Raw genomic sequence first — 72,089 nt, forward strand, 5'->3', positions numbered from 1 at the left:
TTTCCCATTAAAAAAAAAAGAAAGAAAGAAAAGGATGTACTTGGACAATGAATTAAGAAAAGGAAAGCACCTAGCATGGATTGGTTTACAGGAGTTAAATGAGTGGAACCTGGTTGTAGTGGGCAGGGCCAGAAATTAACTCTAAGGAGTCCAATCAAAGTGATAAAAAATCCACTGTTCATTGTGGAACCAGGGGAAGGAAGCAACATGCTTCAGATTTCAGGGACGATAAAGAGGCATTCTTTAGGACTTTAAAATTCCCGGTGACATAGGTGCCATGCCATGTGTCCTTGCAGGGTCTTCAATTAGGAGATATAATCAGGAGCTACAAGCTCAGGAACCCTCAACTCAGTGGCCCTGGAATCTCCCATGTCAGAAGAGCTGCAGTCTTGGGAAACATGCTGAAAAGGAGAAGATGTGTGCTCTGCAGCTGCTCATAAGTATAAGAGTCTCATAATTTGGTCATGGATATCTTAGCACTGTCAGCAAGTTTGATACCTATGAACTTAGGTTTAGCATGATTATTATTTTCTGTTATGGTTGCCAGAAGGGTTTCATATAAAAATCTGATCGAGCATTTGCAGTATGTACTGTCTGCAAACAATTCTCTTTGCTATTATAGCCAGTCCAAAGGTCCTGGAAAATAAATTCATCCATACTCTCTTAATAATCCTTTTCTACAACAGACCTATTCAAGAGGTTGTCCTTTGCCCCTGAAGCTATATTGAACTTGCAGACAGGAGTCTAGCATGGCTGTTCTCTGGGAAGCTGTACTAGCTGCCAAATGAAACAGATGCAGATACTCACAGCCAACTATTGTACTGTGGTCAGGGCTCCCTATGGTAGAGTTAGAGGAAGGATTGAAGGAACTGAAGAGGATGACAATTCCATAGGAAGACCAACAGTGTCAACTAACCTGGAACTCTGGGAGCTCCCAGACACTAAGCTACCAACCAAGGAACATACACAGTCTGGACTGAGCACCCCAGCCATATATGTAGCAAAGGATTGCCTTGTCAGTACCCAATGGGAAAGATGTGCCTAATCTTGTAGAGACTAGATGTCCTAAGGAAGAAAGATGGGGGGAGGTGACAGAGTCGGCCCCCTCTCAGATGTGAAGAAGAAGTGGAATAGAGGGAAGAACTGTGGGAAGTGGACTTGGAGAGGATCAACATTCTGCAAGTCAAAAAATAAAATGATTGATTATTTTAAAAGAAAAGAAAAATGAAACACACTACAAAAAAATGGTTTCAAGTACTACACTAAATAGCTATGTATAGAATGGAATCCTTGCTTTGATCCTGACTTTAGTGGAAACACTTTGAGTTTCAATCTAAATCGGTTGTTTATAATGGGATTGATGTAAATGGCTATATTATATTAAAATATGCCCTTTGTTTCCCAAGACTATCTTCAACTTTTGTCAGAAAGGGCTATTTGATTTTATGAAAGGAGTTTTCAGCATCTAATGAGAACATCATGTTGTTTGTGTGTTTCTGCCTGCTTTTATGGTCAAATATATTTGCTGATATATACATGTTAACCATCACTGCTAAAATGAGAATAATCCTATTTTATCATTTTGGATTATACATTGCACATGTTCTTGAATTGAACATGAAAAAGATTACTTATTTTTTTCACTTCAATCATAATAGAAATTGGTCTATAATTTTCTTGTGATGGATGTGTGACTTTGTGTGGTATAGGTGTAGTGTAATTGGGGCTTTCTAAAAAGCATTAGGCAGGGCTCTTTTTGTTTCTCTTTTCTGGAATTATTTTATGAATTTCTCATTCAGTAGTTATTGTTAAGTTTGCATGAGGTTGTTTGATTTCTTTTGTTATTGTCCAGCTTTAATCTGTGTTAGTAAAGGAGGAATAAGTACGATATTTCAGCTTTCTTCTATCTGTTGAGACTTGCTTCTTGTTCAACTATGTGGTTGTTTTTGGAGAAAGTTTCATGAGCTACTGAGAAAAGGCAAATACATTTGTGTTTGGGTAAAATCATCTGTAAAAGTATAATAAGTTCATTTAATTTCTAACTTTATTTAGTGCCAACATTCTATATTGAGTTTTTGTTGAAAGACCTGTTTATTGGTGATAGTAGACTATTAAAGGCACCCGTTATCATTATGTGTCAATATGCGGTTTTTATTTATTGGGTATGTTTCTTTTATGAACGTGGCTGCTCTTGTGTTTGGTGCATAGATACTTAGAAGTACAATTTCCCCTTGGGGAATTTTTTTCCTCTAATGAGTATGTAGTATTCTTTCCTCTTTCCTTTAATAAGTTTGGGTGAAATACCTCTTTTGTCATAAGCCAATGTGTTTACACTTGTTTGTGTCACTGTTCCATTTGCTTTGAATATCTTCTCCTATCATATACACTGAGGTAATGTCTATCCTTGTTAATGTCATATTATAGATGCAGCAGGAACAAATAATTCTACACAAGAAGTTAGACTGTAGAGATTCAAATAATCCTATTAAAATAGGTTATAGAGCTTAACAATGTATTCTCAACTGAGCAATACCATTTGGGTGAGAAGCACCTAAAGAAATGAAAACAACCTTAGTTATCCGGGAAATGCAAATCAAAACGACCATGACATAACTCATACTACTAGTCAGAATGGCTAAGATCAAATACTTACACAACTGTAGATGCTGGCGAGAATGTGGAGACAGAGGAACACTCTACCATTTTGGCTGGGATTGCAGGCTGGTACAACAACTCTGGAAATCATTCTGGAGGTTCCTCAGAAAATTGGACATTGTAATATCTGAGGACAGAGCTGTACCACTCCTGGGCATATACCCAAAGAATGCTCTAACATATAAAAAAGAAACATGTCACAGAAGACTTATTTATAATATACAAAAGCTGGAAAACCCCAGATGTCCCTCAACAGAGGAAATGATACAGAAAATATGGTATAGTTAAACAATGGAGTACTACTCAGCTTTAAAAACAATGACTTCATGAAATTCTTAGGCAAATGGATAGAATTAGAAAATATCCTGAGTGGGTTAACCCAGTCATAAAAGAACAATACTACTAAGAGTTCCCAGGGATGAAATCTCTACCCAAAGACTACACATAGACAGACCCGTGGTTCCAGCTGCATATGTACCAGAAGATGGCCTTGTTGGGCACTAATGGGAGGAGCAGCCCTTGGTCCTGCAAAGGCTAGAACCTTCCCCCAGACATGTGTAGGGGAATGCCAGGGCAAGGAGGCAGGAAGTGGAGTGATTAGCATGGGGAAACATTGTTATAGAAGATGGAGAGGGGTATGGTATAGGAGGCATATGGACTGGAAACCAGAAAATGGAATAATATTGGAAAAGTAACTAACAAGCACAAGGAGGAAAACTACACCCTAGAAAGTAATCTCCTTGCAATGAAACCAAAAGAAGAGAGATACACAAATATAATTTCACCTCTAACAACAAAAGTAACAGGAAGAAGCAGTCACTATTCCTTAATATCTTTTAACATCAATGGACTCAATTTCCCAATAAAAGGACATAGACTAGTAGACTGGGTATGTAAAGAAGATCCATTTTGCTACACATCAGAAACATGGCTCAGATACAATGAAAGACACTACCTCAGTGTAAAAGGCTGGAAAATACCTTTCCAAGCAAATGGTCTGAAGAAACAGGCTGGAGTATGCATTCTAATACTGAATAAAATGACTTTCAAACAAAAGTCTTTAAAAAAGATAAGGAAGGACACTTCATATTGGAGAATGGAAAAATCCATTAATATGAACTCTCCTAAATATCTATGTCCCAAATGCAAGGGCACCTATATTCATAAAAGAGCCTTATTAATGCTCAATGTATATATTGCATCTCACACAATAACACTAGGAGATTTCAACACCACACTCTCCTCAATGGACAGATGATTAAAAACAGAAATTAAACAAAAACAGAAAAACTAACAGAAGTTATGAACAAAATGGACTTAACAGATATTTATAGAACATTTCATTCTAAAACAAATAATGTACCTTCTTCTCAGAACCTCATGGCACCTTCTCAAAATTTGACCTTATAATTGGTCACAAAACAAACCTCAACAGATATGAGAAGATTGAATTAACCCAATGCATCATATAAGACCATCATGGACTAAGGCTGGTTTTCAACAAATAACAAAAACAGCAGAAAGCCCACATATGCATGGTGGTTGAACAATGCTCTACTCAATGTTAACTTGGTTAAACAATAAATAAGGAAATAAATTAAATACTGTTTAGAAATTAGTGAAAATGAAGTCACAATATACTCAAATTATGGATACAATTAAAGCACTGCTAAGAGGAAAGCTCATAGCTCAGAGAGCCTCCAAAAGAAACAGGACTGAACATACATTAGCACACCTAAGAGCTCTAGAACAAAAAGAAGCAAACACACCCAAGGGAAAGTAGAAAGCACAAAATAATGAAACTCAGGGCTGGAATCAACCAAGTAGGAACAAATAAGGCTATACAAAGAATCAACAAAACCAGGAGCTGGTTCATTTAGAAAATCAACAAGATAGATAAAACCTTAGCCACACTAGCCAGAGTGCACAGATAGAGTATCTAAATTAACAAAATCAGAAATGAAAAATGAGACATATCAACAGAATCAGAGGAAATTAATAAAAATCATCAGATTCTATTACAAAAGCTTATTTCAACAAACCTGGAAAATCTGAATGAAATGGATAATTTTCTAGACAAATACCAGGTACCAAAGTTAAGTCAGTATCAGATAAACCATCTAAAAAAACCCATAATTCCTAAAGAAAGAGTAGTAGTTATGAAAAGTCTCCCAAACAAAAAGAGCCTAGGACTATATGGGTTTATTGCAGAGTTCTATCAAACCTTCATAGAAGATCTGATACCAATACTGTCCAAAGTATTCCACAAATTAGAAACAGATGGAGCACTACCCAATTCCTTCTTTAAAGCCTCAATTAAGTTTATATCTAAACCACACAAAGACCCAAGAATGAAAGAGAACTTCAGACCAATTTCACTTAAGAATATTGACACTGAAATAGTCAATAAATTTCTCACAAACTGAATCCAAGAATCCACCAAAATGATCGTCCATCATGATCAAGTAGTCTTCGTCCCAGGGATAAAGGAATGGTTCAATATACAGAAATCCATCAATGTAACCCACTATATAGACAGACTCAAAGAGAAAAAAAAAGCACATGATCATTTTGTTAGATACTGAGAAAGCATTTGACAAAATTCAACACCCCTTCAGGATAAAAGTCCTGGAAAGATCAGGAATTCAAGGCCCATACCTAAACATAGTAAAAGAAATATATAGCCAATCAGTAGTGAACATTAAACTAAATAGAGAGAAATTTGAAGCAACCCCACTGAAATCAGGGCCTAGAGAAGGCTGCCCACTCTCTCCAAACTTATTCAATATAGTATTCAAATTCCTACGCAGAGTAATCAGACAACAAAATGATATCAAAAGGACACAAAATGGTAAGGAAGAAGTAAAAATATCACTATTTGTAAATGATAAGGTAGTATACTTAAGTGACCCCAAAAGTTCCACCAGAGAACTACTAAGCCAGATAAACAACTTCAGCAAAGTGTTTGGGTATAAAATTCACTCAAACAAATCAATAGTCTTCCTCTCCTCAAAGGATAAAGAGCCTGAGAAAAATATGAGAAAAATGACACCATTCACAAGAGTCTCAAATAATATAAAATACCTCCATGTGATGCTAACCAAGCAAGTGAAAGATCTCTATGAGAAGAATTTCAAGCCTAAAGAAAGAAATTGAAGAAGATCTCAGCAGATGAAAAGAATCCCATGCTTATGGATTAGCAAGAATAATAAAGTAAAAATAGCCATTTTGCCAAAAGCGATCTACAGATTCAATGCAATCCCCATCAAAACCAACCTCAATTCTTCATAGAGTTAGAAAGAGCAATTTGCAAATTCATTTGGAATAAAACAAAACACAGGATAGCACAAAGTATAGTCAACAATAAAACAACTTCTGGCAAAATCACCATCCCTGAACTCAAGCAATATTAGAGAGCAATAGTGATAAAAATTGTATGGTATTGGTACAGAAACAGGCAGGTAGATCAGTGGAATAGAATTGAAGACCCAGAAATGAGTGCACATGCCTATGGTCACTTCATCTTTGACAAAGTTGCTAAAACATACAATGGAAACAAGGTACCATTTTCAACAAATATATCCATGCAAATATAGAAGAATGCAAATATATCCATTTTTATCACCCTGTACAATTCGTAAGTCCAAGTGTATTAAAGACCTCTACATCAAACCAGATACACTCAAACTAACAGAAGGAAAATTGGGAAAGATTCCCGATCACATGGGCACTGGGAAAATTTCTTGATCAAAACATCAATGGCTTATGTGCTAAGATCAAAAATTAACAAATGGGACCTCAAAAACCTGCAAAGCTTCTGTAAGGCAAAGGATATTATCACTAGGACAAAAGGACTAACAACAGATTGGGAAAAGATCTTAACCAGTCCTCCATCTGATATAGGGCTAATATCCAAATACACAAAGAACTCATGAAGTTAGACTCCTGAAAAACAAATAACCCTATTAAAATGGAATACAGAGCTAAATAAAACATTATCAGTTTGGTAATATAGAATAGCTGAGACGTACCTAAAAAATGTTCAACATCCTTTGTCATCAGGGAAATGCAAATCAAAACAACACTCAAATTCCACCTCACATCACTCAGAATCAAAAACTCACGTGCTAACAGATGCTGGCAAGGATGTGGAGAAAAAGGAACACTCCTCCATTGTTGGTGAGATTGCAAACTGTACAACAACTCTGGCAATCTGTGTGGAGGTTCCTCAGAAAATTGGACATTACACTACCTGAGGACCCTGCTATACCTCTCCTGGGCATATACCCAAAAGATGTTGCAACATACAACAAGTACACATGTTCCACTATGTTCATAGTAGCATATATTAGGCAGATGCTGGAAAGAACCTAGATACCCTTCAACAGTGGAATGGATATAGAAAATTTGGTACATCAACACATTCAGCTATCAAAAACAATGACTTCATGAAATTCAAAGCAAATGGATTAAACTAGAAAATATCGTCCTGAGTGAGGTAATCCAATCATAGAAAAATACACGTGGGTAGTATTCACTCACTGATAAGTGGATATTAGTCCAAAAGCTTGAATTACCCAAGATACAATCCACAGATATATGAAACTAAAGAAGAAAGATGACCAAAGTTTGGATGCTTTACTCCTTCTTAAAAGGGGGAACAAAAATATTCATAGGAGGGATTATGGAGGAGACATTTGGAGTAGAGATGGAAGGAACAGCTATTCAGAGTTTTCCTACATGGGTATATGGCCCATGTGTGTGTACACACACACACACACACACACACACACACACACACACACACGCAACTATCAAAACTTCATAAGACTGATGAAGCTAAGTACTGCATGCTGACAGGAGCCTGATTCATCTGTCTCCTAAGAGACATGACCAGAGCATGTCAAATACAGAGGCGAAAGCTAGCAGCAAACCATTGCACAGAGCACAGCATCTTTGTTGGAGGAATTAGAGAAAGGATTGAAAGAGCTGAAGGGGCTGGCAATCCCATAAGAACAAAAATGGCAACAACCAGAGCTCCCAGGGACTAAATCAGTACCCAAAGACTATACATGGGGTGATCCATGGCTCCAGCTGCACATGTGGCAGAGGATCACCTTGTTGGGGACCAATGGAAGGAGAAGACCTTCATCCTGACAAGGCTGAACCGCCCAGTGTATCGGAATGTTGGTGGGGAGCAAAAAGGGGAAGTGGATTGAAAGGGGAACACCCTTATAGAAGTAGGGGAGGAGCAGGGTACGGGGGGGGCTTATGTATGGGAAACTGGGGAAGAGAATAGCATTTTAATGTTGGGAGAAGCCCTTGGTTCTGTCAAGGTTGGACCCCAAGTGTAGGGGATTGTCTGGGGGAGTGGGTGATAAGGGGAGATAAATGGGGAGGGGAACACCCTTTAGAAGGGGAGGGAGAGAGATTAGGGGACTTATGGACAAGAAACTGGGAAAGGGAATAACTCTTGAAATGTAAAGAAGAAATACCCAATTTAAAAAAAATGAAAAAAAGAAATAAATAATTTAAGACTTTAAAATTAAAAGAAAAACATTTCAAATATAAATGAAAATATCCAATAAAAGAAAAAAGAAGGAAGAAATGTAAAATAACAAATATCTAATTTACATATACAGAAAAAGTGAAATGAGAAAAAATAATGAGATAGAAAGTAGGTCAATGGGCCAGTGAGCTCACCACTGTTGAGAGCAATGTAAGCTACCCAGCGTGACAAAACTGGTTAGTTAGCAGGCCCCTGTTGAGAGCACTGTTACCAACCCAACCTGATGACACTGGATATTGAGCCAGAAAAAGAAAGATGGAAGGAAGGAAGGAAGGAAGGAAGGAAGGAAGAAAGGAAGGAAGGAGAAAGAAAGAATGAAAGAAAGAAAGAAAGAAAGAAGGAAAGAAAGAAAGAAAGAAAGAAAGAAAGAAAGAAAGAAAGAAAGAAAGAAAGAAATGAATGAATGAATTTATCATCCTGAAGGAGGTAACCCAGTCACAAAAGAATACACATGGCATGCACTCACTGATAAGTGGTTAATAGCACAAAAGCTCAGAATATCTAAGAAAAAATTCACAGATTAGAAGTCCAAGAAGAAGGAAGACCAACAAAATGCTAATGCTTCATTCCTTCCTAGAAGGGTGAACAAAATACTCAAGGGCAGAGATACAGGGACAAATGGTTGAGAAGGGAGTGAAGAAATTGTCATCCAGAGAGACTGCCTCACCTGGGCATCCATCCCATACGTTCCCACCAAACAAATCACTGATGCCAAGAAATGATTGCTGAGCGGAGCCAGATAGGTGTGTCTCCTGAGAGGTTCTGCCAGGGCTCTACTGATATAGATTAGAATGGTTGCAGCTAAGCATTGAACTGAACAAGAGGACCTCAATGGAGGAGTTAGAGAAGAGACTGAAGGAGCTGAAGGGGTTTGTTGCACCATAGGAAAAACAAAAATAGCAACCAAACAAACCAGAGCTCACAGGGACTAAACCACCAACCAATGTATGCACACAGAGGTTCCCATGATTCCAGCCATTTATGTGGCAGAGGAAATGTGTACCCATGGAGGTTCCCATGACTCTAGATATTTATGTGGCAGAGGATGGCATTGTCCAGCATCAATGGGAGGGAAAGCCCTTGGTCCTGTGAAGGCTTGTTTCCCCAATGTAGGGTAATGCCAGGGTGGGTGGGAATGCGAACATTCTCATAGAATCAGGTATACAGGAGGTGTTTTGGGAGAAGAAGTAAAGGGTATAATATTTGAAATGTAAATACATAAAATACTCAAGAATAATAAAATTTTAAAAAGTAACAATATCAGCTGGCTAGACAACCTATTATTCCTAGGAACTCGATTACCAGCCAAAGAGCATACAAGGAGGCATCCATAGAAGGTTTGGCAGGTAGAGGGGTTGTGGATGTGTAAACGAGAAATAGTCCATCATTTGAGATGTAAATGAATGGAATCATTAATAAAAGTATTAACAATGTAAAAATAATAAAATATAAAAATTAAAATATTATAAAGTGTATCAAAAATCCAAATGTAAACAAAGATATCTTAATTTAAAGTATTAAAAAGTTTATGTAAAATATTAAAAAGAAGAAGTAAAGAGCTAAAAACAGCCACCTAAATAAGAACAGCCTTAGCTATCAGGGAAATTCTAATCAAAATACTTCATTTTACCACAAGCAGAGTGGAAATGATTAGTCAAAAAGCTGACAACAATGTTTGGAGTAGTGTAGTCCTATCCAAGTCATGGAGTCCCCAGGGAGTGGCAGTAAGGTGGGATGAAGGGCTCCTACATCCAGACATTGAGGAAGAGTAGAGCAGAAAGGATATTGAAGCTCAGCTGTGTCCTACCCCAGTAACACTGATTTATCCCTATCTAAAATGAGCCATTATTTACACAAAGATTTACACTCTGTGCTGTGTTTAGTTCTTATGGTGGGCATTTGCATTAGCATGCATCATGACTACAGACCCCCATACAATCAAATCACTGGCATCACTCTTTTCTCTGATTTTAGAAATAATACTTCTCTTTTGACAGCATTACTCAGTATTATAGGGGATTTAAAACAAGCTATTTTTCTATGGTATTCTATTTGTTAAAGGTGCTACGTTCTCAGGTATGAATTATCAGTGGGTAGACCCAATGTTCTAGGAAAAAGGCATGTCAAGACAATATATCTATTCAGAGATTCATGCTGGATAATATAATATCACAGAAAGTTTAGATTCATAAAAGAAACTTGATTGCTGTATTGACACAAAATTGGAAATCAAATCTGTAAAACAGTTAGTTTCATTGCAATAAGATACAAACTGTTTAGAAAGGGGCCTGGATATAATATTGGTGTACAGACACCTTTTTAAAAATTCTGTGACCTGTGGAGATCCTGGAAAGCAAAACTAGGATTGATTCTCTTCATTTCTACAGATCAGGTTGTCTGAGACTTTCTCAGGACAGATACGGACTTTGGGTACCTTCTCCATATCATTTAGCATGGCATCATCTGGTTTACATGTTTTTATCATCATAAATGCCTTTCCCGTGAGTAGTTTCTTTGGTTACATTTGTGGCTGAATTCACTAAGGCTTTCATGCCTTGTGCCTGAATCTCTGTTGTCTTGGAAGGAATCATACTGCCTGTGGCTAGAGAGGAATCATGAAAAGTTTTTTTTTTTTTAATCTATATTGCTTGTTATTCTGAAAGCAAGCCCTCAGAATCAAAGCATGTGGGAAGAAAGCACTTGGCAAATCCACTGGGGAGTGAAGTTTAATCAGAAAGAACTTGGGATGATTCATGTGATAACTTCAGTAACCAATAAAATTCTAAACAATTATATATACATACCCCATGCATATATGTGCTGTACATTGCAGATTTCAACTTATCATGCTCACAGAAGGGCAGATACTTTGTTATTATGCTGTTCTCTTGGACTTTTATCTCTTGCTTTCTGCAGATTCCAATTCTTGTGTGCTCCTACACAAGCAGCGAGTGCTTAGTCAGGATGAATTACCGTATACATGGTGAAGGAAATGTGGTGATTATTGGATATTTCCCTGCTTATGCGATCTACCCTCTCAACAAAACCACTGACTGGAGGATGCTTAAATTCAACAGAGATTTTATGGTTGAGTAAGTCCCTTACCATTTATTCATTTTCAAGAGTTGGCATTGACATGCCCTAGGGGAGGTACAGATTTAAGCTTCATTATTCTGAATGTTTACCCTAGTAAGATATATCCTCTCCTCCATTCCCAGATCTTTCTGCTGTCCTGTCTTAAAGGACTCATCTGGTCCTTTAAGAGATAATGAATTTGGTATTTATTACCTTTCTTCAAGAGTACTCACTGGAAATTTCCCCCATATTCTCAGCCATGCCTGTAACTCCTCAGTTTGGATGTTACCTACATTAGCTCTGCAGGTGAAGGAATATAGAACAAAAAGAGTATTTGAGAGTATTCTAGAAATCTAGCTGTGTTCAGTGGGATAATGCTACTGTTGTTAGTGAACAACTATTTCCCTGGGTGAGGTTACAGTGACAAAGTCTGTGTGTGCTGCAGAAAATTTGGGAATAGGAATGTCAGGATTAGAAATTGAGACCTACTGTCTGCTTTAGAAATACCTCCATCTGCCTCAGATTATTTTATCTAACTTTTAATATTTGTCTTCGGTGGTAGCTTACTATGTTTACCTGTTTCCTGCATATATATATATGCACATATGCATATATATGCACATATGCATATATATGCATATATATGCACATATGCATATATATTCTTGTATATATTATATATATAATGTGTATTTGTGGTCATGAATATATTTCTCTGCACATACTGAGTTTATTGTATTGGAGCATGTGAAAAATGTTTCTAGGCCTTCTATGAGGTGCAAGATTAAGATCAGATAAGTTTGTTTGAGTTTTTTTACATCCTGCTAAAGAGAAAAAAAAATCATGCATATTAGTGTTAAAGGAAGACAGGTGTATTTTTTCCCAGACAGCCATGTCCACTGCTGTAGGCAACCACACAGTAAGTACCTGAAAATGAGAAGTGCAGCTTGCACTCAAGTCTGAACTCAGCAAGGGAAGATGGGAATATACTTTCACGACTTTTCAGGCAGGGACAAAGAGTGGAAATTAACCTAAAATAAACATGGAACTCAAGATTGATAATTGTTACTGTGTCATTACTGTGTCTGCTGAAAAGTGACTGTGGAAATAAGCCATTAATTCAGCAGTAGAAGAAGAACATGTTCAAGTGTACAATGTCACTTGAAATTAAGGATACTGTAATAGGTTTAGCTTCACCATAGGCAACTTGGGAAATTTAGAAATTGATGCCTGAACAAAATACTCTATAAAGAGTTTATTGGCCCAAGGGATCCTTGCTTACATCAAGGGAGATTAAAAGGCTGTATGGTCTTTCAGACATTTCCACCTTGCACACTAAGATGGACAATGTTCTGGTTGACAGCAGATGCTATTTTTGTTTCTCATCCTATCCTTGGCTTTCCCGTATCAAAAGATCAGGCACCCCTCACTGTGCATCATCCTGAATGCCTCTTCAGGTGGTACCACAACAGTCCCATCCCTGCAAACTTCACACTTGTAATTACATGAGCCCTCTGTGACTGTCTTTTTTAATATGTACTAGAAAAGACTGCTGTATAGTGTGATTTAGTACCCTATGATGTTAGAAATAATAAAATAAACTTAAAATGATAAATGCTATAAAAATAACATGTCTGATATAGGCAGCACATTGATTTTTCACATAGTATTTTTCATTGAGATTGGGGCATACGAAATCATATATACACTTCAAGGTTTACAAGTGTTTTAAAACTTCAATAAAATATTTTACATAGTAGTAAGACACTCCATATGTTACTTGAAAGAGAAACCATTCTTTCTTAAGATAAATTTCTTCCTGTTATAACTGTAGCAGCATTAAGTGTAGTTGTCTTAATTATCATAAATACAAAACACCAAAAGTTTTGGAGCTAGCCTTATTTTCTCTGACACTAATTTGGTCAAATTTTGTTAATTTTTTTAACTTTTTAGTCAAATTAGGAAAATGGTAACTGAATATTTGATATGGTCTGAATATAAATAATACGACCATCATCAGATTAAAACAGATTAAGTTACAGTAGTACATGTATGAACATTAGAGTGTCATTTATGCATGATTTCCCTGCAAAACAATAACAGTTTCTTTCACCATGTATTGAAATACTATTCGTTCACACTATCATAAAAAAATCCAAATGACATTTTATGAGTTATGTATGCATTATGTATATCAATAACTTAAATTATTTATATATTGGAATATGAAATGTCATTTTACATTTTTTCTACTTCTCTGTGGATACTTTCCATTTATAATACTTTGCAATTTTAAGGACATAAATATCTCCTTCTTGGTTATTTCAAAATATGTTACAATGTATTGTTTACCTTAAGTGCTTCTGATATTTCATGCTTAAGATATAAAATAACATGAACTTTAACCTCTCTAAAGTACATTTTTCAGTTTTCAAAATCACAGTTTTCAGGTATGGAACATCTTTTGTATTTTATTCAAAAAGAGTTTGCGCTAATTTAAATTATGTATTGATACAGTTATATCAGTAATATATATGCACATTCCTTTATCATCGTGGGAGCAGTATCATTGCTATGGGAAATATACAATGGTTAAATTATGGAATGTAATATATCTACTTTTAATTTTTGTCAGATTAATTATACAACTTATTGTAAACTGTGTGCTCTCAAAACCAAGTATCTCGCTGGGTATCATAGTTGTGCATCCCTTTAATATGAACATTTGTGAGTCACAGATGGGTGTACCTTTGTTTTCAGGGCAAGTGTTATCTACAAAGACAGGTGAAACACCAAAAAATTATACTGAATACTGTATTGCAATTATCTTTATAAATCTCTTAAGTGCCAGAGAAACAATGTAAGTAGACCTAGTAAAAATAGCACACTATGTAAATAGCTTTTGGTCAAAATTCTTGCATAGTACAGTTTGGGCAGGATATAAACAATCCTAGAGTTCCCCAAACTAAGATTGTTTCCCGATTTCCTCCCAGTTTCACAGAGGACCATTGTTCAGTGTGTGTGTGTGTGTGTGTGTGTGTGTGTGTAGAGACAGAGAGAGAGAGAGAGAGAGAGAGAGAGAGAGAGAGAGAGAGAGAGAGAGAGGGAAACAGAGAGACAGACATAAATCTTTATTTACTTCATCTGGTCTCTGTAAATGTAAAAAAAATCTTTTAAAATAACATCTTGAGGATTCTCAAATTTTTGATCTGCTAAATTCAATACTTGGTAGAGAATGAAGGGTTCTTGGAAAGTATCGTTATATTTTTAAAACTTTTTGAAAATGTGTTTTATGTAGATAGGTTGCTGAAGGATGATGAGTACATAGTAGACATCAATATATAGTGTAAACATATCATTTTTCTAGAGGTTATAGGGGTACAAGTGGTGTTACATGTGGTGATAGAACTGACTGATGATGTCATTTAATATCAAAGCTTCTCTATTTAGTTTTTTTTCCATATAACCTACTGCTGAAAGTGGGGTACTGAAATAGCTCATTACATCTGTGCTGTGGTTAATCTGTCTTTGAAATCTACTACTGTTTTATTAGTGAAACTGGGTACTTCTGTGTTGGATGTGTGCATGTTTAAGAGTGTAATACCCTATTCTTGAATTTTTTTCTTTAATGTATAATATATAAAGTATATTTGATTTGTCCCTTTGAATAGGTTGGTTTTATATCTATCCTTTTACATCTCTGGATAGCTATGCCAACTTAGATTCTTCTTCTTAATGTTTTCATTTCCAATTTATGCCTACCAAAACTTTCCTGCCCTACAGTAATGACAGTCCTACCCTAATGCTTCTCCCCTTGATCTGTGCCACCATTTCTTTTAAAAAGAGCAGAGATATCACTGAAACACAGGCAGCATAACAAGACACAATAAGACTGGGCACAAACACATATCAAGTGAGTTAATCAAGTGAGTGAGTTAAACCAGTAGGAGGAAATATAATAGAGAACAAACAAAAGAGTCATAGACATTCTGACTCCCTTTTATTAGTCCCACAATATTACCTAGGTAAGAACCATAAAATATATGGTTAGGATTTAGCCCTTATTTTCTTCTGTAGCCTGTGTTCTTCGATTGTCTAAAACTCCACTCTTTCTTCTAATTTTTCCTTCTCTTTCACAGGGCTCCTAGAGCTCCAAGAGGAAGGAGCCAGTGGAGATCTCCAGTTTGAGCTCTCTCCACACATAATGTTTGACTGTGGGTCTCTGCATCTTCTCTCATTAGCTGCCAGCGGGGGCTTCTCTTATTACAAATGACCTAGGCATGTGTATGAATACAGCAAAATATCATTGGTGATCATTCTACTACATGTTTCCCTAACCTATGTCTCTGAGCTATGCAGTCTCTGGTTCCTAGTCATTTGGACTATGACAAGCATGAGCTCTCTTTCCTGGTGGAGGCCTCAAATTTTACCAATCACTGGTTAGCCATTCCCACACCTTCTGCCTCTCGATAGCCTTATCACAGGCATCTTACAGGCAAGATAAATTTAGGCTGAAGGTTTTGTAGCATTGATGTCCCAGAACCAGATCTTGAATATTTGCCTGGTTATAGAGATGGATTGTTTTAACTCAATATCTTCCTTTACTAGAGATCCTCATTAGAATCCTACTAATTACCCTTGTAGAATTCTGGAAGCTTTCACTGCAATAGGTTTACTCATCACTTCCCAGATATCCCCCAGTTCCATTTAGCTTGCCTTCTATTCTCTTCCTTCATATCTTTCCAAACCACTACCTCATTGGTCCTGTTCCCAACCCCACCTGCCCACAGTCCACCCACAAAATGTATTCCATTTCCTCTTCCCATGGAGATCCATGCATCCACATAGAGCCTTTCTTGTTACTTAACCTGAGTCTGTGGATTGAAGCAGGATGATACTTGACATATAAATTAATTTCCACTTATATGTGTGTACATATCAGTTTATCTTTCTTCATATGGGTTGCCTCACTCAGCATAATATTTTTCTAGTTATATAAACTTGCCTGAGTTTTTCATAATGTCTCTTTTTTCGGAGCTGGGGACCGAACCCAGGGCCTTGCGCTTGCTAAGCAAGCGCCCTACCACTGAGTCAAATCCCCAACCCCAATAATATCTTTTTTTAACAGCTGAATAATATTCAATTGAAAAAATATAGTCCATTATCTTTATTAATTCTTCAGCTGAACATCTTGATTTTTTTCGAGTGTGTGGCTATTATGAATAAGGAGCGATGTACATGGTTGATCAAGTGTCCTTGTTATATAATAAAGCATTCTTTGGGTATATGCCCAAAAGTGATATGGCTGGGTCTTAAGGTAGGTCAATTCTCAGTTTTTGAAGGAATTGCCATATTATTTTCCACAGTAGCTTTACAAATTTGTTCTCATACCAGTAACGGTGGAGTGTTCACCTTGCTCCAAATTCTCACTGCTATGTGCTATCTCTTGTGTTTTTGATTGTAGTCCTTCTGACAGGTATAAGATGGTATCCCGATGTCACTTTAGTTAGTATTATCCTGGTGGCTAAATATGTTGAAAATTCTTTAACTGCTTCCTAACTACTTTCCTGTTTTCCTCTTTTGAGAATCTTCTCTGGCTCTGTGCTCTGCCTTTTACTTGGAATAATTGGCTGCTCAATATCTAGTTTCTTGTCATATTTATATATTTTGAATATTACTACTCTATCAGATTAGGAGTTGGTGAAGATTGTTTTCCATTCTGTACACTGGTTTGTCATTTTGACAGTATCCTTTGCCTCACAGAAAACTCAGTTTCAAGAGTTCCCACTTACAAATTGTCAGTATTATTGCCAGTGCTAGCTATAGGTGTTCTTTTTAAAATGTCATCTCCTGTGTCAATTTTTTCAAGGCAATTCCCCTCTTTTATCCTTTGTTGGATTCAGAGTACCTAGTTTTATGTTGCAGTTTTTGGTCAATTTTGCTTTATTTTCTACAGTGTGATAAATATCACTCAATTTGCATTCATCTATATGCAGACATCTAGTTAGACCAACACAATGTTTTGGAAATGCTTTCATTTTTCATTGTGTATTTCTGGATTATATTATAAAAATCTTTTATCCTTAGACGTGTGGTTTTATCTGTGGTCCTTCGATTTGATTCTATTGATCAACAAATATGTTTCTTTGCCAATGCCACAAAATAGTTTCTTGCCATACCTCTGCAGTACACCTTGAAATCAGGGATGCTGGTACCTCCAGAAATAATTTTATTTTTCAAGAATGTTTTAGATATCTAGGGATTTTTGTTTTTCTACAACAGATTATATTTGCCCTTTCAAGGTCTATAAAGAATTGAAATTGTGTTGGAATTTAGATGGGCATTGCATTTAATCTCTTGAGTGCTTTTGGTAGTGTGATCAGGTTTACTATCTTGATGCCACTTATCCATGTTCATGGGATATTATTCCATGTTCTGATAGGATCTTCAATTTATTTCTCCAAAGGCTTGAAATTTTTATCATATAAGTCTTTCCTTTAGTTGGTTAGAATTTCTCCAAGTTATTTTGTACTATTTGTGGATATTGTCGATGATGTTGCTTACTCTGATTTTTTTCTCAGTCCATTTGTACTTTGTATGTGGGGGAGATACAGGTTTTTTTTTCTTTTTTCTTTAATCTTGTATCCAATCACTTTGCTCACAGTGTTTATCGTCTGTGGAAATTCCCTGCTAGGATTTTTGGGGTCACTTATGTATATCATTATCTGCAAATAGTGATTCTTTCAATTATTCTTCTTTTTAAGAAATATCCCTTAAATTTCCTTTGGTGGTCTTATTGCTCTTGCTAGAATATCAAATACTATACTAAATAAATGTGGAGAGAATTACAGCCTTATTTTTTCCTTATTTTATTGTAAATGTTTTAAATCACTCGCCATTTAATTTGATGTTGGCTATATGCAGTAAAATGCCTTTATTAAATAGAAGTGTCTCTTGAGTCTCTCTCTCTGTCTCTCTCTGTCTCTCTCTGTCTCTCTTTGTCTCTCTCTGTCTCTCTCTTTTTCTTTCTGCCCAGTCAGTTTAAATTTTAAGTATATTTTCTTTGAAGACTTTTCCATCTTTAACCCTAATTTGGGATCTGTCATTGGATATGAATTAGATTTCATGGAAGTAGTAGAAGCATGAGTACTTTTTTCTTATTCAATCTATTTATCTTTTCTCCTCATTGTTATTTTTTGAACATAAATATTGAGGTGTATTATTAAATGGCATTTAATAATTATGTCATTTTTGTTAGTTTGCTTTTAATTATTATAGCAAAATTTTGTTATTTTGATTTCTGGCATTCTTTATTGTTCTCTCTGCCATGTTGGATATTTTATCCCATTCTATAGAACTAACTACTCTTTCATGTATCTTTTCAGAACTTGTACAGTGATCATGATTTTGTTCAATCTCATTTATGATGAAAAATTTGACTTAACTTTCATTATGACTGAAAGTTTTACTGTATTGTATAGTTTAAGGGAGCACTGATACTGTTTTTTTAACTCATTGAATATCAGCCCAATCCCTGGTGATTTCTAGTATCTACTGAAAGAATCTTGGGCTATTCTGAAGGACCACTCTTTGAATATTACTTGAGCTTTTTCATTTGCAGCATCGTATGTCTCTTCTTTGTTCATTATATTAATCATCACTATTGTTTTATAACATGGAAATCTTCTTTTGTGGTATGACACATTGGACATTCTGAAAAATTAAATAGACATAACACACATATAAAAATTCCAATCAAAAGCTAAATGAAAACACAGCCTTCTCTGCAGCTTATGAAATTTTCTCCAAAATACCACATATTAGGATAAAAGCAAGCCTCTAAAATACAGGAAAACTGAAATTACATCTTGCACTTTACCAGACTACCAGGGACAATATCAAAATATAAACATCCACAGAAAGAAAAGAAAAGAAAGGAAAGAAAGAACAAAAGAAAGAAAGAAAGAAGGAAAGAAAGAAAGGCAAATCTGTGGAAGCTAAGTAGCAAAAATCTAAACCAAAATTGACTGAAGGAAGAAATAAAGAAGGAAACTGAAATTCCTAGAATGGAATGAAACTAAAATCACAATACATCAGAATCTCAAAATCTATGGCACACAATGAAAGCTTTTATAAGAGGAATTATTTTGGCACTTGAATCCAAATCAAAAAGGTTTGGAGATCAAAAATTAATAATTTTATGAGATACCTGAAAGCCTAAAGTATATAAGAACAATCAATAGTCATAAAGGTAAGTGGGAAGAGTTCATTAAAATCTGGACAGAAATCTATGAACAAGAACTAAAATATCAACACAGAGAATGAAAAAAAAACAATAGTAATAATGATAAAAATTTAGCCAAGGTAACAAAAGAAGAGAGAATCCATATTCAAGATGGAAGCAAGATGTTACAATAGACATTGAGAACATTCAGGGAATCATAAACATATGTTTAAAATATATATATATATATATATATCCTCTAAATTGGAAATTTTTAAAGAAATAAATGCATCTTAAGATATACATATGACTTACCAATAGAAAATATGAATGGAGGTAATAATTCAAGTAGACCTATAGAATTGAAAAAGATCCAAATATCAATTTAAAAATCCCCTGCCAAAAAGGCTCAAGTTTGAGATAGTCAGTGCACATTTCTATCAGTCCTTCAAGGATCTAGTAACACTAATATGTATTTAATAATTATAAAAAACTGGAAAAGAAAGAACATTTTCTTTGGAAAATGGTATTACCCTGATTTCAGAAACAGACAAAAAAATCCTATCAAAAAATAAAATAAAACAAAGGAAAATTGTAGGACAACCTATTTTGAACATAGACACAAATAAATGTATGAAAACTTAATCCAATAACATGCTAAAATGGCTAAGCACTGTGACCATGTTGGCCTCATTGAAAAGATGCAGGACTGATTCAACACCTTTAAATCAATTAATGTAACCTAATAAACAGACTAAAGTACAGGGAAAAAACTGATCACCTGATTGAATCGATTAAAGCCCTCTCACAAAATCCAGCATCATTTCATGATAAACATCTAGAAGTAAATGATGAAACAAAGAGTCTACCTCAATTTTATAAAAAAACAATTGTTTTAAGAACCAATAGACAACATCATAATACAGAGAAAAACACAGTATACATCTCTGAAGTTTTGAACAAGACAAGGTTACCCATTCTCACCTCTTCTCTTCAACGTAGATTTAGAATTGCTAATGAGGGAATAAAACAGGTGAAGTAGTAAAGAGAGCATAGATAAGAAAAGAAGAACTAAACTGATCTTTACTTGTAGGTGTTATGATAAATTACACAATCTTACAGAGTGTTTAAGAACTCTAATAAAGCTGATGCAGAATTACAACAGAAACCTGTGAGCCTTCCAATGTACAAATAATAAACAGAGAAAGAAATAAAAAAGCTCTCAAAATAGCTCTCAATAAAATCTTTCTGAATGAACAAACCTAGAAAAAGAAATAAAGTATTAATAAAGAACATAAAGAAATAAGGAATAAGACATAGATAAATTTTACCTAAAATTACAGATATTAAAAGTATCTACTAATACTGAGCTCATTAATCAGTAGCATTAATTATGGTGAAAATGTGTAGGATTGTGAGTTTCTTGTCTACTTAGACACAGGACACAGCTGCTTGAGGAAAGGGACAAGGCTCTGAGGCTGCGGAAGCCCAGTCTGAAACATAGAAAATCTGGACATGGTTCCAGTCTCCTTGGCCTACAACAAAGACAGGTCAGTGGAGTTCTCAGACCCTTGGACACACAGGCACTGCTGGGAGTAGCAGAAGAGCAGAGAACAGAGTGGGGGCCCTCGGGATGTGTATGGCCATGGGCCAGGAGAGAAACAGGGAGCTCCTGCTAGTTCCATTGGGAAGAGTACTTGGCTTGATGAGCAGCAGGTTTGGTGGAAGTTTTGGCTGGTCATTCAGAGAGGCCTTGTATAGGAGATTAGACTGCAACTCAATAGCTGAAGACCTTTTCCATGGTTCCCCATGGCAGATCTCAATGAAAACAGGCAATCCATGGTTCTGAATTGTTTATTGTCATGGCAGAAGACTGATATGTAAAAAAAAACCCACTTTTCAAGGTGGGCCTAGGATTAAATATCTTTTCCAGGGAGAAATATCTGGGAAGAAAAGCTTATCTGAGAAGGCCTCCAATCATCTAAGTTGCTAACTTGCAGAGAGACCTCTGTCTTGAGCCTACATGAGTTGTGGTCATATCTCTTTTATATGAGAAGCATGTATGTCATGTTTATTCTAAGTCAGGAGTCATTTATGGGAATGGGAATCATCTAAGCCTGAGGATTATGTCCACCAGGTTTCTCAGTCTTGAACATCTCTACTTTACCAAATGTGTTGGCATGAATTTACAGCCCATAAACTGTACATCCTACCAAATCAATCTCCACATTCAAGGCAACTCTCATCAAAACATGAATAGCTAACTTTACAGAAATTGATATATGTTTATTTTTCCAATGAAAACACAAAAGTCCCCAAATAGACAAATACAATCCTGAACAAAACAAAAAATTAGAGATTTCAAGCCCAGATTTCATGTTATATTTCAGGGCTACAATAACAAAAACAGTATAGATGTGATTGAAAACAGACTCATAAGCAAAGGAGGAGAACTGAGAACACCTACAATCATATAAAGGAACACTGATAGAAACACTATATGTTTGTCAAAGAAAGCAATAGTACATATTGGTCAAAACACAGAAACCTGGGAACAGAAAAGATGGCTCAGTGGTTAAGAGCAACGACTCCTCCTCCTGGGTAGTGAATTCAATTCACAGCAACCACATGGTGTCTCAGGACCATCAGAAGTGTTATCTGATGTCCTTTTTTGTTGTCTCTGAAAACAGCTACCAGTACTCACATACATAAAGTAAATAAAGCTTTTTAAGAAAAAAATATAAAAAGAAAGACAACTTTAAAAATACTGACCATACTGAATAGTTACAGGTAGAATGATGAAACTATGTTTATATCTTTCCTCTCATACAAATTCAAGGTCAATGTATCAAGGACCACAACATAACACCCAAACATATAGGTTAAAATTGTTGCTCTTGATTACATCCTAAAATTTGATGGTAAGACGCTATTATTTGAGAAAGCATACACTTGAAAAAAAGTATGAAGAAAACTCCAACAGGAATGGACCAGAAAGCTTGATCCTTGCAGGTTGCCTTTTACAATTCCAGAAGGTGCTATGCAAACTGCCAGAGGAAAAAGGTAATAACCAAGCACATGCAACTATGAACTATTTAAACTACAACAGTACGTGCCATCTTAACAGGAACACTTAGTTGGTATTAACAGGATAACCCAGATTAATCTGAAAAGACTGATTCTTCATTGAAGGTTTTCTTCCTTAAGGTACTCTGGAGGGGAAATTCCACATAATTTTCTTAATGACTGATGAGTAAGGAGTGCAGCTACTGTGCATGGTGCCTTTGGAAAAATAGTTGTGTTCTATATTAAAAATCAGATTGAGTAATTCATAAGCAGCAAGTCATGAAGATTTGCTCCATCATGGTCCCTGTTTGTTCCTATCTCCCAGCTCCTACCTTAATTTCCTGCCATGGTTTCCTGTGATTTTGGACCTGTCAAGAAACAGTCAATGAAATGACTAAAAATAAGATGCTACTATTTTCATAGATGGTCATTGCCACAGTGACCCATAACAAAGTATGAAAAATTAGAAACAAAAGAGTGTTCTTGACTGAATGTAACATAACGATCATACTCTCTCCCTTCCAGGGATCATTGTATAAGAAAAAAAAAGATACAATATATGTAAGAACTAGAGGTGATGTGAAACTATATGGAAACATCCAGACATAGCAAGGAAGCTCCATTTAGGAACATACCACAATTGTGTCAGCATGTACTACATCTATATCAGCCCAGACCAGAAAAAAATCTCAGTAAGCAGAAGGCAGATGAGCAAACAAGCTCATATACAGCTACAGAGTGAGTGGCAATTGTATGCAATCAAAGAGGATAACTCAACTTTCTTTAAGGATGTGTACTTCAAAGGCTGACTACATTTCAGCAGATGGTCATGCATCCAAGAATGCTTGAACAATACAAATTCATCATAAAGAGTTATATTTAAGGAAAAAGAGTTAGATGGGCAGACACTAAGATATACCTTAGGAGAGTTAGCAAAGATGAGTGTATGAACATATGAGTTTGTCAAAATTCTAGATTATTAGAAAACTTTAAAAATCCTCTCACTCTGAATCTGATAGACAATAAGAAAGAGAAAACACTTGACTTCATTATCATGGAGAGAATTTCCCAAATTAGACCATGAAAGTATAGATATTAAGACCAAAAATTAAAGGACTTGTGTAATGCTACACAATTTTACTCCCTGTATTTTAGAGGTAGAGCCACAGGAATTTCTGTAAGTTGAGGCCATGTTTCACGAAAGAGCAATTTCAAGAATAGCTAAGTGTAGGAAGAGATACACTGTCAAAAAAGACAGATATTTAAAAGAACTCCATGGAAGAAAGAAACAATGCAAAATAGAAAGAAAGGGATGGAAGGAGGGAGGAAAAAGGAAGCAAGCGAGAAGGAAGAAAGAGAAGAGGAGAGCAAAGTAAAACAAAGGAGGGAGGAAGGGACATGCCAAGAAGAACAAAAATTAAGATATTGAACTGCAGAAAATTAAGATTAGTATATAAAAATTGAGACCTTCATAGAGAAAAGAGGGGATCTACTACACATTTGAGAGAGGGATAAGGAATGGAGTATGTAAATAACTCCACAAATTTTATCATCAAATTAAAACTTATTTAAGATAGAATATTGTCCCAGTCAAAATATTAAGTTACAAAAATAATGAAGGGTGACATTTGAATGTGAGTTTGGGAAAAGGGGAAAACATGATCACTGCTGATAGTACTGTAAATTAATCCAGCACTTGAATTTATTCTTTGATAACTGTTCCTTCAATTAACATCTCAATTAAACAGTTTGGGAATTATCTTTACTGGACTTTTTTTCTGTGTTGGATACTCTGATATAATTCTTTGTCCAATGAAGACTTTGCAACATACTTTCTTTTCAGCTGGTGTTATCTCCTCTCTACACCTTCAATCTCAACTCCACAAAACATGTTTCCATTGAAGTGAGTACAAAGTCAGTCTTGTTTTGTTTCCTGGGGCTTTTAAGTTCTTAAATATGAAAAGATGTCTGGACACGTTGCCCATTTTTACATGTATGCATTTGATGTTTTGCGTTGATTTCATCATAGGATGAGAAAATAGGGACAAACATCAATTTCCTGTCTGCTACTTTCTAGTTACACCAGCATCTCATGGAAATACGTTTTTGCATGGAAGCCCATTTTGCTTTTTTATTTCTTTCTTACACAATAAATCACAAATGCTAGTTTTGCTCTGTATTCCAATTTATCCTATTAGTCTAGGAGTAACACCAATTATATCTTTTCCATGTATATATTTGGAAACCCATTTTTTGCTAGATAGTAGAATAGCTTAACCCTCTGGTTTCTTTGATATTTACACTTAAATTACCCTTTCAATCCTTTTTCCATGATGTAGTTTTTATTATGGATATTATTATTGAAGGTGGAGCTTACATAGATGCACATGTTTGTGCTAGTGGACATACATAGGTATGTGCCAGGATGTGGATGACAACAGTCAACCTAAGTGAAGAGAGTCACATTCTGGGTGCATGGTCTCTTTTTTTTTTTTTTTCCGGTTCTTTTTTTCGGAGCTGGGGACCGAACCCAGGGCCTTGCGCTTCCTAGGTAAGCGCTCTACCACTGAGCTAAATCCCCAGCCCCAATGGTCTCTTATTGTTAGAGCATTTACTGTCATGCCTAAAAAGACAGGACAGAATGTTTTTGGGATCCACTTATCTTCAGAACTCACAAACTGGAAATTAAAGTGTTTACCACTGTGCCCTATGAGATACATGACTATGATGGATTACACAAACGTCCACATACTGGAGTAGCAAGCATTTTCCTCTCACACAAGCTCTCCCAAAAGCCATTGTGTTTGCACTTTTAGATGAAAATGGTGAAATACATTTAAGATTTTGTACTCCTAACTGTCTCACAGCTTTAGTTTTCCTGTTTAATTCTTCCAAATATCTCTCAATTTTCGTACTTCTTTTGTTAATATGATACATATCTTAGTAAGTAGCTTTTGCTGATTTTAGATTATTACTGTTCAGTGAGATAAAGGTTAGATTACCAAATACTTGGGGTTCCTGTCAATCATTATATACATATAGATGCCATGATTTTCTCATGAGATTTAGTTGCAATTTATTTCCATTTCCACATATCCTTCTATCACGAAGAATATAACATTGCATTTTTGGCATATGGAAGTAGGTCAACATGAGATTGAACTTGAACACACATATCAAGCAAATTTTATATCATACTACCCTAATGAAACTAACATATATGGATATTATATTTTACTTGTAAAATGTCATAATATTTCTCTGTGTTTATAAACTTGCTTGTTAAAAAGTACATGTTGTCTTCTTCTCTACTGACGAATAGTAAGTGAATAAGAGAGAAAACCAGAAGATACTGAGTTTATATCTGCAGATTTAAAATAGTGGGCATTGTATTGCAAATATGTAAACCTGCTGATGTTTTGGTGAAATGAGGAAAAGGCAGGAAAATCTCCAGCATTACATGAACTACAAAAGACCTGGCATTAAGTGGTAGATGGTGATGATGCCCATCCATAAATGTTTTCAGTGTAACACAATTTTGTATATATGCACATTCATGCATAAATATACACACAGAGACACACATGCCATGTAGATACATGTACACATATTACACAACTACATACATAAAAATGAATTCTTAAATGGTAACTGTTTTCAGACAAGTTGAATGATATAGATGTTTGTAAATTAAACAGTGTTTTCATAAGTAGTGGCTTAATCAAGAAACATTTGACTTTTGGGGTTGTGCGGATTGAAGTTAAATCAGGAGGTTGGAAGTCCTTCCCCTAACTCATGAACAAGAATTGGTCACATGTACAAGGCAAATGAATTAACCTCATTTGGTTATTAGGTGGTCTCATTCAGGGATTTACAACATCCTAAAAAATTAAACATAAAAGATTTTAGTCTTTTGGAAGCTTAATATAGTAGAATCTTCTTTAATAATGGATAGATGACAGAAAGATAGATTGATCGATCAATCGATACATACATACATGCATAAATACATACATACATATAAAACATACATACATATATGCATGCTTTGATAGGTATATATTTCTTGCCACCAGATGAAACTTACAGTTCTAGAAATATATATAATGCGTCATAGACAAAATGGGTCCTATGGAAACATTGAAAAAAACCCAGGAAATGGATAAAGCTTTTGGTTGCTTTACACAAAATTAAGGTAAGGCCCTTTGCTGAATACAAAACTGACAAAACTTATTGAACATGAAGTAGATGAGATAGTATCTACCTAGAGTCATTAATTCTATGGATGAACAGCCATGGTACTAGAAGGTACTCTGCCTGCTATGAAAGGAAAAAATCAACTCAGCTTAGAATCCTGTGATCAACAATGGTTTTGTGCCTGCAAGATACAAATCTGCAACAGTGAAACAGTGGCACAAAGCTTGTGACACTAACCAACCAATGTTTGAGTGGATTTACATCCACGCCTCCATGTGATGGAAACCCACTCTGTTTGTGTTGTCAGGAACCTAAAACTAAACAGGCAGTGGACCTAGGGGGAACAAAATATTATCGTTTGGCTAAATGAATGTCAAAAAAGATAACTCCTTAGAATATTCTGTTATATTCATAGATCAGTGTCGCGCTCTGCAATCATCAGAGAAGTCCTGTATAGCAGTAGCATACTCAGTTCTAAATGAGATGTATCCATACAACCTATACAGGGCTCAGGAAATGCTACAGAAGAGAAGGATGGAAAATGGGAAGAGCCCGAGAATGTGAAGGAGACCTAGAAAACTAGTCCTTCTAAACATAGCTAAATTGACAGACATGTGAACTCTCAGAGACTGTGGAAGTATGCAGAAGTTACATACCTGGCTCTGAAAGGTAGACATTCAGTGTTTAGAGGTGCAATGTACACAAGCCCCAATATTTAATTAGGAAGGAATTTGCAAGCTGTCATAAAATTCCATCCCTTGCTCAACTGAAAATACAAAAATTAGTTGTTTCCAAATGAGTCTTCTTGGATACACAAACTATTTTAAGGCAAGGACTCATGCTCAGCAGTAGTTAGAAAACAAAATAAACTCAGTGGCACATTGGAGGACAATTTTTAACCTATACATGACACTTGTGTCTATAATATGGTTTTCTTGTTGTTTTGTTTCTATGGTTTTCTATTTATGAAAACATGTGAGTCTCTGTCACTATGTAAAATTGCATCTCTGTTCATTGAACTTTTTTTTACATTCTTTGTGTGTGTGTGTGTGTGTATGTGTGTGTGTGTGTGTGCTTGTGTGTGTGTGTGTGAATGTTGTCTTATTGTGTCTTATTGGTTTTATTTTTATGTATTATTATTTTAGGTGCTTTTTTCTGTTCGAGAAACAGAGCAAAAGAATGGGTGTGGATTTTTGTGGTATGTGATGTAGGTAGGACCTTTAAAAAGGTGGTGGATAAGACACTTTAATGAGAATAAAATGTATAAAAACAAAATATTTTCAATAAAAAATAGGAAAAGGGTAAAGAATACTCTTGTTCTAACCCCAGCAAGTACTGAAAAGATGTTTAAACATGGGATTTTGGAAATATATACAGTCAAACTGTAAAAGCCATTGCACTAAACTTGCACATATGTTATGTGGTATGAGTCTTCATTCTAATTACTATTCTACCTTATATACAGGATTAAGTTGAAGAACTACCAATGTATTTTGGCTATGATGTTTGCCATTGAGGAGATCAACAACAATCCCTATCTTTTACCCAACACATCCCTAGGATTTGAGGTCAATAATATCTCACAAGGTCAAAGGTACACTCTAGCCAATGTTTTTCGCTCACTTTCAACATCTGCATGTGTTGACCTTAACTACAGAAATGCACACGAGAGCAATTTTGCTGCTGTACTTACAGGACCATCATGGGCAATATCTGAATACATAGGGACACTTCTGGATCTTTACAAATTTCCACAGGTGAGAGAATGTGACAGGATATAATATAAAATCAGTTCTTCTTGGTGATATTTTAAGAAGCTGTGAAGGAAAAAAGGGAAACTTAAATCACTCTTCATGGAGATGAAAATGAGTCATGCAGTTAATGGTACATTTGTATCTCTGTAGCTTAGTATTAATAAAAGGGGAAAGGTAGAGTAGACAAAATACATTTTCAAAAGTAAGAATTTTCTATACTTTTTTTTGAAAACCCATAAAAATTGCAAGTTTGACTTTGAAAGTAGGATTTGACCCGAAAGCTTCAAACCACAGTTGTACTATTGAGGTGAATTTTATGACAATGTTCTTCTTAACTACTTTTTCTATAGCTTACTTTTGGACCTTTTGATAGTCTCCAGAGTGAACAAAGACGGTTTTCTTCACTGTACCAAGTGGCTCCCAAGGACACATTTTTGACACTTGGCATTGTATCTTTGATGCTTCATTTCCACTGGATCTGGGTGGGGTTATTCATCATAGATGATGACAAAGGTGCCCAGACACTGTCAGATTTGAGAAGTGAGATGGATAAAAACGGAGTCTGCACAGCATTTGTAGAAATGATCGTAGTCACCAGAGGTTCATTTTTTACCAAATCCTGGAAAAATCAGGTGCAGATCCTGGAATCATCATCAAATGTGATTATTATTCATGGGGACTCTGATTCTCTATTAAGCTTAATAGTAAATATTAAGCAGAAGTTACTCACATGGAAAGTGTGGGTACTGATCTCACAGTGGGATGTTTCTAAATTTGATGATTATTTCATGGTAGACTCATTGCATGGAGCTCTTATTTTTTCACACCATCGTGAGGATATTCCCAATTTTACAGATTTTATGCAGAAGTCCAACCCTTCCAAGTACCCGGAAGACACTTATCTTCATGTATTGTGGCACATTTTCTTCAACTGCTCATTTGTTAACACGGATTGTAAAATTGTGCACAACTGTTTGCCTAATGCCTCCCTGGGGTTCTTGCCTGGGAACATATTTGACATGGCCATGAGTGAAGAGAGTTACAATGTGTACAATGCTGTGTATGCTGTGGCCCACAGTCTGCATGAGATGATTCTCAACCAAGTGCAATTTCAAACTCATGAAAAAGGAAAAAAGATGGTATTCTTCCCTTGGCAGGTAATGTCACTTCAGTTTTATTGTGACATGAGCAATGTGTTACTCTCAGCATTTATAAGCCCACTTCTACTAGGCAATATATATTATAGTATATTTTATCAAAATTCTGCAAGACACTTTGAGAAAAAATTTTAAAATAAATATACAGCTCCATTATAAAGAGCCATGCAATATTTTCACAGTAATATAAAAAGTCCATTTAATCCACAGACTTCACACTACAGAAAACACACATGTCTAAAATGCCTATGAATTATAAGTGATCACTCATAAAATCTTTAATTTATAATGTGATACTCTATATAATTAAATTTTGTTTATGACTATACTTTCAATGAAGCTGAAAGTTTTCTCCATGAAGTTACAATTTAGTGTAGCTTTGTTCTAAGTATTTTATTGAAAGAGATTGGGATATTTTAGAAGATAATGATGCATCCATTGTCTTTGGCTATCACATGTTAGATGTGATTGATATCTATATTAAAGGTTATTTTCACACAAGGGATTAAAACATCTGGAGATATTTCCTGACATACCTTCACTTTTACCTCTTTAGAGTTTATGTAATAGAAGCACATACATCTCTTTTAGCTTCACCCTTATCTAAGGAAAACACTATTCAATCAGGATGAAGTCAATGAGGTTCTGGATTGGAAAAGGAAATCACATGTAGAGTATGACATTCTCAACTTTTGGAATTTCCCTAAAGGTCTTGGGCTAAATGTGAAAGTAGGAACATTTTCTCCAAGTGCTCCAAAGAACCAGAAATTGTCCATATCTTCTAACATGATACAGTGGGCCACAGGACCGGCAGAGGTGGGTTGCATCTTACTTATGTGTTTTAAACCTCAAAATCATGTTTCTGAGTGTTAGGAGTCTTCATTCAGGGCCTATTCATAGGCACAGAATGCCCACTAATATAGAGAATTTTCTTAACATTTAATTTTGGAAAATAGACTATTTTCAATTACCTTCTTCAAATATCATGAATACTGAATTTGTCAGGGTGATTTCCATCAGTATCTCAGATCTTTGACAGAAGGTATATTGTGATTCTCACTTAGAATTTTTTATTCATTGGCCAGTTGGCCTTTTACTTCCAGGCTGCAGTCAGCACAGAAGATCATAATGGGACTATATAACTGGGTTGCTTGTTTGTTTTGCTGTTGCAAAAATGCTACCTAATAATACGGTAGGAATTTGTTGCTCACAGGTTAGGAGCCAGGTTCTTAGGTGACAGAGGCAGTTGTTCACATTGCATTAATAGTCAGGATGCAGAAACTGCTGAGAGCTGCTGTTCACATCATTTCCTGCATTTCTTTATTCATTGACCATGATCATCAGGTATTAGAGTTGCCATTAATACACCAAGTAAACTAATCTTAAAAAGTATTTTCCAATTATTCTCATGGATATATTTCCACAGTGATTCAAAAACCCATCACACTGACATGATGTACACTTATCCTGGAAACATTTTTTTGTTTGTATCCAAGAGTAAAGAGGCAGTAGATTTGTTGTCATATCAAAACATGATACCAAGGTCATAAATGTTTACTTCTATTCCTCACCATATAATCTTCGAACAAGTTTCTAACAAATTCATATTATTGCAGAAAGTCATTGACCACATGGTTCTGTAAATGAATCATCCCACTAGAAAAAACAATCCAACTATCTATATTTAGATAAATTGACATAAACAAATTAATGGCTCTACTTTCAAAACTACTCTATTGGTGATTCCGTAAAGTCCTGACCATTTGCTATCATACATTACATTTTCAGATTCCTCAGTCTGTATGCAGTGAGAGCTGTCATCCTGGATTCAGGAAAATGCACAAAGAAGGCATAGTTGCCTGTTGCTTTGACTGCACCCCTTGTCCAGAGAATGAGATTTCCAATGAGACAGGTACATATCAGTCATGCAGAAGATATTCATTTCTGTCGACATCTGTAATTTCTAAGAAAACAGAAAATGCCTATATGTGAACTTCAATCAGTTCATTTATGCAAAGATAATTCTGCTCCTTACAGAGGTCTGAAAATTACAAGTTACAACTCATTTTCCCACGGAAATAGCAAACTCTTCCCATTGAAATTCCTACCTGCTTTCTGTTCTTGAACAATTGTGGTTGATACTAGCTGCGGAAAGCCACTTTATTCTTACCAGATTACCCTGTTTTTACCAAGTATTTTGTCTTACTTTCTTCCCTACTGATATGACTAAGCAATGTGAGCAAGCAAGTTATAACTGATGGTCTTTAATTGTCATGTGTTTAGTGTCTGGGAAGGAAGTATAGAGGCAAGTGAAAATTTGAATGACAAGGACCATGTATGCTCTCTTGGTGGAATGATTAGGAGGTATAGCCATGTTCAAAGAGGACTGTCACTGAGGGTAGGTTTGGAGGTATCTAGAGCCCCACCTCATTTACATTTAGCATTCACTCTCCCTCTCTACTACTCTCTCTCTCACCTTCTCTCTCCTCCTTCACCTCTACCTCTCCCCTCAGTGGCAGGTTTCACATATGTTTTTTCGAGACCCCTTCCTTGTAGTTTTCCATGTTCTCCATCTGAAAATCTGACTTTGGAAGTGAATTGCTTTCTTCTATATGTTGCCTTGGTCATAATGTCTCTTCTTTGCAATGGCAAATTAACTAAGACAGCATAACAAGCAGAGTTGAGAGTTCACATGCTGATCCATAAGTAGGAGTCAGAGAAGACACTCTGAATGAAAAGATCCTTAAGGACCTTCAATAGCAACATACGTCTACCAAAAGAGCTGCATCTCTTACTCCTGTCCAGAAAGTCCCACCAACAAGGAACAAAAGCATAAAAATCTTTATGTCATGCTGGACATTCTCATTGTAACCACGACGTTTTGCTTCCTGTTATCCATGTTTTTGTTAGAAAATCATTCTTTTACTTTGATTTTATAAAACTCTATGTATTAAACAACACATCCTGAAAATAGACTCCCCTCCTCCCAGTCAACAATCCTAGCCTCCCAACTCAAACAAATCAACCTTTCTTCAAGTCACTTCAGAAAAAGGACAGAGATGTCAACTGAATATGCCATGCAAAAATGCTATTAGATGAGGCATAAGCCCTCATTTCAAGTCTGGACAAGGCAACACAAAAGGAAAAATAGGTCCTACAAGTATGTAAAAGTACCATTCACAATCTAATTTCACTATTAAGAATTTCATTTAAGATGCCATCATTGGATGGATCCTGTTTTCATGTCGTCATTTAGTCTGTGTATTTTGATTGGAAAATTGAAGTCATTAACACTGATAGATGATAATAAGCAATGAATGTTACTTCCTGCTGTTTTTTTTTTTTTTTTGGTTCTTTTTTTTTTTTTTTTTTTTCGGAGCTGGGGACCGAACCCAGGGCCTTGCGCTTCCTAGGCAAGCGCTCTACTACTGAGCTAAATCCTCAACCCCTTCCTGCTGTTTTAAATGATGGTCCTGTTGTTGTTGTTGTTTTGTTGTTGTTGTTGTTTTTGATGTTTTTGATTGTGGTGTTGGTGTTGGTAGTGGTGATTGTGTGTGCGTGTGCGTGTGTGTGTGTGTGTGTGTGTGTGTGTACATTCTTTTGCTTTTGTTGGTGTGAAATTATTTACTGCTTTTGTATTTGCAGGTGCAGTTAATCTTGAGTTGAAATTTTCCTTGTAGTACTTTCTATAGGAGTGGACTTGTAGATAGATTACATTTAAATTTGATTTGTCATGAAATAGCTTGTTTTCACCATATATGGTGATTGGGAGTTTTACTGGGCTGGCATCTGTTGTGTCTAGACTCTCCAAGCCCCTATGGCTTTTAGAATCTCCACTGAAATTCTTTATTTCTTCTGTTTTCTTGAGTGTACTTAGCCTCCTTTGTATTATATTTTTCTTTTAGTATCTTCTATAGGGCTGGGTTGTTGAAAAAATATTTTTTTTATGTTTTGTCATGGAATATTTTCTTTGATCCATGTGCAGTAATTTAAAGTTTTGCTGGCTGATATCTGTGCTCTCTTAGAGGCTGCAAGACATCTGTCCAGGTTCTTCTGGCTTTTAGCCTCTCCATTAAGAACTGAGGAATGAATTTTATAGGTCAGCTTTTCTATTTTGCTTGAACTTTTTCCTTTGCAGCTTAAAAAATTCTTTTTTGGTTCTGTACATTTAGTGGCTTTGACTATTACCTGGATTGGAAACTTTGTATTCTTGTCCAATAGACTTCATGTTCTCTAAACTTCTTGGACCTTTATAATCTTCTAGAGGTTGGGATATTCTTCTTCTGTAAGTTTGGTAAATATGTTTTTGAGCTTGGAATCATTTTCTTTTATACCTATTATTCTGAGTTTTGATTTTTTTTTTGTATTGCTCATATATACCTAATTTTTTATTTTATTTTTCTTGGATATTTTATGTATTTACATTTCAATTGTTATTACATTTTCCTCTTGTCCCATTTTCCCTGCCCTCCTCCTGCTTTTATGTGTGTGCTTCAAATCCCACTCTCTCACTCCAACCTCAATGCCCTGGCATTACTCTACATTGGAGAAACAAGCATTCACAGGACCAAGGGCCTCTCATCCCATTGATGTCAGACAATGTCATCCTAGGTAACTTATGTGGCTGGAGTCATGGATCCCTCCATATCTACTCATTGATTGGTAGTTTGTGCCCTGGTAGCTTTGGTGAGTTCTGGTATGTTAATATTGTTCTTCTTCCTATGGTGTTGCAAACCCCTTCAGCTCCTTCAGTCTTTTCTTTAAGTCCTCCATTGGGATCATCTTGTTCAGTCCAATGGTTAGTTGCAAACATTCTAACCTCTATCAGTAGGGTTCTGGCAGAGCCTCACATGAGACTCTCATATCTGATTCCTGTCAAAAAGGACTTCTTGGCATCTGCAATAGTGACTGGGTTTTGAGGCTACATATGTAATGGATCCCCAGTGATGCAGTCTCTGGATGATCCTTTCTTCATTCTCTGCTCCACTTTTTGTCATTATATTTCCTCCCATGAGTATTTTGTTCTTCTTTCTAGAAAGGAATGAAGCATCCACACTTTTGTTTTCCTTCTTCTTGGGCTTTATATAATCTGTGAATTTTTTATTTGTTATTCCAAGCTTTTGGAATAATATCCCGTTATCAGGCAGTGCATACCATATGTGTTCTTTTGTGATTGGGTTACCTCACTCAGGAGAATTCTATTTTTAGCTCTAATCACCATTTTTAAATAGGGTAATTTAGTTCTCTGAAGTCTACGTTTTTGAGTCCTTGCAAATATTGGATACTAACCCTCTACTAAGTGTAGAATTGGTAAACATCTTTTCCCAGTCTGCTGGTTGCCATTTCTTTTGTTAGCAGTGTCCTTTGTCTTCCAGAAACTTTGCAATTTTATGAGGATTGCATATCCACACTTGTCAATTTTTCATCCTAGAGCATAAGTAAGCTATTGGTGTTCTGTTGAGCAAATTTTCATCTGTGTCCATGTGTTCCAGGCATTCTGTACTTTCCATTTTAGTAGATTCAATGTATTTAGTTTTATGTGGAGGTCCTTGATCAACCTGAACTTGAGCTTTGTACAGGGAGATAAGAATGGATCAATTTACATTCCTGCACAAGCTAATTGCCAGTTGAAATAGTACCATTTGTTAAAGTGCTGTCTTTTTTCGACTGGATGGTTTTAGCTCCTTTGTCTAAGAAGTAGTGGCCATAGGTGCATGATTTCATTTCTGGGTCTTCAATTCTATTCAATCATTCTACATGTCTATCTCATAATGAATACCGTGCAGTTTTTTTCACTATGGTTCTGTAGTATGGCTTGTAGTTAGTGATGGTGATTGCTCCAGATGTTCTTTTATCATTGAGGATAGTTTTCACTATCCTGGATATTTTACAATTCCAAACGAATTTGAGAATTTTTCTTTCTAACTCTGGAATAATTGAGTTGGAATTTTGGTGAGGATTTCACTGAATATGAACATTGCTTTCAGTGAGTTGTCCATTTTTATTGTATTAATTCTGTCAATCCATGAACGTGGGAGATGTTCACATCTTTTGGGATCTTCTTCTAAACTTTCTTCATACACTTGAAGTTCTCTTACAGGTCTTTCACTTGTTTGGTTAAAGACACCAAAAGGTATTTTATTAATTTGTGACTATTGTAAAGGGTATCATTTTCCTTCTTTCTTTCTCAGCCCATTTATCCTTGGAGAAGTGGAAGGTTACTGATTTGTTTGAGTTAATTTTAAATCCAGCCACTTTGCTGAAGTTGATCAGTTGTAGGAGTACTCTGGTTTAATTTTTGGAGTAACTTAAGTATACAACCATATCCTTTCCAATTTTTATCCCTCTGACCTCCTTTTTTAGTCTGATTGCTATTGCTAGAACTTTAGGTTAATATATTGAATAAATAGGGGGAGAGTGGGCATCCTTGTCTAGCCCATGTTTTTAGTAGGATTGTTTCAAGTTTCTCTCCATTTAGCTTGATGTTGGCTACTGGTTTGCTGCATATTGCTTTTGCTATGTTTCGGTATGTTCCTGGAACTCCTGATCTTCCAGGACTTTTATCATGAAGGGGTGTTGAATTTTGACAAATGCTTTCTCATGAGCATCTAATGAAATGATCATGTAGGGTTTTTATTTTACTTTGTTTATATAGTGTTTACATTGTTTGATTTCCTTATAGTATATTGAACCATCCCTTCATCCTTGGGATGAAGCCTTCTTGATCATTATGGATGATCATTTTCATATATTCTTTGGATTCAGTTTGCAAGAATTTTTTGAATAATTTGGCATCAATATTCATAAGGTAAATTGGTCTGAAGTTCTCTTTCTTTCTTGAATCTTTTTATCATTTACATATAATTTTAAATGTGACTTCAAAGAATGAATTGGTTAGTATTCGTTCTGTTTTTCTTTTGTGGAATGATTTAAAGAGTATTAGTATTAGGTCTTCTATGAAGATCTGAGAGAATTCTGCACTAAACCTATCTGGCCTTGTGCTTTTATTGGTTGGGAGACTTTTAATAACTGTTTCTATTTCTTTCAGAGTTATGGGACTATTCAGATGGTTTATATGACCCTGATTAACTTTGGTACCTGATACCCAACTAGAAAATTGTCAACTACATCCAGAATTTCCAGTTTGGTTGAGTATTTTGTGGTAGGATCTGATGATTTTTTTTTTAAAAAAAATCCTCAGTTACTGTTGTTCTGTCTCCCTTTTCTTTTCTGATTTTGTTAATTGGGATACTGTCTCTATGCCCTCCGGTTAGTGTGGCTAATAGTTAATTTATCTTGCTGATTGTTTCAAACAACCATTTCTGTGATTTGTTGATTGTTTGAATACTTCGTTTTGTTTATACTTGATTGATTTCAGCCCTACGATTATTTCTTGCCATCCATGCCTCTTGGGTGTATTTTCTTCTTGTTGTTTTAGAGCTTTCAGGTATGTGCTCAAGCTGTTAGTGTATGCTCTCTCCAATTTCTTTTTGGAGGCACTCAGAACTATGAGTTTTCCTTTTAGCACTGCTTTTATTGTGTCCCATAAGTTTGGGAATATTGTGCTTTTACTTTCATTAAATTCTAAAATGTCTTTAATTTCTTTCTTTATTTCTTCCTTGACCAAGTTATCGTTGAGTAGAATGCTGTTCACCTTCAATATTTATGTAGACTTTCTGTCATGTATTTGTATTGAAGACCACAGATATTTCATGGTGATCTGATAGGATGCACTGGATTATTTCTATCATCTTGTATCTGTTCAGGCCCATTTTGTGACTGATTGTGTGACTAATTTTGTAGAAGGTACCATGAGGTGATGAGAAGATGATATATGCTTTTGTTTTAGGGTGAAATATTCTGTAGATATCTGTTAAATCCATTTAGTTCAAAGTTTCTATTAGTTCACTGTCTCTATTTAGTTTCTGTTTCCATGATCTGTCCATTGATGACAGTGGGGTGCTAAAGTCTCCCACTACTATTGTGTGAGGTGTAATATGTGCTTTGAGTATTAGTAAAGTTTCTTTAATGAATGTGGGTGTCCTTGCATTTGGAATATAGATATTCAGGATTGACAGTTCATTTTAGTAGATTTTTCCTTTGACAATTATGTAGTGACATGCCTTATCTGTTTTGATAAATGTTGGTTGAAAATTGATTTTATTTGATATTAGAATGGCTATTCCAGTTTTCTCGGGACGATTGGCTCGGAAATATTTTTCAGTCTTTTACTCTGAGGAAGTGTCTCTCTTTGTTACTGAGGTGTGCTTCCTGTATGCAGCAAAATGCTGGGTCCTGTTTACATGTTAGTCTATGTCTTTTATTGAGGAACTGAGTCAATTGATGTTGAGAGATATGAGGGACCAATGATTATTGTTTCCCATTATTTTTCTTTTTGGATTTATGTTTGTGTGGCTATACACATGTTTACATTGCAAAATAAGATTCAGAGTTATAAGGTACAATGCCTAATCTTGCATTACCAAACTTACATTAGCATGAGGCCCTAAATTCATTTTCCATCTCCCTTCTCCCAAACACTTGCAAGCAAGGCTGCCTTGCTCAGAAGCAGTTCTCTCTTTCTAGTTCCAAAAGGCAGCATTTTATGAGTTTATGCAGGAGAATCTACAACATGGATTGTTTATTATGCCTACTTTTAACTTTCTAAGTCCACTGCTAAACACCTAGAAGGATTAGAATTTCAGATGAGGACATCAAATTTTCCCCCAATATACATAGTAGTGCTGTAATCATACACATGTAAATATATAGTAATGTTGAAATCATACACACTTAACTAGTTAGATCTCAAAGTGTCTTCTGGTGAGAATATTCTGGTCTCTGACTTTTCTTCCCTTTGAGTTTTTCTCCTGTTTCTTGTGACACAGGCATCTGTCACTTAGATAATAAACTTTCACAACTCTTCTGCAGGCAGCCTTGCTATGAACCAACAGAGTATACTGAATGTGTGAGGATACAAACTACTTTTGTCATACATTGGCAACCTCTTTAATACCTAGAGACTAGATATTATAGGGCTCGTTTGTTCAGTATGGAGAATATAGACTGTATAGCAGTTACATGAGATGCACCAAATATACAAACTGATGGGTAAGCTAGAAATGTCTAGCACATTAATGGAATCTTTTTACAGTTTCTTCCCTCCCATCTCTTCAATGCAATGAACAAGTACAGACAGTACACTGTTTTCAGTGGTGGGTTAACAATTCAATTCTATTTCTTTCTTTCTTTTTTATTTTTTAAAAAATAAAGACATTTATTTCGAAAATAGTTTGAGAAGCAATGGAGCCTGTAAAGCTCTGGTATTTCTTCCTTTTTTTAAAAAAAATTCTTCCATTTTCATTAAATTTGACATTTCTTATTTACATTTCAAATGTTATTCCCTTTCCCGGTTTCGAGGCCAATATTCCCATACCCCTCCTCCTCCCCTTACACCTGACCCCGTTACCATCCACCCAATAATCTTCTAAACCAGAAGTCCAGCCTTCGCAGGACCAAGGGTTTCCCCTTCCACAGGTGCTCCAACAAGGCTATTCACTGCTACCTATGTAGTTGGAGCCCAGGGTCAGTCCATGTATAGTCTTTGGGTAGTGGCTTAGTACCTGGAAACTCTGGTTGGTTGGCTTTCTTGTTCTTATGGGGTCACAAGCCCCTTCAGCTCTTTCAGTCCTTTCTTTAATTCCTCTAATAGGGGTCCTGTTCTCAGTTCAGTGGTTTGTTGCTGACATTCGCCTCTGCATTTGACATCTTCTGTTTCTCTCAGGAGAGATCTATATCCGGTTCCTGTCAGTATGCACATCTTAGTTCATCCATCTTATCTAGTTTTGGTGATTGTATTTGTATGGGCCACATGTGGGACAAGCTCTGAATGGGACAGACTCTGCTCTAAACGTGGCCTCCTTATGCCCTCCTATGGATATTTTTGTTCCCCTTTAAAAGAAGGAATGAAGCATCCGCATTTTGGCCTTCCTTCTTGAGATTGATTCAGTCTGTGCATCTTGGGTATTTTGAGCATTTGGGCTAATATCCACTTATCAATTAGTGCATATCATGTGTATTTTTCTGTGATTGGGTTACCATTATATAGTTTAATCCATTTGCCTATGAATTTCATGAAGTCATTGGTTTTGATAGCTGAGTAGTACACCACTGTGTAGATGTACCACGTTTTCTGTATCCATTCCTCTGTTGAAGTACATTTGGGATCTTTCTATCTTCTGGCTATCATAAATAAGTCTGCTATGAAAATAGTGGAACATGTGTCTTTGTTGTATTTTAGAACATCTTTTGGGTATATGCCCAGGAGAGGTATATCTGGATCCTTAGGTAGTTCAATGTCCAATTTTCTGAGGAACTTCCAGACTGAATTCCATAGTGATTGCACCAGTTGGAAATCCCACCAAAAATGGAGGAGTATTACTCTTTCTCCACATCCTCGCCAGCATCTGCTGTTCCTGAGTTTTTAATCTTATCTATTCTGACTGCTGTGAGGTGGAGTCAAAGGGTTGTTTTGATTTGCAATTCCCTGATGACAAATGATGTTGAACATTTCTTTAGATGCTTCTCAGCCATTCCATGTTCCTCAGTTGTGAATTCTTTGGTTATCTCTGTATACAATTTTCAATAGGGTCATTTGGCTCTCTGGAGTCTAACTTCATGATTTCTTTGTACATTTTTGATATTAGCCCGCTATCAGTTGTAGGATTGGTAAAGACCTTTTCCCAATCTGTTGGTTGCTGTTTTGTCCTAATGACAGTTTCCTTTGCTTTACAAAAGATTTGCAGCTTTATGAGATCCCATTTGTCAATTCTTGATCTTACAGTATAAACCATTGGTGTTCTCTTCAGGAAATTTTCTCCACTGCCCATGTGTTTGAGATTCTTCCCCACTCTTTCTTCTACTAGTTTGAGTGTGTCTGGGTGATGTGGAGGTCCTTGATCCACTTGGACTTAAGTTTTGTACAGGGTGATAAGAATGGATCAGTTTGCATTGTTCTACATGCTGACCACCAGTTGAACCAGCACCATTTGTTGAAAATTCTATCTTTTTTCCATTGGATCATGTTGGCTCCTTTGTCAAAAAGCAAGGGACCATAGACGTGTGAGTTCATTTATAGGTCTTCAATTCTATTCCATGGGTCAATCTGCTTGTCTCTGTACAAATACCATACAGTTTTTTTTGTTTTTATTTGTTTTTGTTATTTCAGATGAATTTGCACATTGCTCTTCTTAACTCTATGAAGAATTGGATTAGAATTTAATGGGGATTGCATTGCATCTATAGATTGCTTTTGGTTAAATGGCCATTTTTACTACATGAATCCAGCCAATCCATGAGCATGGGAGATCTTTCCATTTTCTGAGATCTTCTTCAATTTCTTTCTTCAGAGACTTGAAGTTCTTATCATAAAGATCTTTCACTTGCTTGGTTAAAGTCATATACCAAGGTGTTTTATATTACTTGTGACTAATAAGAATGGTGCCGTTTCCCTAATTTCTTTTTCAGCCTGTTTGTCTTTTGTGTAGAGGAAAGATACTGATGTGTTTGAGTTAATTTTATACCCAGTGACTTTGCTGAAGTTGTTTATCAGGCTTAGTAGTTATCTGGTGGAACTTTTGGGGTCATTTAATTATACTATCATATCATCTGTAAATAGTGATATTTTGACTTCTTCCTTTCCAGTTTGTATCAATTTGATCTCCTTTTGTTGTCTGATTGCTCTGGCTAGGACTTCAATAACTGATAAGGATTCCCTACTTATTCAATATAAGTTATTGAATAAGTAGGGAGAGAGTAGGCAGCCTTGTCTAGTCCCTGATTTCAGTGGGATTGCTTCAAGTTTTTTCTCCATTTTAATTTAACCGTAGCTACTGGTTTGCTCTATATGGCTTTTAATGTGTTCCGGTATGGGTCTTGAATTACTGTTCTTTACAGGACTTTTATCATGAAGTGGATTTGAAAGTTGCCAAATGCTTTATCAGGATCAAAAGAAATGATCACGTGTTTTTATCTTTCAGTTTGTTTATACAGTGTATAATGTTTATGGTTTTCCATATATTGAACCATTCCTGCATACCTGGGATAAAGCCTACTTGATTATGATGGATGATTGTTTTGATGTGTTCTTAGATTCTGTTTGCAAAGATTTTATTGAGTATTTTTGCATCAATACTCATAAGGGAAAATGGTCTGAAGTTCTCTTTCTTTGTGAGATTTTTGTGTGGTTTAGGTATAAGCTTAATTGAGGCTTCATAGAAGGAATTTAGTAGTGCTCCATCTCTTAATTTTGTGGCATAGTATGAACAGTATTGGTATGTGGTCTTCTGTGAAGGTCGGATAGAATTCTGCACTAAACCCATCTGGTCCTTTAGGTTGGGAGACGTTTAATGACTGATTCTATTTCTTTAGGAGTTATGGGGTTGTTTACATGGTTTTTCTGTTTCTGATTTAACTTTGTTTCCTGGTATTTGTCTAGAAAATTGTCCATTTCCTCCAGATTTTCGAGTTTTGTTGAATATAGGCTTTCGTAGTAGGATCTGATGATTTTTTTGAATTTCCACTGATCTGATGTTATCTCTCCCTTTTCATTTCTGCTTTTGTTAATTTGGACACACTCTCTGTGGCCTCTGTTCATCTGGCTAAGGATTATTCTTTTTGTTGATTTTCTCAAAGAACCAGCTTTTGGTTCTGTTGATTCTTTGTATAGTCCTTTTTGTTTCTACTTGGTTGATTCCAGCCCTGTGTTTGATTATTTCCTGCCTTCTACTCCTTTTGGATATATTTGTTTCTTTTTGTTCTAGAGCATTTAGAAGTGTTTTCAAGATGCTGATGTATGCTCTCTCCTGTTTCTTTCTGCAGGTACTCAGAACTATGAGTTTTCCTCTTAGTACTGCTTTCATTGTGTCCTCTAAGTTTGGGTATTTTGCACCTCCATTTTCATTAAATTCTAAGAAGTCTTTAATTTCTTTCTTTATTTCTTCCTTAACCAAGTTTTCATTAAGTAGAGCATAGTTCAACTTCCATGTATATGTGGACATTCTTTCCTTATTGTTTTTATTGAGGACCAGCATTAGTCAATGATGGTCTGATAGGATGCATGGGATTAATTCTCTATTTCTGTATCTGTTGAGGCCTGTTTTGTGAACAATTATATGGTCAATTTTGGAAAATGTTCGGTGAGGTGGTGAGAAGAAGGTATATCCTTTTTTGAATATGGAATGTTCTATAAATCTCCATTAAGTCCATTTGGTTCCTAACTTCTGTTAGTCTCTCTATTTCTCTAATTTCTGTTTCCATGATCTGTCCATTGATGAGAGTGGGATGTTGAAATTTCCTACTATGATTGTGTGAGGTGCAATGTGTGCTTTGAACTTTAGTAAGGTTACTTTTATGTATGTAGGTGCCCATGTATTTGGAGCAGAGATATTTAGGATTGAGAGTTCATCTTGGTGGGTTTTTCCTTTGGTGAATATGAAGTGTCCTTCCTTATCTTTTTTGATGAGTTTTGGTTGGAAGTTGATTTTCCTCGATATTATTATTGCTACTCAAGCTTGCTTCTTCAGACCATTTGATTGGAAAGTGTTTTTCCAGGCTTTTATTCTGAGGTATGTTCTGTCTTTCTCTCTGAGTTGTGTCTCCTGTAGGCAGGAAAATGCTGGGTCCTCTTTATGTATCCAGTCTATTAATCTATGTCTTTTTATTGGGGAATTGAGTCTGTTGATGTTGAGAGATATTAAGGAAGAGTGATTGTTGTTTCCTGATATTTTCATCTTTGGAGGTGAGATTATGGTTTTGTGATTCTCTTCTTTTGGTTGTGTTTCAAAAAGATTACTTTCTTGCTTTTTCTAGGGTGTAGCTTGGCTCCATTTGTTGGGTGTTGCCATTTATTATCTTTTGTTGTGCTAGATTTGAAGAAAGATATTATGTAATTTTGGTTTTGTCATGGAATATCTTGGTTTCTCCATCTATGTCAATTGAGAGTTTTGCTGGATACAGTAACTTGGGCTGGCATTTGTGTTCTCTTAGGCTTTGCATGGCATCTGTCCAGAATCTTCTGGCTTTCATAGTCTCTGGGGAGCAGTCTGGTGTAATTCTGATAGGTCTGCCTTTATATGTTACTTGACCTTTTTTCCTTACTGCTTTTAATATTCTCTCTTTGTTTTGTGCATTTGCTGTTTTGACAACTATGTGATGGGAGGAGTTTCTTTTCTGGTCCATCTATTTGGAGTTCTGTAGGCTTCTTGTATGTTTATGGGCATCTCTTTCTTTAGGTTAGGGAAGTTTTCTTCTATGATTTTGTTGAAGATATTTACTGGCCCTTTAATTTGGGTATCCTTTTGCCCTTCCATACCTATTATCGTTAGGTTTCATCTTCTCATTCTGTCCTGGATTTCCTGTATGATTTGGGCTGGCAGATTTTTCTGTTTTACATTGTCCTTGACAGTTGTGTCACTTTTTTCTATGGTACCTTCTACTCTTGAGATTCTCTCTTCTATCTCTTGTATTCTGTTGTTGATGCTCACATCTATGACTCCTGATTGTTTCCCTAGGTTTTCTGTCTCCAGGGTTGTCTCCCTTTGTGCTTTCTTTACTGTTTCTATTTCAACTCTTAACTCCTGGATGTTATTTTTACATTTCCTTCTCCTGTTTGTTTGATTTTTCCAGTAGTTCTTTACAAAAATTTTGTGTTTCCTCTTTAAGGGTTTCTAGTTGTTTACTTGTGTTGTCCTGTATTTCCTTCTGGGATTATTTATGACCTTCTTAAAGTCCTCCATCATTATGATAATATGTGACTTTAAGTCTAGATCTTGCTTATCCAGTGTGTTTGGATATCGAGTGTTTACTTTGGTGGAAGAAATGGGCTCTGATGATTCCAAGTAGTCTTGGTTTCTCTTGCTTGGGTTCCTGCACTTGCTTCTCACCATCAGGTTGTCTCTGGTGTTAGCTTGTCTTTTTGTGTCTGATAGTGGCCTCCTGTGGGCCTGTGTGTCAGCACTCCTGGAGACCTGGTTTCCTGTTTGCTTTCAGTCAATTATGAGAACAGACTGTTCTGCTATCAGACCTGTAGTCACTCCTGGCGGCTGGCTTTCAACTCTCCTTGTGGGCAGGAACTAGAAGGTTCCTGCTCCTACCTCTCCTAGGTCCCTGTGCACCAGGGGCACAGATAGCACAAGGTGTTTTCCTCTTGAGTTGGGAATGTGGGCGGAGAGTAGTCTCCTCTGGTTTCACAGGAGTGTCTGCACCTCTGTTGGTCTAACTCACCCCCCACCCATGGAATTTGGGTGCAGGGAGCGGTTTGAACATTTCAGTTCAGATTCAGGAGCAGATCTGGACTCTGGGGCTCCTCAGCTGACTACTCCTATATTCCGCTGTCCAGAGGCACTATGCAGTTTCCTACTGGGCCAGTCTGTCCTGCCCTGCAGTCTCAGGATTACCCACAATTCTGGGTGTTCAGCTCTCTCTCCCCTGGTATTTGGGAGCAGGGAGTTGTGGGCCTGTGTCAGAAAGTTTCGGGCCACAGCCAAAAACTGGAACTACCTGGTCCTAGAGAGAACGTCTGACTTTGTTTGTCCTGAGTTCACCAGGCAGGTCACTTGTAGCAGAAATGTTGGTCTTACCTTTGCTCTCAGGTATGTAGTCACTCCTGGCGGCTGGCTTTCAGCTCTCCATGAGGACAGCAACCAAAAGGCAACAATTCTATTTCTACATGCAGTAATTTTGTAGTTTTGAAAAACTATATACAGAAAATATTCTACTACTTGTACCTTTAAATGTATCAAGCACTTTCAAGTATCTAGAAAGAGTAGGTGTTTCATGTAAGAATTTATCTGCAATTCATATGGCATTGGTAAATAAAACTGTATGCATAGTAATTTATATTATTTGAGTATTCTCTAAATATAACTATTTGTGCTTCTACCCTCTTTCTTCTCCCTCCTCTTTGCCTTCAAACCAGTAGACAAGTATAAACATGTGTAAGTTTTAGAAACAGCTGAACAAATTCTTATTCTCAAGTCATTTACACAACAAAATATTCTATGATTTTTAACTGTGTACACTATGTTCTAATTTCACTATTTGTCATACTTTGGCAACCTCTTTAACATCTAAAGTCTGGATGTTTTAAATTTTAGAGTCTTGTCCATTATAGTCAGTATACATACAGCAAAACAAAATGCAAGTATATGGAAATGGCATCTGAAATGATCCCATACACACACTACTACATGAACACTGTCACTGCCTCCCAGCACCTCCTCCAAATCACTAAGCAAGTACAGATGTGGGGGGCATTATGACATGAGGATAAGATAAAATGCATATAGAATACAATAGAAGAGAGAAAGAGAGAGAGAGAGAGAGAGAGAGAGAGAGAGAGAGAGAGAGAGAGAGAGGTGTTCTCAACAGGACAAATCTGGCTCTGGACCAATTTCACCTCCTGCTAGGTCCTCAAAGCTACTGAACAAACATTGACATCTGTCACCCCTAGCTATTTCTTTGTTTTTGTTTTCTTAAAATACTTTCTTATTGAATATTTTATTATTTACATTTCATATGTTATTCACTTTCCCTCAAACAATTATCCACCCCTTCCTCCAGTCTTCCCTGATATTCTCCTATACTAGCAGGTGAAGTAATGGCAGGATCAAGGGTTTTGACTCCCTTTGGTGCCCAATATGGCCACACCGTGCTACTTATGAAGCTGGAGCCATGGGTCTGAACACATGTAGTCTTTGGATGGTGTTTTATTCCCAGGGAGCTCTGCTTGGTTGATATTGTTGTTCTTATGTTGTTCTTCAGCTCCTGCAATCCTTCCTCTAACTCCTCCAATGGGAACTCCATTCTCAGATCAATGGGTGGCTGCTACCATTTGCCTCAGTATTTGTCAGGCTCTTGCAGAGCCTCTCAGGAGACAGCTATATCAGGCTCCTGTCAGCATGCACTTTTTGGAATCATCTATGTTTGGTGACTGTATATATATATGGGCTAGATATTCAGGTGGGGAAAGATCTGAATGGCCAATCTTTCTGGATCTGCTCCAATCTATCTAACTATGTTTCCTCCTATTAATATTTTTTGCCCCTTCTCAGAAGGACCATCTGCACTTTGATCATACCTGTTCTTGAGTTTCATGTGCTCTGTGGTTTGTATCTTGGGTAATCACAGCTTTTGGGCTAATATTCACTTATCAGTGAGTGCATACTACAGGTGTTTTTGTTGTTGTTGCTGCTGCTATTGTTGTTGTTGTTGTTTTTATTTGTGATTCGGTTACCTGACATAGGATGGTATTTTCTAGTTCTATCCATTTGCCTAAGAATTTCATGTAGTCACTCTTTTTAATCACATTGTGTAGATGTACCATATTTTTCATATCCATTCCTATGTTGAAGGATATCTAGGTTTTTTCCTGCTTCTGGCTATTATCAATAAGACTGCAATGAATATAGTGGAGCATGAGTCTTTGTTCTATATTGGAACATAATTTGGGTATATGCCCAGGAGAGGTATAGCTGAGTCCTAGGTTGTACTGTATCCAATTTTCTGAGGAACCTCCAGTCTGATTTCTAGAGTGATTGTACTAGTTTTCAGTATCACCAGAAATGGAGGCATATACCTCTTTCTGCACATCCTTGCCAGCATCTATTGTCACCTGCATTTTTGATCTTAGCTATACTGACTGGTATGTGGTGGAATCTCAGGGTTGTTTTGATTTGCATTTTCCTGATGACTAAGGATATTACACATTTTTAAAGTAATTTTCAGCCATTATATATTCCTCAGTGGAGAATTCTTTGTTTAGGTCTTACCCAATTTTTCCATAGGGTTATTCGATTCTTTGGAATCTAACTTCTTGAGTTCTTTGTATATATTGGATATTAGCCCTTTATTTGGTAGAGTATTGGTAAAGATCTTTTCATAATTTGTTGGTTGTCATTTTGTCAAAATGATAGTGTCCTTTGCCTTACAGAATCCGTGCAATATTATGAGGTCCCGTTTCTTGGTTTTTGATCTTAGAGCATAAGCCATTAATTTTCACCAGTGCTCTTGTGTTCGAGGTTCTTTCCTAATTTTTCTTCTATTAGTTTGAGTGTATACAGTGTTACGTAGAGGCCCTTGATCCACTTGGAATGGACCTTTGCACAAGGTGCTAAGAATGGATCGATTTGTTTTCTTCTACATCCTCACCTTAACATGAAACAGTACCATTTGTTTAAAATGCTGCCTTTTTTCCACTGGATAGTTTTAGCTTCTTTGTCATAGATCAAATAATCATAGATGTACGGGTTCATTTCTGGGTCCTTAATTCTATTCCATTGATCTACATGCCTGTCTCTGTACCAATACCATACAGTTTTTATCACTATTGCTCTGCAATACAGCTTGTAGTCAGGGATGGTGATTTTGCTAGTTCAGTTCTTTTATTGTTAAGGATAGTTTTCACTATACTGTGTTATTTGTTCTTCCAAACGAATTTGTAAATTGCTTTCTATGATAAATTCATATGAAGAATTAATATGCTTGTTATAAAGAATTGAATTAGAATTTTGATGGGAATTGCATTGAATCTAGATTGCTTTTGACAAGTTGGTTGTTTTTACACTATTAATTCTGCTACTCCATGAGCATATGAAATTGTTCCATCTGGTAAAATCTTCAGTTTCTTTCTTCAAAGACTTGAAATCATCATGTAGATCTTTCAATGCTTGGTTAGAGTCCTGGTGAGGTGGTATTACTATTATTTTTTTTTAACTATTGTGAAGGGTGTCAATTCCAGAATTTGTTTCTCTGCCTATTTATCCTTTGAGTAGAGGAAGGCTACTGATTTGTTTGAGTTAATTTTATATCCAGTTTCATTGTTAAAGTTATTTATCAAGCTTAGTAGTTCTCTGGTGTAACTTTTGGTGTCACATGAGTATACTAGCATATCATGTGCAAATGGTGATATTTTGACTTCTTCCTTTCCAATTTGTATCCCTTTGACCTCCTTTTGTTATCTGATTGCTCTGACTAGGACTTTGAGCACTATATTGAATTAGTAGGGACAAAGTAGGCAGCCTTTTCTAGTCCCCCCTTTTAGAAGAATTGCTTCAAGTTTCTCTCCATTTAGATTGATATTGGCTACTCGTTTCCTATACATTGCTTTCAATACATTTAGGTATGGTACTTGTGTTCCTGATTGTTCCAAGACATTTAACATGAAGGAGTGTTAAACACATCTACTGTGTTGATCATGTGTTTTTTTTTCTTTGAGATTGATTACATATGGTGATTTGCATTGCTGGATTTCCCTATATTGAACTATCCCTGCATCCCTGGGATAAAGCCTACTTGATCATGATGGATGATCATTTTGGTCTATTCTTGGATTCAGTCTAAGAGAATCTTATTGAGTAATTTTGCATGGATATTCATAATGGAAATTGGTCTGGAGTTCTCTTCCTTTGTTAGTCTTTGAATATTCTATGTATAAGCATAACTCTGTCTACATAGAAGGAATTGAGTAGTGTTCCTTCTGTTTCTACCTTGTGGAATAGTTTGGAGAGTATTGGTATAAGGTCTTTTACGAAGGTCTGATAGAATTCTGCACTAAGATCACCTGGTCCTGAGGCTTTTTGTTTTAAAGAGTTTCAATAACTGCTTCTATTTTTTTTAGGGGTTATTGGACTGTCCAGATGTTTATCTATTCCTGATTTGACTTTGGTACCTGGTATTCGACTAGAAAGTTGTCCATTTCATGCAAATTTTCCAGTTGTGTTTGTATATACTTTTGTAGTAGATTGTAGTTTTTGAACTTCCTCAGTTTCTATTGTTATGTCTCCCTTTTCATTTCTTCTTTTGTTAATTTGGGTACTGTCTATGTGCCCTCTGGTTAGTCTGGCTAAGGGTTTATCGATCTTGTTGATTGTCTCAAAGAACCAGCTGATATTTTGTTATTTACTTGTTCATTTCTTTTGGTTTCTATTTGGTGGATTTCAGCCCTAAGTTTGATTATTTTATGCCATCTACTCCTCTTGGGTGTATTTGCTTCTTCTTCTAGAGCATTCAGGAGTGCTTCAAGCTGTTAGTGTATACTCTCTCCACTTTCTTTTGGCAGGTATTAAGAGGTATGAGTTTTCCTCTTATTACTGCATTCATTGTATCCCATAAGTTTATGTATGTTGTGCCTTCATTTTCATTAAATTCTAAACTGTTTTAATTTCTTTCTTTATTTCTTCCTTGACCTCATTATCATTGAGAAGAGCATTGTTCAACTTCCATTTGTATGTGGGCTTTCTGTTGTTTTGTTGTTATTGAAAACCAGTTTTAGTGCATGGTAATCTGATAGGATGCACCAGATAATTTCTATCATAATTTATCTGTAGAGGCATGTTTTGTGACTGATTATTTGGTCAATTTCAAGAAAGTACCATGAAGTGCTTCAAATAAGGTATATCCTTTTGTTTTATGATGAAATGTTTTATAGATATTTGTTCTATCCATTTTGTTCATAACTTGTTAGTTTCACTGTGTCTCTACTTACTTTCTGTTTCCATGATCTGTTCTTTGATGAGAATGAGGTCTTGAAATCTCCCATTATTATTGTGTGAGGCACAATGTGTGCTTTGAGCTTTAAGGAAGTGTCTTTTATGCATGTGAGTGCCCTTGCCATTGGAACATAGATGTTCAGGATTAATAGTTCACCTTGATTGATTATTTTCTTTCATGATCCTGAAGTGTCTCTCCCTATCTTTTGGGGTATCTTTTGGTTGAAAGTCGATTTTATTCAATATTGTAATGGTTACTCCAGCTTCTGTGACTACTGTCTCAATATTTTCTCTGGTACCTTCTGCACCTTAGATTCTCTCTTCTGTCTCTTGTATTCTTTTGGCAATACTTGCATCTATGACTCCTGATCTGTTTCCTGGGTTTTCTATCTCCAGGGTTCTCTCATTTTGTGATTTCTTTACTGTTTCTATTTCCATTTTCAGATCCTGGATGATTTTGTTTAACTTCTTCACCTCTTTGATTTTGTTTTCCTGTAATTCTTTAAGGGATTTTTTGTTTTATTATTTAAGGGCTTCTCCCTGTTTACCTGTGTTCCCTTGTATTATTTCTTTAAGGGAGTTATTCATGTCCTTCTTAAAGTCCTCTATCATCATGATGGATGTGATTTTAAATCCAAAACTCGCTTTGCCAGTGTGTTGTGGTATTCAAGGTTTTCTGTGGTGTGACAACTGGGTTTTTTTTTCTTTTCTTTTTTTCAGAGCTGGGGACCGAACTCAGGGTCTTGTGCTTGCTAGGCAAGTGCTCTACCACTGAGCTAAATCCCCAACTGACAAATGGGTTTTGATGATGTCAAATAGCCTTTTTTTTCTGTTGCTTATGTTCTTGCACTTGCTCTCATCATTCAGTTATCTCTGTTCTTTTCTGATCTTGCTTTTCTGTCTGTGGCTTGTCTCTCTGTATACCTCTGTAAGTATATCCAGACTCCTGGGAGTCTAGCTCTGTTCAGGAAGGATTTGGGTATGGAGAGCTATGGCACAGGTTCAGCTCCAGGCCTATTTTTGTTCTTATTTGAACTTTTTGTTATAGTTTGGCTTATAATTGTATTTTTTTAATAGTTTGTGTGCATGTGTGTGGGAAACGAGGTTTTTCTTTAATTTCTGCTTTATTTTGTTGGGATCCTTGTTCTCATTTAGAGAGAGGGGGGGGGGAACTGTCTGGTAATAGAAATGGGTAGGATCTAGTGGCAGTAACAAGAGGGCAAAGTCCTGGTAGGAATGTATTATATAGGGAATATTAAAATCGATGTCATGAAACAAAGAAAATTAAAATTATTTAAAATTAAACAATATATAGAAATACAGGTATTTTGTTAATATTTTGAAAATATGCAAAAAAACCTGTATGTGTACACTGTGGTTTGAGAATAAATTAACAAGTTATCAGGAACACTGTTCAAATGTTGTTCAATAAAAGCATAAGAACATATGTGCAATTCTGTATCTAGTATTATAATAGCTAGTATTATGTAGGGTTACTGTATAGGTAATGTCACTGGTGAAACATTTCTATGATCTAAGTTTCAGAACACTAATTCACTCAGGTTCCTTGAGACAAATAAGACATTCAGACTAACTATGTATATTATACAATTGGAACACATACAGGAGAACATGCTTATTTTATTAGGATTTCAAAGGACATGGTCTCTGTCACACTGAAGTCACATGCCCTCTTCAAACCCAACTCTGTTGCCATTGTAAGGAATGCTCACTGACAGGAAACTAGTGTGGCAGTTCCCAAGGAGGTCTGGCCAGAAACTGTACAATTCAATGGTTGCTTGGGGCCAACTATCAGACTGTGATCACCGAACCAAGTATGGGAGGTTGCAGAAGTATTGGAGGACGTGAGGGGGATTGCAACCCCATTGGAAGAACAACATAGTTTGGCCTAACCACCTTGTTCCCCATAGTCTAGACCTCTAACCAAGTAGTGTACCTGGAGTAATAGATGGCTCTAGATAAATATTTAGCAGAGGATGGCCTTGCCTCAGAGCAACAGGAGGGTCAGTGCTTTTTCCTGGGGAGGTTTGATTCAGCAACAGAGGGGGATGCTAGATCTGTGGGGCAGGTGAGTGTGGTTGAGTGGAGAACCACTCTCAGACAGGCAAAGGGGAGAGAGAAAGGACAGATGTGGGATAAGGGGATGGTGGAGGGGTAACTGAAAAGTGTGTATAGCACAGGATGGTGAGTTGGTGGAGGAATAACTGGGGAGTAGAATATCATTTGAGATGTAAATGAATGGAATGATTAATATTTTTAATTAAAAATAATGGTTCATATTAATAAAGATGCCTAGTCAGAGCCAAATTAGATTCATGCAATATATATTGCTCTAGTGACTTCTAATACAAATATGTCAGTATCATTAAAGGCAAGAATACAATACATGTAACAAGGGAAAGAAACATTTATTCTGTTTAATTCATATCAGCATACAGTAGAAGGAAAACTGAGTTTTGGAATATTCTCAGACATCAGAAACAAAGCAAGGTGGTTCTGATAGCAGTGCAGTGTGTGATAGATGGGAAATGGCTTAGAGTAAAGTGGGAAACCAGAGTATGCACTCATGATCATCTCTATTTCTGCCAGATATGGATCAGTGTGTAAAGTGTCCAGAAAGTCACTATGGAGACACAGACAAGATCCACTGCCTACAGAAAACTGTGACATTTCTGGCTTATGGTGACCCTTGGGGGAAGACACTTTGCTTCCTGTCCCTGGGCTTCTCCTCACTCACAGCTGCTGTTCTTGGAGTGTTTCTGAAGAACAGAGACACCCCCATTGTCAAAGCCAATAACCTGCCTCTCAGTTACACCCTGCTCATCACTCTGATGCTCTGTTTTCTCTGTCCATTGCTCTTCATTGGCCATCCCAGCACAGCCTCCTGTATCCTGCAACAAAACATTTTTGGGCTTCTCTTCACCATGGCTCTATCCACTGTGTTGGCTAAAAGTATCACTGTTGTTTTAGCCTTTAAGATCACTGCTGCAGGAAGAATTAGAAGATGGCTGCTGATATCAAGGGCCCCTAATTTCATTATTCCCTTATGCACCCTGCTCCAAGTTTTTCTTTCTGCAATTTGGCTGACAACCTCTCCTCCATTTGTTGATAAAGATGCTCACTCAGAACATGGGCACATTATCATCATTTGCAACAAAGGCTCAGCTATTGCTTTCCATTGCACCCTGGGATACCTGGGAGCACTGGCCCTAGCGAGCTACTTTATGGCTTTTTTGTCAAGAAATCTACCTGACACATTCAATGAAGCTAAGTTCCTGGCTTTCAGCATGCTGGTGTTCTGCAGTGTCTGGGTTACCTTCCTCCCTGTCTACCACAGCACCAAAGGGAAGGTCACGGTGGCTATGGAAGTCTTTTCTATCTTGGCTTCCAGTACATCTCTCCTAGGCATCATCTTTGTTCCCAAGTGCTACCTCATATTATTAAGGCCAGAAAGGAACTCACTGAATTATATCAGGGAAAAATCATATGCTAGGAGAAAAAAACCTTAACACCTAACTTCTGTGCTTCTTAAATTATGTAATGCCTTTGAATGCTCGTTAGTCTTCACTATCTGAACACTCACAAATAAACAGGTATTTGGACTTTTGATGCCAGGGGCTATTCTTTCTTTAAGTAGTCATCCTAAACTAATCTTTTTTTCATGTTGAAATATACGCTGTATTTTTTGTATTCCTCTTACATTCATTATTTCTTTAGTGTTATTGATTACGTTTGCAATGAAAATCTAATTTGTGAATTCTTCCACTTGGATCATTCACATACTTAATTAATTTCACAATGTGATTCCTCTATTAACTGTGTGCTGAAGAACAGAATCAAGTGATGTATGTAAAGTTTACTTTTTTAATCTTTTGTTATTTTGAAATTCAATACAGCAAATTTATGTCAATATATTATTTTCCTGCTGAAGTTGAGACATTTAAAAATATGTCATGTATTCCATACATATGTGTTTTATTCTGAAAAAATCTAATTCCCTTGTATTTGATGTAATCTATCTTCAATTTTATTTTATACCAGGTCACTGAAAATCAGCTACATTCAAAGTTATTGTGAACTTAGGACCTTATATTATAACCAACTGCCAAATGTCAACCACAAAACCCAATTTATTGTCAGTATATAAAACAGTCTTTGTATTATGACGATATCAAATGTGCAGACATAGCTACTCTCTCTGACTCTATTAAATTCTCTGATTCATTCTAAACATTCAAACAGCCTTTATCATCGGGAAACCAAATTGACAAAGGAAACAATATGTTTTTTTCAAGAAGGGTGTCAATGAGGCAGAGGCCTGCCTATCCTAGACTCACTGTGTAGATCAGGCTAGCCACAACCTCAGAGACCGACTTTCCTCTGTCTTCTAAGTCATGGCATGATTAAAAGCATGTACTACTACCCCTAGCCTATAATTTTCTTCTTAAGTGTGTATCTTTATAGCTTTGCTACCACTGTGATTCTAGATCTGAGGAATTTGTTTTTATTCATAGAATAATTTTAGAAAAATTGATATATTCTAGAAGAGTTGGTGAGATGGCTTAGTAGTTAAATCACTGGCTGCACTTCAAGTGTAGAAGGACATGATTCCCAACATAAAAATGGTTGGTTGCTTACAATAATCTGTAACACCAGTTTTAAATCACACAACAACTTCTAATATCTAAAAGCACCAGACATGAATGTGGTACAAAACACAAATGCAACCCAAACACATATATGTACACAATAAAAAAATTTTGGATGGGGTCATAGGCAGTGAAGACAGGCTTTTTCTGTGTGACTCTGGATGTTCTGAAACTCTCTCTGTAGACCAGGATGGTTTCCAACTCAAAGAGATCCACATTCCTTTGTCTCTCAACAGCTGGGAATAAAGGAATATGTCACCACATACACATCTGAAACAAATTTTAAAAGAAAAATAAAGATATGGAAATTTTCTCTGATAAATACATTAACTTAAACTTTATTGTCCATTATCTTCTTACTTTCTTTTCAGGTTTTGTTTTCTATAATATGTATTTTGTAGTTGTCTTGACTATATGTCTGTGCTCTGCGGACTTGTAAGTCAGAAGATTGTCTTATAGGAACTTCAAGTCTCTGAAGAAAGAAATTGAAGAAGATCTCAGAAGATGAAAAAACCTCCCATGATTCATGGATTGGCAGGATTAATATAGTAAAAATGCACATTTTGCCAAAAGCAATCTACAAATTTAATGCAATCCCCATCAAAATCCCAACTCAATTCTTCATAGAGTTAGAAACAGTAATTTGCAAATTCATTTGGAATAATAAAAAACCGAGGATAGCAAAAAACTATCTTCAATAATAAAAGAATTTCTGGGGGAATCACCATCCCTAACTTCAAGCAGTATTATAGAGCAATAGTGATAAAAACTATATGGTATTGCTACAGAGACAGGCAGCTAGATCAGCGTAAAAGAATTGAAGACCCAGAAATGAACCCACAGACCTATGCTCACTTCATCTTTGACAAAGGAGCTCAAACCATCCAATGGAGAAATGACAGCATTTTCAACAAATTGTGCTGGTTCAACTGGAGGTCAGCATGTACAGGAATGCAGACGGATCCATTCTTATTACCCTGTACAAAGGTTAAGTTCAAGTGGATCAAGGACCTCCACATCAAACCAGATACACTCAAACTAATAGAAGAAAAAGTGGGGAAGAGTCTTAATCACATAGGCACTGGAAAGAATTTCCTCAACAAAACACCAATGGCTTATACTCTAAGATATAGAATAAAGAAATGAGACATCATAAAGCTACAAAGCTTCTGTAAGGCAGAGGACACTGTCATTAGGACAAAATGGTAACCTACAGATTGAGAAAAGATTCTTACCAATTTTACTTCTGATAGAGGGATAATATCCAAATTATAGAAAAAAAATCAAGAAGTTTGATTTCAAAGAGCCAAATAATACTGTATAAAAATGAGGTACAGAGCTAAACAAATAATTCTCAGCTGAGGAATATAAAATGGCTGAGAACTACCCCAAGAAATATTTCTCATCCTTAGTCATCAACAAAATGCAAATTAAAACAACCCTGAGATTCCACCTCACACCAGTCAGAATGACTAACATAAAATACTCAGGCGACAGCAGATGCTGGCTAAGGATGTGGAGAAAGAAGAACATTCCTCCAGTGTTGCTGGGATTGCAAATTGTATAACCACTCTGGAAATCAGTCTGGAGGTTCCTCAGAAAATTGGTCATTCCACTACCTGAGGACTCAGCTATACCTCTCCTTGGCTTATACACAAAAGATGCTCCAACATGCAACAAAGACACATGCTCCACTATATTCATATCAGCCTTATTTATAATAGCCAGAAGCTGTAAAGAAACCAGATGCCCTTCAACAGAGAAATTAATACAGAAAATGTGGTATATTTGCACAGTGGAGTACTACTCAGCTATCAAAAGCAATGACTTCATGAATTTCATAGGCAAATTGACTGTACTAAAAAATATCATCCTGAGTAAGGTAACCCAATCACAGAAAAGCACACATGGTATGCACTCACTGATAAGTGAATAATAGTCCCAAAACTCGAATTATCCAAGATGCAATTCACAGAGCACATGAAGCTTGACAGGAAGGATTACCAAATTCTGATGTTTCACTACTTCTTAAAAGGGGGGAAATATTCATAGGAGGTGAAATGGAGGCAATATTTTGAGCAGAGACTGAAGGAACAGCCATTTAGTGCCTGCCCCAAACATGGTCCATATATATATATATATATATATATATATATATATATATATATATATATATATATACACACACACACACACACACACACACACACAGCCCACCAAAACTATATAAGTTTGATGAAGCTAAGATGTGCATACTGACAGCAACAGGATATAGATTTCTCTTGACAGACACAGCCAGAGCATGTCAAATACAGCAGCGAATGCTAGCAACAAACCATTGAACTGAGCACTGGACCCCATTACAGGAATTAGAGAAAGGAAAAGGGTTGAAGAAGCTGAAGGGGCTTGCAACATCATAAGAACAACAACAATGCCATCCAACTAGAGCTCCCAGAGTCTAAATCATTACCCAAAGACTGTACATGTATTGACCCATGGCTCCAACTTCATACATTGCAGAGAATAGCCTTGTTAGGCACCAATTGAAAGAGAATCCCTTGTTCCTGCCAAGGTTTGACCCCCAGTGTAATGGAATATGGGAGGAGGGAATATGTGGATGGGGATTTTTTATAGAAAAAAATAGAGTGAGGGTATAAGTGTTTATGGATAGGAATTAATGTAACCGAATGAAATCCTGAACCCCCAGAGGACATACCATCAAAACCTATACTGCAGCAATTCAGAAATAACAAGTCAATGGATGGATTTCTAAAAGCAGGTTTTTTTTTCATCTTTATTAACTTGGGTGTTTCTTATTTACATTTTGATTGTTATTCCCTTTCCAGGTTTCCATTATTATTCCCTTTCCCAGTTTCATGGCCAACATCCCCCTAACCCCTTCCCCCTCCCCTTCTTTATGGGTTTTCTCCTCCCCATCTTGGAATGAGAATAACATTTAAATGTAAATAAAGAAATATCCAATAAAAGAAATGGAAGAATGTCTCAGATTCATTTGAAACTGGACTTACCCATGATTGCCAGCTGCCATGTCAGCACTGGGAATCAAATTCATGTCCTCTGTAACATCGTCCACTACTCTTAACTGCTGATCCATTTCCCCAGCAGGCCAAATATTGTATGACCATTTCAGTGCCATTGCTTGTCATGGATGTAGTCATGTATCATAAAATGCTTTTGACCCATACCTATACACCCACCAAACTAGGTAAGATGGATGAAGCAAAGAAGTTCAGGCTGACAGGAACCGGATGTAGATCTCTCCTGAGAGACACAGCCAGAATATGGCAAATACATAGGCGAATGCCAGCAACAAACCACTGAACTGAGAATGGGACACCCGCTGAAGGAATCAGAGAAAGGACTGAAAGAGCTTGAAGGGGCTTGAGACCCCATATAAACAACAATGCCAACCAACCAGAGCTTCCAGGGACTAAGCCACTACCCAAAGACTATACATGGACTGAGACTGGGTTCCAACCTCATAGGTAGCAATGAATAGCCTAGTAAGAGCATCAGTGGAAGGGTCTCTTGGTCCTGTCAAGACTGAACTCCCAGTGAACGTGATTGTTGGGGGGAGGGCGGTAATGGGGGGAAGATGGGGAGGAGAAAACCCATAAAGAAGGGGAGGGGCAAGGGGTTAGGGGGTTGTTGGCCATGAAACTGGGAAAGGGAATAATAATGGAAACCTGGAAAGGGAATAACAATCAAAATGTAAATAAGAAACACCCACGTTAATAAAGATGAAAAAAAAACCTGCTTTTAGAAATCCATCCATTGACTTGTTATTTCTGAATTGCTGCAGTATAGGTTTTGATGGTATGTCCTCTGGGGGTTCAGGATTTCATTCGGTTACATTAATTACTCTCTTTTTTTTTACCTCTAATCCCAATAGATTGCATCCATTAACACTTCCCTTTGGTTAATTTTGTTAAGACTTAGTTTATCTTAACTAGTTTTGAAAAAAAAAACAGCTTTCTTCACTTCTTCTACTCTTTATATTATTTTTAATAGTAGTTGTTTGTGTTAATTTATACATGCCAATACATAATATTTTTGTATTACAATTTGTGCCCATTTCTACAATGTCTTAAGATATACAGTTACTTCTTCTGGACCCGATTTTCTTTCTAACTTAGATGTTTGGAATTATAAATATACCATTCAGAGTGGCCTTTATTAGTTTACATTTGTGATTCCTTTAGAAAGAATTAAAAGAATTTTTCAGTTCAATTAATTTCTTCTCAAAGATTCTCAATAGTGTGCTGGTTATCTTTATATATCTTTGTTTTCTCTTTATCTCCTGTAATTTATTTCTGTCTTCATCTGTTTGCACTCCAGTAGAATACAAGAAGTTCTTTCAGATCCCTTCTATGTACTGAAACTTTCTCTCTGCCTTAATTTGAGACATGCTTTAGACCAAGCCCTATGGTCTGTTTTAAAGAACATACTTTCCAGGATGATATTTTCCAGTTCCAACCATTTGCTTATGAATTTCATAAACTCGTTGTTTTTGATAGCTGAGTAATATTCCATTGTGTAGATGTACCACATTTTCTGTATCCATTCCTCTGTTGAAGGGCATCTGGGTTCTTTCCAGTTTCTGGCTATTATAAATAAGGCTGCAATGAACATAGTGGAGCACGTGTCTCTTTTATATGTTGAGGCATCTTTTGGGCTCCTGAGAGACACAGCCAGAATACAGCAAATACAGAGGCGAATGCCAGCAGCAAACCACTGAACTGAGAATAGGACCCCCGTTGAAGGAATCAGAGAAAGAACTGGAAGAGCTTGAAGGGGCTCGAGACCCCATATGTACAACAATGTCAAGCAACCAGAGCTTCCAGGGACTAAGCCACTACCTAAAGACTATACATGGACTGACCCTGGACTCTGACCTCATAGGTAGCAATGAATATCCTAGTAAGAGCACCAGTGGAAGGGGAAGCCCTGGGTCCTGCTAAGACTGAACCCCCAGTGAACTAGACTATGGGGGGGAGGGCGGCAATGGGGGGAGGGTTGGGAAGGGAACACCCATAAGGAAGGGGAGGGGAGAGGGGGATGTTTGCCCGGAAACCGGGAAAGGGAATAACACTCGAAATGTATATAAGAAATACTCAAGTTAATAAAAAAAAAACATACTTTCCAGACTGTATGAGAAAAGTATCCTGAAGATATATATCATTTCAGTTACCTTTCCATTTAACTACAATTGAACTTTGTTTCCTTTTTGTCTGCATGACTCCTCTACTGGCAAGAGCATCAAAGAGAGTATCTGAACAACTCACAGACATTTCTAGGAAAGGGGTAGATATTTCCAGACAAAGTTAATGACCCTAAAGTTTTGGAGTGAAATCTGCACTGTACATCATCTTTCTTCCAGAAGTCCTGCATTGCTAACTGAAAGATCACTCAGAAACCCTAAAACTGTGGGGTAGAATATGAAAAATCATGTGGCATCTGGGTCAGAGAAGAAATCAAGCATCACTGACTGTGACGAGCCCACCAAAAGAGTCTGAAATTCAGAGATACTCACAAACACCTAAGCAGTATGCAGGATCTCTGGAGGTTGTATTCTCTGTCAGAAATTGCTAAGTATAATGTCTTTATCATTGGGAGACTGTGGAGCTCATCTTTGTGTTGGTGCTGGAGGTAGAGGTGGTATTTGGTTTTCAGAGTTTTTGGTTGTTTGTTTATTTTTCTGAAGAGAAGGTAAGGAGTGAAGAAGTGGATGTGAGAGTGAGGGGAGATGAATGGGAGAAAATCAGAGTAATGGGGAGCAGAAACTGTAGTAGGGATGTATTGCTAAAAAACAAAACTCTATTTTAGACAAATGAGGCTATACTAGAGTGACCAAAACTTTGGAGTAGTCACAGCCAACTACAACAAAAATTTGTGTCTGTACTCCTGGCAGACAAGCTATCTCCCAACAGGATCTACTTACACAGAGATATGGCATAGTTTCAGTTCTTGGTGCTGACAGAAACCTAAAGGCTCCTCCTCTTTTTTGTTTTTTTTTTTAACAATTTTTGTTGTTTTTACTTAAAGAGTTTAAGATGTGTTTAAAAAATTACACACCTGTCACTCAAAGGTCTTAAATATGCTGCACATGGTTGTCTCTAGACAAGGAAGAGGCATTTGTTATAAGTCAATCTTTTGAATAATATAGTTGTTATTTTACAATTTAGCAAATACTGATCATATTCTCTCTATTTTCCTCTTACACCCCTCTCCTCCAAAAAGTCCCCTCAACTACTTCCATGTCTTCTTCTGTTTCAGTTTGTGGGAATTCATTGTGACAGAGGGCTCATTGATTATCATTGTGTTGTCTGATTGGGAGGGGAGTTATTTATTTGAACAAAGGCAATATAGAAGTGGCTAGGGAATATAACAGGAAACAAACAATAATGATCGAGTTTTAAAGTGTCTTTTATTGAAATTCCTGACCTGAGAATATGGCTCTGAGAGTAAAAGGACTTGCATGTACCACATATGGACACATAATGCACACACAAAGTTCACAACTGTAGTGGTATGCAGATTAAAGCCTTAATGTCTGACTTTAAGTGAAATGTTTCAGCAAAGACTTTGCTATGTTTGGGTCAATCAACAAAGGCTGACAAATAATTTGGAGACTGTTTGAATGTTGAAAAAATGTTGTAAGTCTAGAGAATCTGTACTTGGTACTACATGAGAGCTTGCAGTTGCACCAAACTTGGTCCTAAGACACTCATGGCAAACCTGGAGGTCTAATGTTTGATTATGTCTAGCAGTGATCAAATGGGACTGCTCTCGTGAACAGCAAGTGCAAGACAACTTTGGTAGTGTGAACTTTTTCTGGCCCCTATTAACTTTGTATAATGTTTGGGTAAAGTAACTGGAGTGAGCTAGTATGCATCATCCTTTTTCCACAAAATTGAACCCTCTGATTCTTGGGGAAATGAAGGTTTAGCATCTTGGTAAGCTTCTCTCTCTGCTGCACCATCTGTGACCAACATTAATCAATACACCACTTATGACATTTTCCATAGCGTTTATCTCTCATTCTGTCTGTTCCAGTGTACCACATTATACTAAGCTGTCACAGTTCTTAGATATCTGCCAACTGTAATGACTTCATTCTCAATGGCCTCACAGATTCTGAGATGAAATACTTTGTTGGATGCTCCCCGATGGAAATTTTCTGCAGTTTCTCATGGATTCACTGGGAATATCTGGTTCAGGATGGGCAAGATGACCTATCTTTGTCACACAACACCACTTAAGAGTCTTCCTTGCCTCTGTTCTCCTGTATTACTTTAAGGGAACTTTTATGTCTTAGTTTAAGTCCTCTATCATTATCATGAGATGTGATTTAAATCCAAATCTTGCTTTCCTGTGTTTTTGTATATCCAGCATTCGCTTTGCTGGGAGAACTCTACTCTGATGATGCCAACTATGACTTGTTTCTGTTGCTTAAGTTCCTGTGCTTGTCTCTTGCCATCAGATTTACTCTGGTGTTAGCTTGTCTTGCTGTCTCTGACAAGTGGCTTGACCCTCTTTTATGCCTATGTTTCAGCAGTCTTGTAGACCCGTTTTTTTCCGAGAGTGATCTGAGTATAGAGTGTTGTGGAACCTGGTCAGCTCTGGCCACAGGTACAAACCAGAAGTGTCCTGTCCCAGCCTGCTCCTGGGTTTGTGTGTCCTGAGGGCTGCAGGTAACTGGCTCAGAGAGGAAGAGTTGGTCTTACCTCTGCTCTCACATGTATCTGTGTTCCAGGGGAATGGCTTTCAGCTTTGAATCCAAGGAGAGCCTGGAAGGATTTTTGTCCTTGGCTGCTGCTAGTTTCCTATGTCTAGAGGGTCTTAGGTGGGTTCCTCTGGGGCCAGGAATGTAAGCATAAATAATAATCTTCCCTGAGCTCTCAGGATTCTGCACACTTCTGAGAGTCTAGCTCTCTCAAACATGGGATTGGGGTATGGAGAGGATTGGGACCATGTCAGTTCTGGGCACCATGAAAACAGTTATAACAATAAAAGAATGATTGGGGAAATCACCATTCCTGACCTCAAGTTCTACTAGAGAACAATAGTGATAATAACTGCATGTTATTTCTACAGAGACAGACAGGTTAATTAATGGAATAGCATCAAAGACTAAGAAAGAAACCCACACATTTACAGACACTTGACCTTTAATCAAGAAGCCAAAAATATTCAATAGTAAAATGGAAGCACCTTCAATAAATGGTGCTAGTCTAACTGACTGCCTGTATGTAGCAAAATAAAAATAGACCCATATTTGTTATAATACCAATGCTCAAGTCCAAGTTGATCAAGGACCTCAACATAAAACCAGACACACTGTATCTAATAGAAGAGAAAGTGGGAATGAGCCTTGAACTCAATAGCACAGGGAAAAATTTCCTAAACACAACTAAATGGCTCATGCTCTGAGATCAATAATTGATAAATGTGACCTCATTACTGGGAAATCTTCTGTAAGGCAAAGGACATAGTCAATCAGACTAATCAGCAACCTACAAATTGGGAAAAGAAAAAAATTAAACTTCACTAATTCTAAATCCGATAGAGGACTAATATCCAAATTAAATAAAGAAGTCAATAAACTAGACAACAACAAAAACAAACAAGACAATCAAAAAATAGGGTATAGAACTAAATTGAGAATTCACAATAGAGAAATCTCAAATGACTGAGAAGTACCTAAAGAAATGTTCAAAGTCCTTAGTGATCAGAGAAATGAAAATCAAAATTACCTTGCCCAAGTCGAAATGGCTAAGATCAAAATCTCAGGTAAAAACACATGAGGATGTGGAGAAAGAGGAACACTCCTCCATTACTGGTGGGATTTCATACAGGTACAACTGCCCTGGAAATCAGTTTGGAGGTACCTCTAAAATTTGGAAATAGACCTACACAAAAGTCCCAGCAATACTCTTCTTGGGAATATACCCAAAAGATGCCCCACTATGCCACAGCAGGACGGGTTTCACTATGTTCATAATGGCTTTGTTTGTGACAGCCAGAATCTGGAGTCAACCTAGGTTTCCCATGACAGAAAAATGGATGCAGAAAGTTTGTTTCATTTATACAATGGAATACTACTCAGCTATGAAAAATGAGGACATCATTTGTTTTGCAGGAAAATGTATGGAACTAGAAAATATCATCCTTAGTGAGCTAACTCAGACCCAAAGGGACATCTATGGCATGTTCTCACTAATAAGTGGATAGTAGCCAAAAAGAACAAAAGAAAAATTACAGAATGCCCATAGTGCAGTCCACAGAACTCAAAAAATCAACAAGCTAAAGGGTCCAGATGAGGATGCCTCAGTCCCACATGGGAGGTGGGAGAGAGAAGACAACAACCTCAAAAGGGGGAGATCGAAGGGAGGGAAAGGATTTGGAGGTTGGGGAAGAGGGGAACATTATCTGGTATTGGAAAAGGACTGAAGACTTGTAGGCCAGCAGAGAAAATGAAAACAGGTGACCTTGAGAGGAAGGAGGTTGAGAGGACCCTCCAGAATGCATCAAAGTCCTGGGACGTGAGAGACACTCTGAACTCAAAGGGGGGGGGGGGCAAACAAAAGACCCTATAGTGAGGATAATGAACTTGCTGAGCCCACTTTCAGCAGAAAGGGTATCAAATAACGGATGGAGTTGCTTTCAAACAGTCAAAATTCTGACCTATAATTCTTCTTGTCTGAAAGAAATGCAACGATGGAAATGGAGAAGAACCTAAGGACAAAAGGGCCAGCTCAAGGCCCAAAGTGGGATCCAGCTCCAGGAGAGGGCCCAAGACCTGACACCATGACTGAGGCTGTGGGGTGCTCATAAAAAGAGGTTTATCAAGACTGTTCTCCAAAATACCTAAAAAGCAGCTGAAAGAGTCAATAACAGATATGTGTACCCAACCAATGAACAGAAATTGCTGACATATCTGTTTGAATTGGTGAAAAGCTGGAGGAAGCTGAGGTGGAGGGCAACCCTGTAGGAAGACCAGCAGACTTAATTAACCTGGATCACGAGAACTCTCAAACCATGGATAACCAACCAAACAGCATTCATCTTTTGAGATGATGCCTCCAACACATATTCAGCAGAGGACTCCTGGGCTTGACTTCAAGTCAGAGATACACTTAACCCTAAAAAATTGGAGACCTTAGGACATTTAGAGGTCTGGTGGGGTAGGGGGAGTGGGAACGTTCTCATGGAGACCTGGGTGGGGGAAGATAGGAGGTATGGGATGTGGAACAATCAGAGGGTGGATAGGTAGGGAAATAAAATCTGGAGTGTAATAATAAATTAAATAAATAAATAAATAAATACCTAAATAAATTAATAAATAAATGATATGTGTATGTATGTGGATAAGTCTTTAAAAAGAATATATAAGATTCCTGGTTGCTGCCCCCACGGAGATCTCATAAGCAACACCCCACGAGCAAACTTGAGCCTCAGGACCACACTAAGACCAACTTTTCTGCTGCAAGCGACCTGACTGGTGGCCTCGGGACACACAGAGGCAAAATTCCTCTAGGACCGAACACTTCCAGTTTTTAGCAGGAGTCCCAATCTCGCGCTCCCTGCCTCCAGCTCACTGCTCCCAGACACCGAGGGAGAAAGAACTCACCACCCAGACAGGAGGGCACTCCTGAGACTGCAGAGCAGAAGAGACGACCAACACTGCCCACCCCTGCCCACATCCCTGGCCCAAGAGGAAACTGTATACAGCCTCTGGGTTCCCTTGGATAAGGGCACAGGAGCAGCAAATCCACTAAGTCTGAGACGCCGCTGGAACCTGAAGGGACCAACCAGATAAACAGTTCTCTGCACCCAAATCCTGTGGGAGGGAGAGCTAAACCTTCAGAGAGGCAGACACGCCTAGGAAACCAGAAGAGACTACACTTGGCCCACATCTCTGACTCCAGAGGAAAGCACCAAATGCCATCTGGAACCCTGGTGCACAGAAGCTCCAGGAAAGGGCAGCACAGATCTTCCGGGTTGCTGCCTCTGAGGAGAGCTCATAAGCAATACCCCAGGAGCAAACCTGAGCCTCGGGACCACAGGTAAGACAAACCTTCCTGCTCCAAGCGACCTGCTGGTGAATTCAAGACACAGGCCCACAGGAACAGCTGAAGACCTGTAGATAGGAAAAACTACACGCCCGAAAGCAGAACACTCTGTCCCCATGACTGGCTGAAAGAAAACAGGAAAACAGGTCTACAGCACTCCTAACACACAGGCTTATAGGACAGTCTAGCCACTGTCAGAAATAGAAGAACAAAGTAACACTAGAGATAATCTAATGGCGAGAGGCAAGAGCAGGAACCCAAGAAACAGAAAACAAGACTACATGGCATCATCGGAGCCCAATTCTCCCAACAAAGCAAACACAGAATATCCAAACACACCAGAAAAGCAAGATCTACTTTCAAAATCATATTTGATCATGATGCTGGAGGACTTCAAGAAAGACATGAAGAACTCCCTTAGAGAAACACAGGAAAACATAAATAAACAAGTAGAAGCATATAGAGAGGAACCACAAAAATCCCTGAAAGAATTCTAGGAAAACACAATCAAACAATTGAAGGAATTAAAAATGGAAATAGAAGCAATCAAGAAAGAACACAAGGAAACAACCCTGGATATAGAAAAACAAAGGAAGACACAAGGAGCCATAGATACAAGCATCACCAACAGAATACAAGAGATAGAAGAGAGAATCTCAGGAGCAGAAGATTCCATAGAAATCATCGACTCAACTGTCAAAGATAATGTAAAGCGGAAAAAGCTACTGGTCCAAAACATACAGGAAATCCAGGACTCAATGAGAAGATCAAACCTAAGGATAATAGGTATAGAAGAGAGTGAAGACTCCCAGCGCAAAGGACCAGTAAATATCTTCAACAAAATCATAGAAGAAAACTTCCCTAACCTAGAAAAAGAGATATCCATAGGCATACAAGAAGCCTACAGAACTCCAAATAGATTGGACCAGAAAAGAAACACCTCCGGACACATAATAGTCAAAGCACAAAATGCACAAAATAAAGAAAGAATATTAAAAGCAGTAAGGGAAAAAGGTCAAGTAACATATAAAGGCAGACCTATCAGAATCACACCAGACTTTTCACCAGAGACTATGAAAGCCAGAAGATCCTGGACTGATGTCATACAGACCCTAAGAGAACACAAATGCCAGCCCAGGTTACTGTATCCTGCAAAACTCTCAATTAACATAGATGGAGAAACCAAGATATTCCATGACAAAACCAAATTTACACAATGTCTTTCTACAAATCCATCACTACAAAGGATAATAAACGGTAAAGCCCAACATAAGGAGGAAAGGTACACCATAGAAAAAGCAAGAAACTAATCGTCTTGGCAAAAAAACAAAGAGAAGGAAATCACACAAACATAACATCACATCCAAATATGAATATAACAGGAAGGAATAATCACTATTCCTTAATATCTCTCAACATCAATGGACTCAACTCCCCAATAAAAAGGCATAGGTTAACAAACTGGATAGGCAATGAGGACCCTGCATTCTGCTGCCTATCGGAAACACACCTCATAGACAAAGACAGACACTATCTGAGAGTGAAAGGCTGGAAATCAACTTTCCAAGCAAATGGTCAGAAGAAGCAAGATGCAGTAGCCATTCTAATACCAAAAAAATCAATTTCAACTAAAAGTCATCATAAATATAAGGAAGGACACTTCATATTCATCAAAGGAAAAATCCACCAAGATGAACTCTCAATCCTAAATATCTATGCCCCAAATACAAGGGCACCTACATACGTAAAAGAAACCTTACTAAAGCTGAAAACACACATTGCACCTCACACAATAATAGTAGGAGATTTCAACACCCCACTCTCATCAATGGACAGATCATGGAAACAGAAATTAAACAGAGACGTAGACAGACTAAGAGAAGTCATGAACCAAATGGACTTAACAGATATTTATAGATCATTCTATCCTAAAGCAAAAGGATGTACCTTCTTTTCAGCTCCTCATGGTACTTTCTCCAAAATTGACCATATAATTGGTCAAAAAACGGGCCTCAACGGGTACAGAAAGATAGAAATAATCCCATAATTGCTATCAGACCACCACGGCCTAAAGCTGGTCTTCAATAACAATAAGGGAAGAATGACCACATATATGTGGAAGTTGAACAATGCTCTACTCAACGATAACCTGGTCAAGGAAGAAATAAAGAAAGAAATTAAAGACTTTTTAGAATTTATTGAAAATGAAGGTACAACATACCCAAACTTATGGGACACAATGAAAGCTGTGCTAAGAGGAAAACTCAGCACTGAGTGCCTACAGAAAGAAACAGGAAAGAGCATATGTCAGCAGCTTGACAGCATACCTAAAAGCTCTAGAACAAAAAGAAGCAAATACACCCAGGAGGAGTAGAAGGCAGGAAATAATCAAACTCAGAGCTGAAATCAACCAAGTAGAAACAAAAAGGACCATAGAAAGAATCAACAGAACCAAAAGTTGGTTCTTTGAGAAAATCAACAAGATAGATAAACCCTTAGCTAGACTAACGAGAGGACACAGAGAGTGCGTCCAAATTAACAAAATCAGAATTGAAAAGGGAGACATAACTACAGATTCAGAGGAAATTCAAAAAAATCATCAGATCTTACTATAAAAGCCTATATTCAACAAAACTTGAAAATCTACAGGAAATGGACAATTTCCTAAAACGGCAACCAACAGATTGGGAAAAGATCTTTACCAATCCTAAAACAGATATAAGTCTTATATCCAAAATATACAAAGAACTCAAGAAGTTAGACCGCAGGGAGACAAATAACCCTATTAAAAAATGGTGTTCAGAACTAAACAAAGAATTCACACCTGAGGAATGCTGAATGGCTGAGAAACACCTAAAGAAATGTTCAATATCTTTAGTCATAAGGGAAATGCAAATAAAAACAACCCTGAGATTTCACCTCACACCAGTGAGACTGGCTAAGATCAAAAACTCAGGTGAAAACAAATGCTGGAGAGGATGTGGAGAAAGAGGAACACTCCTCCATTGTTGGTGGGGTTGCAGACTGGTACAACCATTCTGGAAATCAGTCTGGACGTTCCTCAGAAAATTGGACATTGAACTACCTGAGGACCCAGCTATACCTCTCTTGGGCATATACCCAAAAGATGCCCCAACATATAAAAAAGACACGTGCTCCTCTATGTTCATAGCAGCCTCATTTATAATATCCAGAAGCTGGAAAGAACCCAGATGCCCTTCAACAGAGGAATGGATACAGAAAATGTGGTACATCTACACAATGGAATATTACTCAGCTATCAAAAACAATGCCTTTATGAAATTCATAGACAAGTATTTGGAACTGGAAAATATCATCCTGAGTGAGGTAACTCAATCACAGAAAAACACACATGGTATGCACTCATTGATAAGTGGCTATTAGCCCAAATTCTTGAATTATCCTAGATGCATAGAACACATGAAACTCAAGACGGATGATCAAAATGTGAACGCTTCACTCCTTCTTTAAAAGGGGAACAAGAATAACCTTGCCAGGGAATAGAGAGGCAAAGATTAAAATAGACACAGAAGGAACACCCATTCAGAGCCTGCCCCACATGTGACCCATATATATACAGCCACCCAATTAGACAAGATGGATGAAGCAAAGAAGTGTAGGCCGACAGGAGCCGGATGTAGATTGCTCCTGAGAGACACAGCCAGAATACAGCAAATACAGAGGCGAATGCCAGCAGCAAACCACTGAACTGAGAATGGGACCCCCGTTGAAGGAATCAGAGAAAGAACTAGAAGAACTTGAAGGGGCTTGAGACACCTTATGAACAACAATGCCAAGCAACCAGAGCTTCCAGGGACTAAGCCACTACCTAAAGACTATACATGGACAGACCCTGGACTCTGACCTCATAGGCAGCAATGAAAATCCTAGTAAGATCACCAGTGGAAGGGGAAGCCCTTGGTCCTGCTAAGACTGAACCCCCAGTGAACATGATTTTTGGGGGGAGGGCGGCAATGGGGGGAGGATGGGGAGGGGAACACCTATAAAGAAGGGGACGGGGAGGGATTAGGGGGATGTTTGCCTGGAAACCGGGAAAGGGAATAACATTCGAAATGTAAATAGGAAATCCTCAAGTTAATTTAAAAAAAGAAAAAAAAAGAATATATAAGCAATATATGTGTATATAACACATATTTCATATATTATATTAATATAGAAAACGCTTCATGCTTGTGTTCAAAAATAAGATTTCTGGGCAAATATTTTATCTTAGTTTTAAGTGTATGTTATGAAATAGTCAGAGTGACATCCTTTATAAGTTATGTGTAAATGTATATATTAATGTATGTATCAATAAAGTGCTTTGGGTAATTTGGGCTATATGAGAACCATTGTTTTTGTGTTTATCCTTTTGTTTTTCTTTTACCTCATATTAGCTAATAAAAGAGTTACTTATGAACTCCCTGTCTATAGAATACTTGATCCTACTGCTTACTAAAAATTTAAGATTATAATTTCCAAACTAGCTTATGTTGTAAATGCATCTACAAAACATACATTAAATGTTTTAAATAACTTTTGGTTGAAAGCCTATATCATCAGATATTAGGATGGCAATTCATGCTCATTTCTTTTGACCATTATCTTGATGTCTTTTTTGCTGCCTTTTACTCTGAGGTAGTGCCTGTCTTTGTTATTGAGGTGTATTTCTTGTTTGCAACAAAATGCTGAATCTTGTTTGTATGTTAAGTTTGTTAGCTTATGTCTTTTTATTGGGGAATTGAGTCCTTTCTTGTTGACATATAAAAAAGCCAGATGATTTTTAGTTCCTGTTATGGTTGTAGATGGCATTACGTGGTTCTCTCCTATTGGCTTTCTTTTGAGATGATGAAGATCTTGTTTTTCCTTTGGTTTAGGTACCCTCCTTGTGTGGAGTTCTTTTTGATTACTTTGTAGGGACATGGTGTGTTTACAGAGAGGAGCCTAGCATGACTGCCCTCTGAGAAACCCAACAAACAGTTGGAATTGTCAAATGCCAATACTCACATGCTACTAATAGACAGAAGCTGGAGGCTCCTATGGTTCAAAAGGATAGGCTGGAAGAAGCTGAGGAGGGGGAAGACACTGTAGGAAGATAATCTGTCTCAACTAACCTTGACCATGGAGACTTCACAGAAACTGAGCCATCAACCAGGCAGCATACCTTAGCAGATAGGAGGCCCTTGACACATATACAGCAGAAGATGGCCTGATATGGCCTCAGTAAGAGAAGAGGCAACTGTTAGGAAACTAGATACCCTGGGGGAGTGAGTAGGTCTGATAATGTTTCGGGAGACATCTTCTTAGAGAAGGAGGAATGGGATGAGGAAAATTGGATGGCAGACCAGAAGGAGGAACATGATTGGACTTTAATAAAAGATTAAAGAATAACTGTAAAAATAAATGTTTACACACACACACATATTATATATACATATATACATACAAACACACATATATATATGTTTCTAAATATATGTGTATTACTGGATATATATGTATGTATATTGGGTATATACAAATATTTCCCAACATTATATGTATATATATATGTATTATGTATGTATTAGTTTCTCCTTCAAAGTTTCTGTGTGCAACTCTGGCTGTCCTAGAACTAGCTGTGTACATGAGGTAAGCCATCAACTCACAGATATCCACCTGCCTCTTACTCCTGGGTGCTAGCATTAAAGGAGTAGAACATCATCACAGCCTGGCTAAACTTTTCTATTGTTGTAATGGTTTCATGATAAATCTATAATTTCTATGAAGGCTGTGTTGTATGTGATAATAGAATTATGTGTATGCTGGCTCTTTATGCTAAGTTCCCTTTTTAGAGAAACAATACACCGAATATTGACTCTGCCAATAGTATCATAATTAGTTTACTCTATATTTAATGAGGAGGCCTGCTTTGGTTTGGAGAGTTGCCTCAGCACTAAAGAATACTGACTCATCTTAGAGAAGATCGCGATATGATCTCCTTGCCCACAGAGTGGCTCAGAACTGTCTCTATCTCCACTTCCAGGGGACTGGATGTTCTGCTCTCTGAAGCACTTCCA

General features: G+C 37.0%; 1 protein-coding gene across 1 annotated transcript; it reads left to right on the top strand.

Moving 5' to 3' along the window:
• Nucleotides 1-11,101: 11,101 nt before the first annotated feature.
• On the top strand, nucleotides 11,102-53,773 carry Vom2r25 (vomeronasal 2 receptor, 25). Its single transcript, NM_001099482.3, has 6 exons — nucleotides 11,102-11,316; nucleotides 28,252-28,543; nucleotides 28,891-29,697; nucleotides 30,289-30,513; nucleotides 31,486-31,609; nucleotides 52,854-53,773. Exons 1-6 carry the CDS (start codon nucleotides 11,102-11,104, stop codon nucleotides 53,771-53,773), a joined length of 2,583 nt encoding a protein of 860 aa, NP_001092952.3.
• Nucleotides 53,774-72,089: the final 18,316 nt, after the last annotated feature.

The sequence above is a fragment of the Rattus norvegicus genome, chromosome 1, assembly GCF_036323735.1.
Source record: "Rattus norvegicus strain BN/NHsdMcwi chromosome 1, GRCr8, whole genome shotgun sequence".
NCBI classification, from domain to species: Eukaryota; Metazoa; Chordata; class Mammalia; order Rodentia; family Muridae; genus Rattus; species Rattus norvegicus.

Excerpts from the sequence above, each read along its gene's own strand:
- Vom2r25 (NM_001099482.3), top strand. The coding sequence starts at position 11,102 with ATGCTGTTCTCTTGGACTTTTATCTCTTGCTTTCTGCAGATTCCAATT. Across the intron at positions 11,317-28,251 it reads AACAGAGATTTTATGGTTGA|GATTAAGTTGAAGAACTACC; the intron begins GTAAGTCCCTTA and ends CCTTATATACAG. Across the intron at positions 30,514-31,485 it reads GGGCCACAGGACCGGCAGAG|ATTCCTCAGTCTGTATGCAG; the intron begins GTGGGTTGCATC and ends TTACATTTTCAG.